We start from the raw sequence: 72,089 nt of genomic DNA on the forward strand, positions 1-72,089 counted from the left end.
AACCTTTTCTCTTTGCTACTTTCAGTCAATGTGCATATAATATTAAAAAGTCATAAACAGAATGAAAGCAGACATCATATAAAGAAAAACTAGCACCAGTACTGGGTTTGATCCTGGCGCACATCTGTAATCCTAGCAGCAAGGGAAGCTGAGACAGGAGGATGGCCAGAGAGTTCAAAGCCAGCCTTAGCAAAAGTGAGGCACTAAGCAGCTCAGTGAGACCCTGTATTTAAATAAAATACAAAATAGGGCTGGGGATGTGGTTCAGTGGTCGAGTGCCCCTGAGTTCAATCCCCGGTACCCAGGAAAAAAAAGAAAGAAAAACTAGTAATTCATGTAGATACAATAATCATAAATCTGTATACACTACAACGTACGCAAATATGTTTGACTTCAAAAAATTCACAACCTGTGGGAGCAAAAATAACATAACTAAAGTCAATAAATGATATGTTTGTAAAAGTATCATAATGCAAAATAAATAAATAGCTCTTAGAGAACAACAGTAAAAAAGCAATCAGACAGGAAAATGGACAAAGGATACAAATATTCAGAAGAAATACTAGTAAGCAGAAGAATAAATCCAAATACACATATATGAAAATATGTTCAAAACACTACAGAGAAATATATTTATAAGACATAAACTAGGTAATGATAGCATATCACTTTACATTCATCAGATCATCAAGAACTAAGAGCATTAGTTAATACCTCACCAAAGTTCTTATTATAGCTAACAGGGCCTAATGTAACCTAGCCTCAGACCACCTCACTGTATTCTATCTCCCTGTATCGCTCCTCCCCAGCCACACAATTCAGCACAGTTCTTTCTGCCTGAAACACTTTCCTTATGGATTACTCTGACTTGTTCTTTAATGCAGGTCTTTGCCCAGAAGTCAACTCTTCAGAAATTTTTCCCCATTGCACAACCTAACATAGAACTCACCTTCCACAATGCACCATTTGCTTCACCTACTTTATTTGCTTTCACAACACTTATCAGCTACTTTTATACAATCTTTATTTTATTATATTTGTTTACTGCTATTTCCCCCTGTAGACTCTAAACTTCATGAGGTGCAGGAATTTTTCAGTCTAGCACCACATGCCAGACAAAGGATACAAATATTCAGAAGAATAAATACTAATAGGCAGAAGAGTATATCCAAATACACATATATGAAAATATGTTTAAAACACTACAGAGAAATAAATATATTTGGGGGACTGGGGTTGTAGCTCAGTGGCAGAACGCTTGCCTTGCACATGTGAAGTACTGGGTTTGATCCCCAGCACCACATAAAAATAAGCAAGCAAAATGATAAAAAAGAAAACTTTTTAAAAAAAGTATATTTGGTATACACGGTAAATAATGTTTGCTGACTGAATGATCAAACATACAATGAGCAAACACCTATCACTAGTAAAGACATTCATAAATGGAATACATCTAAACTTGTAAGGGATGTGTGGATTTATAATAGCATTTGTGAATATCACACACATGTATGATAATATTCTTTTTAACTCAGCAATGAGTCACCATCCCTATAATCCAAATAAAGTTTAGAAATGGAAGAATTTATATAAAAGAAGGATGCATATAATGGCACTAGTTATAGTGGGGGAAAATAATTAGAAACAAGGAATTTTTATCAATAAGGATATGGTTGGGTAAAATGTGGTATCCACACAGCATAGATTATGCAAGCTGAAAGAACTGAAGTTAGGCAGAGCACAAAGGTGTATGCCTGCATGCCTATAATCCCAGTAACTAAGGAAGCTGAACAAGAGGATTGCAAATTCAAGGCCAGCCTGGGCACTTTAGCAAGATCCTACTTCAAATTTTTAAAATCCCCACTTTAAAAAAAACAAACTTGAAAACAACTGCTGGTTTAGAAGGATCTGTATTATATCAGGCAAGAAAAGCTTGTAAGTTCATTTTATAAAAGTGACTGACTCTATACAAGTTTGTCTATCAGTCCAGTGTAAGATAAAGTATCAGTTGTTAATGATGGGGTTTGGACATGGTAAGGAAAAACTTTTAAACATGCCCACACAAGAATTAGCAATAATAATATCAACATCATTACGTACAATTATACGTGTTTGGTAGATACTGTAGGTTGTCTGTCCAATAGACATTGCCCATCATTTTCCCTGTTCTCAAAGTCTACCACTCAATATAAAAACAGCAAAATGTCAGAAGCATTCTTTCCCATCCTCCCTTGCAGCTGAGGCATGACTATGTAACCTCACCAAAGAAAAGTAAAAGTGTCTCCTAGGAAATTTGCCTCCCCCATCCTTGAAGAGAGAAACACCAGAAGCAGTTCACATCCTGTTGTTATTTTTTCCTGGGGGAGGGGTGGTTTGAGGGGGACTGGGGATTGCACCCAGGGGTGCTTAACCACTGAACCATATCCCCAGCACCCTCCACCTTTTTAAAAAATTTTATTTAGAGACAGGGTCTCACTGAGTTTCCTAGGGTCTTGCTAAGTTTCTGAGTCTGGCTTTGGGCCTCATGATCCTCCTGCCTCAGCTTCCCAAGCCCCTGGATTATAGGCATGCACCACTCCATCAGGCTGGTTTCTGGTTTTGAACATAGTTATCAGAGGAAGTCTTAGCTGGAGCTTTGAGAGACATCTTGTGACTATGAGAGGAAGGCCAAGGAAATCAAGAAAAGCTAATCTGAAATCCTGACTCTGCTAAATTACTGTAAATCATAGAACTGTTACCTTCAGACTTATGTTGCATGCTATAGATATTTAATACATTTCTATCAACTATTTGGGTCAATTGCAGCCAAATATCTTAACTAACCCTGTGTTTGAGTTTTATGAACATGGGAACTTGACCACTAAAATTTTAACTGTACTTTATCACGGATTAGGGAAGCAGAAGAAAACTCTAAATAACTTTTATTCTAATCCTCATTTTTAAAATAAATTACAGGGATCTTTAGTGAGGAGGTATCATTTATATAGTCAAATCAAAATAATAGGGGCTGGGGTTGTGGCTCAGCAGTAGAGTGCTGGCCTAGCATGTGCAAGGTGCTGGGTTCCATCCTCAGCACCTCATAAAAATAAATAAAATAAAGGTATTGTGTTCAATGACAACTAAAAAATATTTTTTTTTAGAAAATCAAAATAACAAAGTTGATCTCATTATTTTAAAAAATATGAAATCAGGGTCAGGGAGCAAATAAGACAAAATGAGGATAAAGTTAAAGGTGTTATATGGATTATAAAACATAGTGTGAGGGTTCAGTGATAGAGCACTTGCCTAGCACGTGCAAGGCACTGGGTTCGATCCTCAGCACCACATAAAAATAAATAAGAATAAAGGCATTGTTTCCAACTAAAAAAACAAAAACAAAAACAAAAAACCCATGGTGTGAATTGTCAGAAGTTACTAGCCAATGAGGAAACAGATGATGTAAAACAATTTTTTTTTAATAATGTGGTATTTTTAAAATGCCAGGGCATAAAAGTTGAAGCATTTTCTTAAGGGACCATATAAAAATATTACATGTACTGTCATGGATGACATGGACAATGGTAAAGAATGCTTTCAAAGACTTAAAATATCTACCCTCTGATAAAAAGTAAAGTACTGCTTTAGAAAGACAAAAGCAAAACACTAAAAAAGAAGAAGAAGTAGTAACGGTCAGCATTTAAGAACTAAAAAGCTGGAGATGAGGATGCAGCTCAGTGGTAAAGTAAAAAGCTTGGTTAAAGGTGTAGGTCTGTGGCAGGGCCCATGCTTAACCATGTGCCAGGTCCTGGATTCACTATAACAATAAAGGCAAATTAATTAATCTTCTGTAATAAAGACAGATGATCTCAGAAAGGGTTAAAAGTGACCCAAATATGACTTCCATTTGAAAATAAAACACACAACTCAATTTAAAACTTATCAGAACTAATTAAAAAAAAAACAGTTGCTTAAAAACAAAAAGCAGAGGGCTGGGATTGTGGCTCAAGTGGCACAGTGCTTGCATAGCACACGTGAGGCACTGGGTTTGATCCTCAGCACCACATTATTTAAAGATTGGAGCCAACCTAGATCCCTTCAGTGGACGAATGGATAAAAAAAAAAATGTGGCATATACACACAAAGGACTTTTACTCAGCAATAAAAGATAATAAAATCATGGCATTTGCAGGCAAATGGATAGAGTTAGAGAAGATAATGTTAAGTTAGCCAATCCCAAAAAACCAAATGCAGACTGACTCATAGTGGGGTAGGGAGAGGGAGCATGGGAAGAATAGATGAATTCTAGATAGGGCAGAGGGGTGGAAGGGAAAGGAAGTGGGCAGGGGATTAGTAAGGATGGTAGAATGTGATGGACATCAATATCCAAAGTACATGTATGAAGACACGATTTGGAGTCAACATAAAAAAAAAAAAAAAGATATTGTGTCCACCTAAAACTAAAAAATAAATTTTAAAACAAAAAAGTAGACAGTACAAATTTACTTCCCTCCCCTTCCCAAAATCATAATGAAATAAAAATTAAAAAGAATAAGGACTTCTGATGTGAAACATCTGGGAAGAAATCAGCATCTTTCTTTTTCTCCTCTGGAAACCAGACAAAACTATTGGGGAACAAGGGTTTAACCCAATGACCTTTCTCAATGAAATATGAGAAAAGTATAAATCAGCCCAAAACATAGGTAGGTAAGTACAGATGCTCCTTAACTTACAATGGAATTGCCCTAATAAATTCATGATAAATTGAAAATATCTTAAGTGTTGAATATCTTACATACATAGAGATGGGTGTTTTGTAGACATGATAGGATTCAAAAAACAAAACACAATATCCAAGACCCTGGCAACACAGTAACTGTAAATGATCAGTTGTTCACCTTACTGATCATTTGGCTGAGCTGAAGCTGTGGCTCACCCTGGTGCCCCATGTTGCAACAGAGTATCTTACTGTGTATCCCTGGTCCAGGACAAGATCCAAATGGTTTCTATGGAATGAGTATCACTTTTGCCCCACGTTAAATTTAAAAATCACAAGTTGAACCATTGTAGATTGGGGACTGTCTGTACTGCCAAAGCACCTGAGATCATGCAGAAAAAAATGAAGAGACAATCCAGTGGCAGATGTCAGACAGCACCAACAAAAATATGTTTGCATTCTAAAATGCATGTGCAAGAATGAAGGAAAGCAGGGTTGACACAGTACAAAGCTTAGACACCATCAGGAAGGTCCAACACCACAAATATTGAGAAATACAAGAAAAGCAAACCTTGTGATTCAATAAATAATATTTTTAAATGGGCATATTAAGAATACTATCAGAAATAAAATGGAAAAGCAGCAAAACTTATCAACAGATGGGACATACTGCTCCAAGAACATGAAAAATTTATAGTTAAAAAAAAAGAATGGTTATTTTCATTAGGCTCTTCAGTTAGCAGGCAATGGAAATCCAACTAAAGCCAAAAAAATGCTTTTAAATAACAATAACAACAAACAACAACAAAAAACTCTCAAGAGATAGGAAGAGAAATGGAATGTAGATGAAAAGTAGAAATTATTGAATAAAAAGTAGGAAGAGGCTGGACATGGTGGGGCACACCTATAATCCCAGCAGCTCAGGAGGCTTGAGGCTGGAAGATCTCAAGTTCAAAGCCAGCCTCAGCAAAAGCAAGGCACTAAGCAATTCAGTGGGACCTTGTTTCTAAATAAAATACAAAATAGGATATGTGGTTCAGTGGTCAAGTGCCCCTGAGTTTGATCCCTGGAACCCCTACCCCACCCCACCCTAAAAAAGAAAGTTGGAAGAAACTTGATATGGTAGTGCACACCTATACCTGTTATGCCAGATACTGGGCTGAGACAGGAAGATGGAACCTTCAAGGACAGCCTGGGCAACTAAGAAGTCTAATTCTGTTTCAAAATAAAATTTTAAAAGGGCTGGGGAAGTAGCTCAATAATAAAATGTTTACCTAACATGTGTGAGGCCCTGGGTTCAATCCCCAGCTGCCAAAAAAAAAAAAAAGTGGGGGGCTGAGGCTGTAGCTCAGTGGTAGAGTGCCTGCCTTATACAGGTGAGGCACTGGGTTCGATCCTTAGCACCACATAAAAATAAAGATAGTGTGTCCGTCTACAACTAAAAAAAATGTTTGTTTGTTTTTTTTAAGTGGGAATAATAGGTAAATACCCGATTTTCAGGAACAACTGGATCTAGGGACTCCAAAATACCATGAAAATGGTTATTTTCATGCTTTTATTGATTTTGGGTAAATACACACACAGAGGGAAAGGACTGAAATTGTGGCCAAAGTAATGAAGTTTTTGTAAGAACAGAGCAGCTCCTACTAAGGCAGCTATTTTCAATCCTAGCTGCACATTTCATTACCAGTGCTTTTCTAGGCGAAAGGAGGACATTCAAAACTATCAAAAAGGAAAAACTTAATAAAATGGGTAAAAACATGAACAATTGTAAACATAGACACACATGATCCTTAAAGAATATTTAACGTTTCCTAAAGTAGAAGAACATTAAAACTATACCAAAATACCTTTTCTCATTTTTCTCACTAGCAAAGATTGAAGACACCTGAAAATTCAGCATGGCAGCATAGTTTTAACGACATATATTGGAATGTATATAGTCATAAAGAGGTTGAATAAACTATGAGTATAGACAATGAAGTCCTACTTCTGTGAGTATAATCTCTAAGAATTTGATGTGGAACATTCACCAGTAGATACATCGTCAAGGAAAGTTTGAGAAAAGTGCAAGAGTATTTGTGGTGTATTACCCTTTGTAGAAGGAAGAGGAAATATGAAAATATACATATTTTGTGCAAAAAGAAGTAAAGGCAAGAAAACCTACGGACTAATGAATTTGGTAACATTACAGGAGGCAAGTTATAAGGGGATAGAAAGGACAGAAAGATTTAGAGAAGGCAGGATGTCATTTTTTAAAGTATTTGTAAACCATTTTTGTAACCATGTTAATGTATTACACATGAAAGGAAGAAAGAAAGAAGGAAGAGGGCCAAGGGAGGGAAAGGAAGGGAAAGTAAAAAAGAAAGGGAAAAGTAGAGTGGAAGGGGAAAGAAGTGGGAAGAGAAGGGAGGTAAAGAGGGGAGTAAGAGAAGGAAGGAGAGAAACAATGAGGGAATGTGCCCTAAAATGGAATACAAACAGAAACAAATAAACCCAATAACATTTCGAATTAATAACCACACTGATGGCAGGAATGAGTGGAAGGAGGACTGAAGTTTTGAACAGTATTTGACTATGTGCCCTAAATCCAAAGACAATAGTTCTAACCATACAGGATTGAATTCTCTTTAGAAAACTTTCTCTTAGCAGTAGCCTAGCAATTCTTCAACTATTTTCTGTGTATTATAGAACTGAACAAATAAATCAATATGTTGGGGATGATGGCATCCTGCAATTCACAGTATGGTGAATGGAGATATATGTATAGAAAGGGAGAACAGACAGACCTATGGAATATTGGGTTGGGATTAGAGATATCACAGTGAACTCATGGATTTAAGGCGTGCGTAAAAGGTTATAGTGATAGAGATGTGTGTGGCTGTGTACACATATATATTTCTATCTTCTAGTTCTGCTGTGAAAACAAGCAATGACACTTTGATAGACTAGCATGGCACATCAAAATTCCATGCTCCATTAAAGGCATCCAAGCTCCCTAAGAAATGCTGATTTTAGGGCACAGCAGGAAAAGTGCAAGATGGGCCAAAATGAACCTGGGAAATCCATGCAGTCCCCAAATTAAATTCTACTCAAACATGATGTTGGATATGTCAAAAAGACATGGTGGCAGCTTGAAAGGGCTCACACTGGCCAAATATAGGACAATCTGAGCATGAAAGAAAATAGAAGCCAATTAAGATACATCAAGGATGACAGAGGTAGAGAAATCACCATTGGGCAACACAACTGATTAAAGGAGAAACTGCAGCTCTCATTCATGTGGTCAAAGTTAGCATCAATGGGACAAACTAATATTGTATTCCCAAGTCTGATGCACTAAGAAAAACAGGACTTCTGCTGTACACCCACCAAAAGTACATTACCTGAACTACACTGTGAAGAAAATTTATTCAAACTCATATTAACTGGCACAGATTCTTCAAAAATTAAACACAAAGAACTGAGGACATAGCCATGCACGATGGTGCATGCCTATAATCCCAGCAACTCAGGAGGCTGAGGCAAGAGAATCACAAATTCAAAGCCAGCCTTAGCAACTCAATGAGACCCTAAGCAATTCAGGTAGAACTTTTACAATTAACAAGGAGGGGGAGGGGGCTGAGGATGTGGCTCAGTGGTTAAATGCCATGGGTACAATCCCCAGTACCAAAAACAAACAGCAACAACAAAACCTGAGGACCTTTAATACTCCACATTAAAGGAGTCTAATATGTATGTATGAGACGAGTGAATGCAACATACGAACTTCTCATTTGTTATTAAGGTTTTTCTTTACTATCAAGGAAAAATTATGGGATAGATAGTAAAATCTGAATAAGAAGTAAATCATCATTACTAGCACATTGATGCTAATTTATGATTTTGATAACTTTATGTAAGGAAATGTTCTTGCTTTTAGGAAATAGAATGATTTTAGGAAATACAATGATTTATTTAGGGCTAAAGGAATATCATGTCAGCTTACTCTTGGATTGTTCAGGAAAAAATTTTGAAAAGAATAAATGTTGTAAAATGCCCCAACATTTGATCAGGATAGATGAAAGGTACATGGAGATTCCATGTATTATTCTTTTAAGTTTTCTATAACAAACTGTGTCAAAACATAAAGTTAAAATATTTACTTGGGTTTTACAGAGAACTCTACTTACTGGTCTGAAGTGAAACCCATCTACACTAACCTACACTAAAGCCAAGGACTCCATGAAGATTAAGCAGCAGCAGTAATTCTAGGGGGCATTTCAGGGTAGGTAACATTAGTGCTATCTACTGCAATGAAAAAATATTAGACATTTTCCTGATAAAACATACAATCAACAATGAAAATTATCTTTTAGCATTAAATAACTTTATACTGAATTGTATAAGGCAAAAATTCCTAAAGGGAGAAAAGAGTTTAAGTCCACTAGAACAAAAGTTTCATTAAAATTTCTATTCTGATTTGTTATATTAACCAGCACCTTAGAGTGGCTGGCATACAGTGATCACTCAATTAAAAGATTTTGACCCATTTTTTTTTTTTTACACAGACCTACAGGTTATAATCATTATGAAGGGGAAACCATAGTTTCCCAATATCTATTCAACACATTAAACTAAATAAATGCTGAATGACTAAATAGTGGGATACTTTGATACTTGTGGAAAACTGAGTGATAAGAAACTTCTGTTGGTGGGTCAGAACTTGGTGTGGGGGCTGGGGCTGGGGCTTGGTGGTACAGCACTTGCCTCGCACGCATGAGGCACTGGGTTCGAATCTCGGCACCACATAAAAATAAATAAATACATTGTGTTCATCTACAACTAAAAAAATTTAAAAAAAAAACTTGGTGTGGGATGAAAAAGGAATGTGCATATTTCCTCCACATTTTTTAAATAAATTTGAAACCTAACTTGGACATTTGGTTAAAGTGGATATAAACTCTTCTGCTCCACAAAACAAAGTGCTCATGTTATTGCAGATAACAGATTGTCATGAATTGTGTGAACTTAAATAGACAACTAGTCTTGCATTCTAATTATTGCTCCCACCTCCCTCACCATAAAAGAAAAGCTCAATTGAATAAACCAACACTCCCCTCCCCACCAAAAAAAAAAAAAAAATCCCATAGGGAATCTACCCAAAACCAGCATCATCACTTTTGGCAGAAAGATGCTAAGTAGCAAGATACTAGGATATTATTATTCTTATATTATTATATTATATAAAATATAATTATTTTATATTAGAGTAAAACTAGAAGTTAAATTAATCAAGTACAATGAAACAATGGAGGCTTTAGAAAGAAATGTTTATTACCAAGGTGGCCAACTATTATTAAAAACTTTTGCTAATTCGAATAGGGCCTCGTTACCATGGCATTTTTTTAAAACTGCAGATTGTGACTGACTAGATGATGAGGACTGAGATGGAAGGAAAGAAGGAACAAGCAGGCATAGAAAATCTCAGAGCACACTGTATATGGTAACACTTGAGTATAGATTAATGAACCTTTTGTTTTGGTATATACATGTATATATAAACTGACCCACAAAATAAAATGTATTTTTTGATTGTAGGTTGCAATAAGAAAAGGGGCTTTGTGCTTTTCAGTAGAATTTAGACTCACCTATGTATAGATTTGGTGGCATTTCATTCAGGTACATTTCATTGTCAAACTCAACAACAACAAAAAATGACAATGTTATTCTAAGCTCTGCTTTTAGGCATGATTGCTCTTTAGATATTTCTCCAGAAGTAAAATTCACTGCCATTTGAAACATTAAAAGTTACTTGAGAAACAACATGCAATACAGCCACTCAATAACTTAGAAATGGTAGAAATACTCTTTATTTGCATTCTCTAAAATAATAACCCCTAACCACATACACTGAGTACTTTAAAATGTGGCTGGTATGAATGAGAAACTGGTGAACTTTATTACACTTAAATAGCCACATGTGGATGGAAACCAATGTAGAGATGCATGCTTTATTACATCCCACAACGTGTAGCTAGATCACATGGATCATTGTCTAAATCACTTGGGGGCTTCACAGAAACTCAGAATCACAGGCCTGACTTAGGCATGAGTCAGAATAGCTAGCTGACTCATATGCTAACTAAAGGCATTGATCAAAAGGACTGGTTTTCAAAGCGCATATCACCACTGAGTTCTACCGTACCAATGGAAATTTATGGAACACTTTGAAAAAATCGCTGGTGGGTGTTTCTGGCATTATTGGGGATGAATAATACACAAACAAACCTACAATTGGAAAGCTGGTGTCCCAAATGACATGCAAATAAATATCTCACCTGAAATTTATGTATTTTTAAAGAATTTATTTATTAACACTGAAAACTTGAGTCTCATTCCATTACCTAACATGAAGTATTTTTGCAAGTGTACTCTGAATATTCCAAGAATATCACATGTAAATTGAGTAAAGATTTTTTTCCTAGAGTAACTTATTTAATAGCCTTCATTTAAGAGTTGTCACATTGACACTGAAGTGTTAAGTCAAATTGTCCCACTATTATGTAGCTATGTTTAAAGTATTTTATTAAAAACCACTTCCCTGTTATTTCATTCTATCATTATTATCTCCATTCTCTAGGGATATTTTTTTTCTTAAAAAAAAAAGTAGGTAATAAGTCACATTATTCCTGAATTTCACTTCAGAATATCAGCATGTGCTATACTGCTTATGTTTTTACCTATTAGGCGGATCTGAGACTTAACAACTAATTTTAAAGATTTATCCATCCACTGCCATTTCTGTAGATCAGGAAACCTTAATTTGAGAATACAAGGCTCCTCAGCCTTAGAATCAATCCATGAAGTGGCTTCAGATTTACAGAACTTGTAAAATAAAACAATTTGATACATGTGTATCATTATCAATCATCAATCATGGTATAGCCACCCTTGGGGGAATAACTTTTATTTCACTAAAAACTATCATATTAAAAACCATACATCCCCCAAAACTGATTAAATTAGGCTGGATTATAAACTTTGACCTCAAAATGTGGTTGACTCCCCATCCTATTGCATTTATGGAAATGCAATTTGTATTATTTCTACCAACGCTGATAACTTTTTAAGAAAACAATCTCATGCAAGTTAGATGTTACACACTGTTTACACTATAGGTGTTATTTTATGGAAATTTATGGAAGAGGGCAAACACCCATTTAACAAATATTTGCTATGTAACAGGTACTAAGCTATTCTCTCTACATACAGAACTCAAGTCTCAGAACCGCCCTCTGATACAGGTATCACTCCTTGTTTCACAGATGAGGAAACCAGCAGAACTCAACTATCTTAACTAAGTTTATATAGCTAACAGATGTCAGAATTTGAACTTTGGCTAATTTGCCTCCAAAGCACGTGTACAATTTCCTGGAGCAAGTGGAGTTTTGTTTTTTAATCTTACTGTGAAATATCTACTGGATCTTGTCTTTCTTTGGCATAGCCAAAGCTTACTTAAGGCAAAAACTACTTAAGGCCATCCTACAAATGGCAGTTGTACAATTAACATCTTTGAGTGAACTGCTTCACCAAAGCAGGCTTCGTGGAATGCATTTTGCTTGATAACCTTAACTTTTTTCATTCTCCCCAGTTCTTTCATTCCTGCCCACCCGCCTCCCTGCAATAAGGAACCAATAAATGCATACCACATGCTACTCTAGGTAATAAAGAAAATATATTAAAAAGACAGGCCTACAAAGTAAATACATCTTTGCTGGATAATTCAGAAACCACTTGAAATCATTCTTATCACTAAAAACACCAATTATTAACTATGATACCAAGCACATAAGCTTCAATATTTTCCAGTTTGAGAAAACTCTTTTATCTGCTTTCTAAGAGCACAATAAGAACACCTAACAAGCATGTGCTCATAAACAATGAGCACATTTAAGGGCACAGGGAATAGTGGGGAAATAGCTGGGACATCATTTAGGGTAAGAATCCAGTTAGGGATAATTAGAAATTTTTGAGAAACTGAAGTGAACTTGGAGACATCATCTCAGCAGAAGATAATACGGAGTAGGTAAGGATGCAAATCACACTCATTTAATAAAGCCCTTTTTGGTAGGAATGGGATCATAGGTTTACTAGAAGTAAAAAGAAAATGGAAAGATAAAGAATATTCAAATTTTATTTCGTTTGAGTGCTAGGGACTGAACCCAGGGCTTCCAACAAGGTTAAATCCAGTCTTGGTTATTTGTGTTTTGCCAAAAACACAATTACTACAGAATATTTACAATAAATAAAGTTTTTTCTATAAGGAGCAAGAAAGCATCTTGGGCTTTGTGGCCAGTCTGCTATAATTAGCCAACTCTGACACTGTAGGACAAGAACAACCTATAGACACATATAAACGAGTGAGGCCATATTCAAATAAAACTTTATTTATGAAACAGACTTGGGCACTGACTGTAATTAGTAGACCCCTGAAGCAAAGATCTAGTAGGTAAGGAGAATCGACCTATGAACAGGAGGAAGTTGATGGTTAAGGAAAGAGATTTGGAAATCACTGGCACAAGCAAAATGTCAGGATAAATAACACAAGGACAGCAGATTGGAAATATGAACATGTGAAGATAGAACCCTTATAAAAGCAACACTTCATAAAGCATGAAGAGGAGGTAAAGAATTAGTGGTTTTCTGAAAGAAAAAAAAAGTGCACAAAATAACTGATATATCCTAAGTATCATTTTAGCTGCATTACAAAACTCTTACAAGTGCAGGACACCACAATATTTAGCCATGGTTAGTATCTAAAAGGCAGTGCTAAAAAACAATAGCCTCCAAGGTATACATAATATGCTTAACAGTTTGCCATAAAGAGAGAATGCAAAGCTGAGACAAATTTCATGACTCACGTTTCATATGGAGAATCTTACACACCAAAACACAATGTCAGGCACCATGCATAAACCACTCAAAACTGAGTCAAAGGGTGAAGACAAAAAATAAAATAGAAAAACAATACCCCTAAAAACAAATGAAATGACAAGGGAAACTGCTTATGATAATAAAGGTATGTTTAGGTAATACTCTCAGTAAATTGTGAAGTTAAACTCACTATAAGGTTTAAAATAAAACTAGCTCCAATGTCCCTATTTTTGGTTCTAGTTTTTTCAACATTTACTAGTCTAAAATGAAAGTAGCTAGCTCATGGCTTATCGTTGAGAAACAATACAATCTAGCAAATAAACTATCTTACTTGTATTTATAACCATGTTGGCTCATTAGAAGAAAATAAAGAAATGATTATCCAATCAGAAAAATATCACAAGAAACAAAATTACAAAACTTACAAAGCTGCTTTGTAGAACACAATGACTAACAGATGATAGTCTGTGTATGTGGACTAGAATGGTCTGGGTGTCAAATGGGTAGAAAATAAGTGCCACTTAGTACTGCTAAAGAAAAACAAATTGTCTTTCATTAAGCTTAGTGTACAAAGATAGGATTACATCTTAACAATGAGGGTCTGTGAAGTCGAAAATACCAAAAGGAAGGAAAGGGAGAAGGAAGGGAGGAAGAAAGGAGTCAGTCCACCCATAAAGAAAATATCCATATAATGGAACATGTGGAACAATAAAAATAATGCATTTTGCATGCACTAAGACAAAAATGTCCAAAATTATTAAATGACAAAACAATGCTAGTGACTTTTGTGTCTAAAAAAATCTATACATGTGTGCACATACACTCATCTGATATGCACAGAAAATCTCTATAGACATTTATAAGAAATTTGAGTGGTACCTTGAAAAAGAAGAGTGAGATTGAAGGAGACAGGAATGTTTCACCTTCTACCCTTCTGTAGGGAAGAAAAATAAAACAGGCATGTGTTATGTTTGATCAAACATTAAAGAAAAAAATCACGGATCAGTATTTTGGGAAGGTGGCTGGATAAAGGACTGCTACCTCTAAAAAAAAAAAAATCACACTAATGCAGACAAAATTACACAGAAAATACAACAATATGATCAAAAAAGTTAAACAAATGTTAAAATTTTTAAATGCCATCACATAATTAAAAAAAAAAAACAACTTTACTTGGACAATCACCTAGTTTAGTCATAAAAAATAGAAACTAGGTCTTGCAAAAGCAGTAATTTGCACACACAGGTTTGTTGGAATCCCATGGTGATCCATCTAGATTCAAGGTTAGAGCTGAAAAGTCAGCTTCATGTACCTCTAGATTACATAACCTCCAGGAATATAAATTCTACTACTATTTCAGGAACAAAAGCTATTTGTATAACTTTACAGAAACACTCATTTTGAATCTGCTTTTAAATTTTCTTACAAGCAGGGACCCAGTCATTCTGTTCTACCTCTATGTTCAGCATCAAGAACAAAGTATTCTCTCTCATATAAAACACATATATGTAATATACAAATGTGTAATAAAAAAATTTTTCTTTTTGCCAGAAAGAAGGCAGGGAAATAGCTTCTGTGCAAAACTATGAGGAATTACTAGGTCTAAAAAAATAAAGGGGAAAAATTAATGTGAAAAATTGGTTCCTCTGAATTTCATGTTACCATATGCCTATAATTTCATTCTTTGCTTCCACCAGTGGAAAAAATAATTACAAGAAAACAGGTCTAAAACTACCCTATGTAACAGGAAGGCTGTTTAATATCTACTTTGGAATTCACAATAAGCAACAGAATTAAGATGCTACTTTATTCCATTAACAATTACAAAGATATGAGGAGCAAGACCTAACAGACCTACTTGTTTCAGGGAAGAAAGGGCAAAAGAGCTGGCCTGGGCTACTGGGGAAAGCAAATAAGGAGTAGTAATTCTCAAATCCTTTGTGATAAAGGACCAGTCTTAACCCCTACACTGTCAAACATACTTCTGTAAAATGTTTTTTAAATTACTAGAAAAATGAGCACATACTTCCGCCCCCGCCCCCCCCCCCCGCCACACACATACCTTCCCCATCCCTGCAGTGGTGGGGATCGAACCTTAGGGCCTCAAGTATAATAGGCATAGTGGTGGGTCTACCACTGAGCTACACCTTCAGCCCTTTTTATTTTTAGATAGGGTCTGGTTAAGTTGCCCAGACTGTCCTCCAAGTTGTGATGGTCCTGCCTCAGCTCCTTAAATAGCTGGGATCATAGGTATGCAACAAGGTGCCCAGCATGATTACATATATTTAATGTTTTAAGGTTTCTAGATACTCAGAATTGCTATAGTAGTCCCCAGAGAAATGGTGAATAGTCTTGTTTTTCAATATCAGTCTGGCCTAATATCTTGAATCTGTGTGGAGGGTCTGACGTAAATTGGTATTTTTCTTCTTCACTACTCACACTGAAGACAGTCTGGAAGAAACACAGATAAAAGGTAGCATGGAGCTTTGTCATTAACTTGTTTTAATTTTAAAATGCAAAACACTGCACTATCACAATGCCTCACTAAATTTACATTATTCTCTTGAATGTAACTTCAGCATTTACAAATATCAACTATCAATTCAAACACTGTTCTTTATTTTGCCATTTATCTTAGAAGATAACTTTGAATAGATACATGAAACTATATGAAAATAGTTACTTAAGACATACTCCTCTAAACTCCTTTACCTTTGTATCCATGTTCTCAAAATTCTGACTAGTTTAGTTGGTTGGTAACAGAATTGAGTCTAGAAAACTTTCCCACCTATTATTAGTTTCACTAACAAAGGAAGTGACTATGAAGTGGCCTATGAAGTGACTACAATCTGATGTAATCTATAATCTATAAGCCCACACTACTGAAAAATACAATGCGATTCAGAGTTTTTAGAACCTAATTTCCAGGATTAAAACACACTTTGCACCTGACAAAAGCTATAAAGATCTCAATGCTTCTGTTTCTTGATTCATAAAATGAGGAATTACTAGTACCTACATATCCAAGAATTTCTGTGCAGGTTAATGTGCATATAAAGTGACGGGAGCACATAAGTTTTGTAATTATTTAATTCTTACATATTATGTACCAAATCCTTTTGTAGAATTGGTATAATTAAGATTAAATCCATTAAATGTCACATCCCACAATGAACTACTATTTATCTGTTAAAGATTACTTCCATTTTCTACTATGAAATGTATCTATTTATAACCTCCTATTGGACAGGGTAATGTAGTAAAGTTAAGAAAAGCTGCAAGTCACTGTGATATTTAAGTGGCAATTGCCCAAAGTGATTCATAATAATTTATCATCCCTCCCTGTTCCTGGGGAAAAGAATTAAAATAAAATTGTGATTCTAAAATAGTTATAACAATCAAATGCTACAATTTTTTTAAAAAAAACTTAGAACTGTGTGATGTATTCTTCTTCTGTGGGGAAAAGCTTTTACTTCTTAAAATTGGACTTCATTTTAGGATTAAGGAAATGAGAACATTAACTTCTAATCGATGCACTACTCCAATCCCACTCACTGCCAACATACTACCATCACGGCCACTTAACCAAGTTCTTGAAATGCTCACAACTACATATATCAACACAAACAATGTCACCTAAACCAGTCACCCAAGCTAAAATAGCAGACATTAGGAACAGAATGTGGAGATTAAACACACAACATTCAATATTTCTATAATATGGAATAAGGAGTGTTTTAGACATTTAGAGTAGTCAAATGGCAATCAGTGGTAGCCTTTAAAACCTATTTGAAAATTCTACAATGAAACCAATGCTATTAATTCCATTTTATTTTATAAGGGTCTTTGTCAAGTTTATCAGTTTGAAAACGATCCATTCATAATCACCACTTAAAGACAAAATCTCCTATAGACTAATGATTTCCATTCTGCTACCTACAGTTCACCTTACTCTTTGCTCTATGATAGCCACACTTCATTTCACAGGATCTGAACTATACAATTATGTATCAGAGTCAAAATATTTTTCAAGTTTGCTTTCAAATGATACCTACAAAGAAGAAATGAAGTTTTCAAGTTTACAGAAAAACCATACTACAACAATTGACCAATATAAATATCTTAATACTTATTCTGTTCTATTGATAAGAATACTAATGCATATGCCCCCACCTGTACTTTCCCTATGCTATCATTCTGACACTTAAGAATATCTCAACTTGCAACCAAGATTTACAACCACTGTTCCTATCAATCAAATGGTGATGCACCAAAATCCCAATTCTCATGAATTTTTACATATTGAAATTACATTATTTACTTAAGACTAAAGAACTGGGCCTTACTTTATAAAAAAACAAAGATAGCCACATCAGTTTCATCCATATATATGATACTACCTATTCAATTTATTAAAAATTGTAATAAACATAATCAAACTAGTGCTCCAAACTTATGCTGTTCAAGTGGAAGACACTACAAGAGAAGACACAATAGAGACTGCCTTGCAATAAGAAGTACAAATTCCTTCTATAGAAATGGGAGAAATAAAAGGACAAATCTAGTTGTCTAAAAGACAATTCACTGTACACATTTTATTTACAGTTTTGTACACTGTCTTAATATGAATGGGACCGCTTTTCTACTTGAGCCATTTTTAACCAAAGCAAAATAACCTAAGTAATACAAAGTGTTAAAATACAGCATAAAGATACAAAAACAGACATACTAATTCTAGTTAGGAATGTAATTATGATGTTACATTTTTTTATAATCCACAATTATGTTTAGGAAATCACACAAACATAGATCACTGATTTGAATGAAATGCATAAATTTGTAGCAAAGTTTTGTAGTTACAAAAAACAAAAAAATTACCAAAGAATGCACAAAATTAATGTTTATTCCACCTTTGTGTCATATTCCTGGATCCTTCACCAATGTTACATGAGGAAAAACAAAAGCAAAACAAATGGAAAACTGAAATCAGAATCACTAATGTTATCAAGTAGGGAAACAAATAAATTAAAATCTAGCAGCCATCAGCAAGAATACAGCAAAGATAATGCTGTCAAAAGAAACAAAGAAAATTGCTAGAAAACTGTATGCATCATACTCTTTCAAACCAGCAAAATATGCCCCTGCATACAATGGAACATAAACTCAATTTTTTTCCTATTAAGGTATAGAAACGCAAGTTCTTTTGAATATTGTGGATGGGTAAAACTTGTTTGTAATGGTAATTCTACTAAGCTAATACAGAGTGGGCCAGGAACACATTTATGGATTCTGGGGATGATGTGGACTGTTAATTCTTTGATTGGGATAGTGGACACTATAATAAAAATTAAAAAAAAAAATGAACACAGAAGTACAAGACAAAGGCGAATGAGACTTCTCTTATATCTGAGTAACATTTAGATGGAATCAAATTTAAATGCAGTCCACTCTGCTTTTGAAGAGGCTTTGGTTCAGCTCCCAAATCTCGATTGCTTGACGCAGTCTCCTATGAGAATACTCAGAAGGTGTCTTCTTAAACAACAAACCTATTTTTAGTGGTGGAGCCGCTCTTAGTAGCTGTGTCTGCATGGGACTGATAACCAATCACTATCTTTGGAGGAAGTCCTAACCTTTCCTTGTATACTCTCCTAGAAGACAAAGAAGAAAGTGGCCATTTATTTTTATTCACCAAAAAATTAATTTTAAAAATTCATTATCAGTCTTAATATCTAAAAACACACTGAGTAAAATAGAAAAATTGAACACCCTTTTCCTTTTAGCTTGATTTACACTTTATATTTCCATAGCAATCTTAGTTAATCACTTAACAAATATCTAAGACCCAATCAGATACATATCAAGTACTGTAATAATTGTCACTAAACTAACAGTGAGCAAAGCAGGGTCAGTTCCTGGGCCCATGACATTTATAGTAAGTAGAGACAAGTAGGGAAAACACAATCAAATAATTACAAATACAAATGATGAAACTGTTATCACAGGCATACTTAACTTTCATAAAAATAGGTAACATGCACATGTCTATTTCATTTTTTGACCTGAAGTGTTACATTATACATATGAACACAGTAAATACTGTATACTACTATACTATTACATTTGCCAAACCTAATACTGAAAAGAGTAAAGAACAAAACTAAACATTTTGAGGGAAATTTATAATTTTCTCAGGATAAGTTAAACATACATAATTTCTGCCTTAAATATAACCCTACAACCTTATTTTCAAGTAAGATATTATTAGAGATGGGGTTATAGGCTCAGGGGTAGAAAACTTGACTTGCACGTAAAAGGTCCTGGATTCATCACTGGGGGAAGGTGGGGATATAAAAGAAGGACCTTGACCATTTGGTCCCAGAACATGTGACTACTGTAAAGAATAAAATGTGAATGAGTGCCAAATACCACTGTATCATACTGTATAAATTAGAGGATCTAATCTCATCTGCTATATTAAAGAAAGCTCCTTTTTAGAGTCATGAGAAAAAAAGAAAAAAAGGTGCATCTCTGAGGGCTGAGAACCAAAAATAAGGCTGTGCTATTATGGATCACAAATGAATGTCAGGTTTGGCTAACAAAGACCCAGGGAAAGATCACAGAGAGTGTCATACATCAATATAGAAATCTAAACCTTTATTCTTAGAAAAAATATAGCAAAAATATTTTTAAGAAGCAATAAAAATCAAATAAAAATAAGGGAATGTACACTTTTATGGAGCATCACCCAAAATGATACTCCACCATTCCAACTTTTTCATACTCCACCCCTGCTTCAGAAGCTTTTACTAACTTCCTCCAAATACAGCATCTAAAAATACTTTTTATAATAAGTGAAAATGACTACTAGATTAAAATTATGGCGTAATGCATTCCCTACAAATATAATTCCTCAATAAAAATGTCAAAACCCATAGTACTGACTCATACAAATTAGAAGGGCTAAAATATTTTTTCCTTAAAAAATTATCAAAATGTTTTAGATTTCAAAATTATTTAATGCTGACACAAATATAAAACTTTCATAAGAAACCTATATTTTTTTAACTATTGTTTTCAAAGTAAAATGAAACTCCTAAACTAATGTTTTGATGCTGATGGAAAGATCTTAAATATGATAACAAATTGACGATCAACTCCTTTCTTATAGAAGCCCCACATAGAATGAAACCTGAAAAAGGATTGGAAGGTATGTTCCTAGGAGAATTTATAATGTTTGAAAAATCACCAAATGAGCAATTCAAACATTTTGTGACCTATAACTACCTAGTACTTATTAACATAAAATTAAACCACAAATTTTACTAATTTAATAAATTTACTAATGTAATTGTAATAAAAAAATCCTAACAATAATGTTTGAAAGTAAATGACAGACCATTTTTGCAAAGAACAAAATTTACCCAAAAAAAAGAAAAAAAGAAAAATCTATACATGTGGATTTTAAATATGGACAAAACTTAAAATGTTTATTTTCAAGTAAAATTCTATGTAGTGTACATATATGTGGAAATTTCATTATCATGTGCCAATACTCACTGAATTATGATGGTTTATACATTTGTAGTTTTCAAAGTAGCACTTTTATTCCAAATAGCACTTTCCAAATTTGAGAAAAATACATTTTCATTACTTAGTAAGTGAATAAAGTACTGCAAGCTAAAGTAGAGTGCTCTAAGAATTACATACTAGATAAGAAAAAGCAACTTTACAGGATTAGAAAAAAATAGTATATAAGTAAGACAATGAGCACCAACAGTAGTTCAAAATTATAAAAATTGTCATTAAAACAATACAAGGAAAATAATGGTTTACAAACCCAAGTATTTCTAAACCACAAGTAAAAACTCCAGGTTTCAGTTACCTTAATATTGTCAAAGAAGTAGGCAAAGAGCAAAACCTTACCCTATATGTGTAACAGCCTCTCTGTTTTCACATTCAGTAGTCCATATTGCTATCTTATCACCTTTAGCTCTAACATTAACAACAGCTCCACATACATCATCACTGTAGTCATCAAAAGATTCTCCAATAAGGCACAGCAGCTTCAAAAACAACAACAAATCCCAAATTACATCCAATAGATTATAAACCACTTAATTAGATGGGCAAATGTTTCCTTCTGTATTTGTATACATACAAATAATAAAATCAGCTTTTAAATGTCTAAATTTTACATATACATATGATTATTTGGCTTGACTGTTTAAATATTTCAGTTGTTTTAATTTTTTCATCAAATTGATGAAACTGATGTCAGGGAACAGATAGTGATGTTATGTTATTAATATTCATTTGCCTTGCTGCTGGTTATATTTGTGGGCAAACAAATGATTAATGAGATAATGTGAAATAGCTATTCATGGTTAGATTGCCATGTTGCTTTTTCATAAGAACATGCTGACTTTTTTTTGGGGGGGGGGGATGATAAAACATAAAACTTATCATTTTAACCATTTTTAAACACGTAGTTCAGGGGCATTAAAAACATTTAACATTGGGCAACCATTATTACCATTCATCTCAAGAACTTTCTTCATTTTGCAAAACTGAAATGTCCTGACTTTTTAATGAGGAATTCTAAACTATTATTTACTGATGACCTTTTCCAAAAGCAAAATCAACTCTATTCTTAAAAAACAAAACAAACAAACAAAAAAACCTCATTCAAATATTTAAGTGTTAACTACAGGGGCTGGGGTTGTGGCTCAGCAGTAGAGCACTCGCCTAGCGCTGGGTTCGATCCTCAGCACCACATAAAAAATAAATAAAATAAAGGTTTTTGTGCCCAACTATAACTAAAAAAAAAACATTTTTTTAAAAAGGTTACTGAAACTTTTTTAGGTTGAATGGCATTAATAATCTGTTTACTTCTTTCTAAAAGAAAATGTAGCACACATACAGCAATGCTATAAATGGGTTGCAAATCCATTAAAAATCTTATAAATTCCAAAGTTGATGAAATGACCAGGGTAATCTTATTATGGAAGGTGGGATTTTAATTCCAATCATTTTAATTAGACTTAGTATGTCAGAATATTTCACCATACTAGCACATAAGGTATACAGGATTCATATGATAAAACAATTATTAACTTTAAGATTTTCTAATGTGGGCATCTTTATTTCCTCTTAAACTAAGTAAACCAAAACAAAATGTAATGTAATATGAGTCAGTATTCTAAAACTGCCTTATAATTTTAAAACCTTACTGTCTCTAGCCAAAAACGATCGAGGTCACTTCGTCTCTGCTGTTTGTTCAATGTAATGAGCCATCTTCCGCCCCGTTTGTTTTTCTCGTCTTCCCACATAGGCTCAATACCATCCTACAGGGGAAGAAAACAACATTATTAAACAATATTGTGACCTGGACTTTGAGGGAGATAACCACTATAATCAGCAAGTAAAATACTGTCAACTTCTTAAACTTTATTATGAACTGCTATGGGTCGAGTTTTTATTTAAAAAAAAAAAAAAAGCAAAAAGGACTTCAAAAATATCAGGGGTGTGACTCTGTCACCTATTAGTTATCAAACCTTGTGCTTTCCTTAATTTGGAAATGATTAAACTTTCTGCCTAACAGACACCTTTTATCAGTTAACTACGTATTCTTCAACACCTAGAAAACACATGCAAAACTTATGCAATTTCAGAATTAATTAATGCTGCATCCTCCAACCATCTGACAAAGTCCATTTATAAACATTTCAAGAAACCCTGCAACCCCTGATTAAGAAAGCCTGACAAGCTCAGTCTACTTAAATACAAAAAGGAGGAACTGGCCTGGAGGGAAGAAAATAAAAATCAGAGCTTTCATCAAAATCAATCTCAGTATGCCCTTAGAGTAATGTTCTTAATTTCTAATTTTTATACCATAAATAGAGCAAAATATACTGATGTTAAAAGCCTAGTAACACCAATTTAATTATTAGCCTGTGCATCACAGTAGAAACTATTCTACTGTGGAAAGTTTTCTTAATGAATACATGAATGGTCTAGTCCTATAATAAATACATGAAATCACTGATTAGGCATACCTTAAAAAGTGAGTAGTCACAGCCAGGCATTAAATTACTAGACAACTGGATATGGTTGTATAGACTAGGCAAAAGAAAAGAACAATTAAAAATATAATATGTAATGAAAGGTTATGTGCTTGCATTATACACACTTAGAAACACGAAAACTTAACACAAAAAAGTTCACATGTATTTGTTTTTCTATGAAGTCGATTTCTGAAATGGACAGACAAAACAGATCTTAATGATACGTTCAAGAAACAATTTATAATACAAACTATTTTTAATAATTTTGACAAAAACATTTTGGTACACTGGTTAACTCATACAAATAATTACAAACAAATGTATATATAAAAAACTGAAAATAAAGGCATAAGGTTGCTTAAGTAAATGATAGAACATGAGGGTAATGAACAGTTTTGTTTGTTCTCAAACACTAAAAAAACAAATCATCACTAGACATCCCAACAATTCAAGAGTCTGAGACAGGAGGATCTCAGGCTCAAGGCCAGCCTGAAGAACTCAGTGAGACCCCTTCCTCAAAAAATAAAACAGGCTAGGTGTATAATTTGGTGATAGAGTATCCCTGGATACTGGGGGGAAGGAAAGAGATCAAGAGAAAACATGAACCTGATCCTCAGGATTACATGACTTAAATAATCAACATCATTATCCTTAAAGTTTATCCAAAAGTAGAATGATTCCCCAAAACTATAAATTTTACTGGCTAGTTAGGAGAATGATTACTTGGAAAACTTTTTTAAAAATATAATAGTTCTAAGCTCTACCATCTGGAATCATTTACATATAGCATGGAACTGATATTTCTAAACCATTTCCAAATACAAAACTAGCAGAATAATATTTGCAATTGCTTAAACATTCACTTTCCTGATAGTAGATGGCTATATCATGTGATTCCTGTATTCTCTTACCGCAAAATTGTTTTTAAAAATTGGCAAAAGGGGGCCAGGATTGTGGCTCAGTGGTAGAGCGCTTGCCTAGCATGCATGAAGCACTGGGTTCGATCCCTGATACCACATAAAAAATAAAAAAACAATAATAAATAAAATAAAGGACTGTGTCCATCTACAACTAAAAAAAATATTTTTTTTAATTGGCAAGAGAATGCTTTGCCTATGTCAAACATTAGATGGCAGAAATTAATTAACCTCAGTCATATGCTACAGACTGTTATGCTTAGGTTCACTTAGAACTAACTATTTAAACCTAGTATGGAAATATCTCAAAGAAGAGTTTTAAGAAAGAACTTGGCATCTTCTGATCAGATTACATAGGGTAAGACACCTATTATAATCCCAGTTTGGGTAAAAGAGCATGTTCCATAAGATTTGTGGGATCATTACCTAATGGTAACTTCCCAAACAATGTTATCAATGACAGCTTCAACTAGGCAACAAAAGAAACCTGATAATAATGATGACTCAGCATTAACACTACTAATTTCGTACAATAAGTGCTTAGTATGAGAGCACATTTCTTCAATGGAATTTAAGGTGAAAAGCCTAGCTAATGCTATATTTGCCACTTCTTTTCTTATTCAGGTGCTCTAACATCTGTTTAGTTTATGAGAATTTATAATAGCACATTGAACAAAATATTGAGAATATACAGATTGAATCAAAACAAAAATACTCAAAGGTTGTTTTTAAGAAATTTATTAGAAAAAGTAAGAAATTAAGAAGTAATTTAGTCATTAAAGAAAGCTGAAGGATTCCTTCAAATTTCTAAATTATGGTATACAAATCCACTATGAAATGACATTGCCTACACGTACTAAAACGTGTCAGGGCCTTGTGCTTGTATGACATGCACAAGGCCCTGACAATCCCTAGCCCCAAACAAAACAGAACAAAAAAACTGTTTAATATTAGAGAATCAGAATCAAAATTTTAAATTGTACTTTGGAGTTATACACAAGTTTGATTCCAAATCAAAGTTTAACTAGAAACAAAATCTGAAAAACATTTCAATTTTTCTTAGTCTATCATAAATTATAATGAACTATCATCACAGATACTATCCTTTTCTTGACATTCCCTTGAATTCTTATCATTTCAGCCTGAGACTTCATAAGAAATTCCAGACATTATACTGAAAACAATTATAGAAACGGACACCAAACAGTGCTCTAGAGTTATGAGGGAGATTTATATAGGCAACCACTAAAGGATACAAGTTTCAACTATTTGCCAAAAGTTTTAGGGCAATAAAGGATTTTGAAGGAAAGGATATTTCAGATCAAGGAATACAGAATATTCAGGCCTAGGATAACGGATAGAACCTTTCTAAAACTGATCAGGCATAATCACAAATTCAAACATTCATGAGGAGAAGACAAAGTTCTTCAGATGAACGTTTGTTAACTTCACTCATCCCTCATCCTTCCTGTTGTGGATTCAACTTAAAAGAGAAAAAAAAAATTACAAATATCCTAAAATAAATGTTTACTTACGCCCAAAAGTCTTCAACAGTATCAAACTTAGAGATCAGTCGAAGGTTTGCTTGCCAAGTTTTACTTTTATCATTTTTAAAAAACCAGAGTGCCCATCTAAAAATAAAAAGTCAGTGTCAAAAAACAGTCATCGTACACCCAAGTTGACATCAGGATTGTTCACAATAGTCAAAAGGTAAAAGCAACCTAAATGGCATCAACAGGTGAATGGATGAACAAAATGTTGTGCTGACATAAAATTATCATTAATGATATAAGGCAAATACTGTATGATTCGTCTTTAATGAAGTGCCTAGATTAGTCAAAATCAGAGACAGAGAATGGTGATTGCCAGGGGCTACAGAAGTAGTAATAGAAAATTGTTGTTTAATGGGTCAGGGGTCAGCTATTATTTGTAAGATGATGATACTTCTGGAGATTAGTTATACAACAAGAATGTAAATGTATTTACCATTACTAAACTGTACCATATTAAGGGTAAATTTTATGTGTATCTTACCACAAATATTTTTAAAAATTGAATTGCAGTTGATATCCATTGGCAAATAATGAATACTTTTCTCCATTTTATTTAAAAAATAAGCATTTTAGCTGGGGATGTAGCTCAGTGGTAGAGGATTGGCCTGGCATGTATGAAACCCAAGGTTCAATTCTGAACACCAGAGGGGGGAAGGGCTTTTTTTTTTTTTTTTTTTTTTTTTGGTGTACTATTTCAATAGATTCCCTGTAACATCTAGAGACCCTGAGGTTAATCTCTCAGGGGGATTTCATATAAATATGGGAGAGAAAATCACAGTGTGCAAAGAACTATATGGTAAGAGATAAATAAGCAGAAGGAAAAAATAGACTAGACATACACTTAGCCATAAAGGAAGGTTAGAAAAAAGAAGGCTGAATTCTGAGAGGAACAAATAGCTACCAGACAAAGAGGAAGAAATGGGAGTGTTAGGAACAGGAAAAACTATTAAATTTGATTCTACATTTATTGACACATACAACTGGGAACACAAATGGATTAAGTAATACTGCAAAGATATGTTCTGAAACAATGTTAACCAGTTTCTATATAACTGTATATACTTCCATTTAAAAGTTTTATTCCTAAATAATTATAATAGTACACACACACCTAATAATACATATACTAATTTCTCCTATACTGATAATAAACACAGTAACATTACAATAAAATGTATCATCCCAAGATGATTCACCTTTAGAAGAACTGAATTTCAATATTCTCTGAAATGTAATACAGTAAGCCCTTGGTATCCAGGGTTCAGCATCCTCAGAAAATACTCAGCTTAAAAAAAAAAAAAAAAAACAACTTTTGCCCATATTAAATATATAAAAAATCATTCCCTAAGTACAGCACAACAACTATTAACATAATAGGTATTATAAATATAGGAGGTTGTGCAAAGGTCAAATGCAAACACTACACCATTTTATATTAACTTGAACATCCTTTGGGGTCCCACAACCAGAGGGAGGACTGTAACAAAAGTAAGTAAAAGAGAAATTCCATGTTTTCATCAATATAAATGATATCTGAAGGGCTTTCCAAATTATATATTTTATAGTTCCATGATTGATGCCTAGTACCCCAGTTAGACACATAGATGCATATGAACATGTGCTTGAATAGTTTGTATGTATTTGCCAATCACTATAAAGGGGAAAAAAAGGCAGAACAACTATCACAAAATTCGCATGATAAAGTACGATATTCTAAATTTAAAACAATAATATGGTCTCTTTTAAAAAGAAAACTGTGCTTAGCCTTTAAACATAAAGGTTTATAAAATAACTGGGAGCTGGGTCCCGTGGAGCATGCATTATCCCAGTGGCTTAGGAGGCAGGAGATGGAAAGTTCAAAGCCAGTCTCAGCAAAAGCGAAGTGCTAAGCAACTCAGTGAGACCCTGTCTCTAAATAAAACAGAAAACAGGGCTGAGGATATGGCTCAGTGGTCAAGTGCTCCTGATTTCAATCCCCCCCCCGGGTACCCGCACCCCCAAAAAAGGAAAGAAAATAACTGGGTTACTAGACAAAAATGTTTGTACAAGAATGTTTTTAATTTAATTTTAAGATTCTTAAAGTGTGGTTTGCAGACCCCAGGGGACCCTTTTTCTTATATAATTCTAAGACACTATTTATCATTCACTATTGACAATGTGCACTAATGGTACAAAAAGGATAAATCTGCTGATGCCTTAGCAAGAGACAGAGACAAACTATACTAATAGTCCCTGTATCCTTTATCAACTCTGCCAGGTTCATTTAAAAATGTCTTTGACAAAACAATAAAAATTATGTTCTTGTTGAATTTTTATTTGTTTTCATATTATGCATGTAAAGCACTTCTACAAGGCACAACAAAATATGATGCTTAGACAACTATTTGATTTGTGAGGGAAACTAGCCACTAATATCATATTTACTTGAACAAAATAACTGATAAGCCATGGTTATTGCTTAGGAAATGAATAGAGTCTGTGACTTAAAATTTGAGCTTTCAGGACAAAAAATTTAATTTTGGAAAGCTTTCATTTGACACTGTAAGCTGACACTTCCTAAAAATTAAAGACTTTTTTGATGAGCTCAGAGGTATAGTAATGAATTATTATTTCAAATTTCTACACAATGAAATGTGTTGACATTCACAGGGTCTACATTACTCGCTGAATCAATTATTTCCCAAATGATTAATGTATGATCACACATAGGTAAAATACCCACACCAAATGCAAGGAAGACCATGGATTTTTAATATAACATTGTAGGAAAAGTTCTTGAATATGGTTTCAGATTCTACACTGCAAGTAATCTATAATAAATCTAGTATTGGGGGAAATATCCATAATTATCTTAGAAGGCTACTTAAAATTCTTCTCGCTTTTCTAGCAAGGTACTGGTGTGAGACCACATTTTCTTCTTATACTTACATTGAAACAACTAATCTTCACAGATCAAATGCAAAAGCAGCTATGAAAATCCAGCTGACTTCTAATAAGTTATGTTTTTCATTAAATAGATTGCAAAATGCTACTTTTTCTTTGTGTTTTTATTTCAAAATTATTTTCATTAAAAATAGATTACGTGGGGTACTGGAGTTGTGCCCCAGTGGTAGAGCACTCGCCTAGCACATGCGAGACCCTGGGTTCGATCCTCAGCACCACATAAAAATACATAAAATAAAGGTATTGTGTCTAACTACAACTAAAAAATAAATTTAAAAAACAGACTTATAGCGGGGCTGGGGATGTGGCTTAAGCGGTAGCGCGCTCGCCTGGCATGCGTGTGGCCCGGGTTCGATCCTCAGCACCACATACAAACAAAGATGTTGTGTCCACCGAAAACTAAAAAATAAAATATTAAAATTCTCTCTCCCTCTCTCTTTAAAAAAAAAAAAAAAAAAGACTTATAGGGGCTCGGGATGTGACTCAAGTGGTAGCGTGCTCGCCTGGCATGCGTGAGGCACTGGGTTCGATTCTCAGCACCACATAAAAATAAAATAAAGATACTGTGTCCATCTAAAACTAAAAAAAAAAAAAAAAAAAATAGACTTATGTGGACTGGGGTTGTGGTTCAGTTGGTAGAGCATTTGCCTTGCATGTGTGAGGCACTGGGTTCAATCCTCAGCACCACATAAGAATAAAATAAAGATATTGTGTCTCTCTACAGCTAAAAAAAAAATGTTTTAGGTTAATGTAATGAATTAAATGAACACATTTCAGCATTTATTATAAAAATAATTAAATAGTTGGGGCTGGAATTGTGGCTCAGTGATTGAGAGCACTCGCCTAGCACAGGTGGGACCCAGGTTTGATTCTCAGCACCACATAAAAATAAAGGCATCGTGTTGTGTCCGTCTACCAAAAAAAAAAAAAAAAAAAAAAAAAGATATTCTCTCTCTCCAAAAAAATAAAAAATAATAATTAAATAGCAACATAAAAATTTACACAATCAAAGTTCTGTGGCGTCCTCAAGAATGTTTAAGAGTATAAAGAAGTTATGACACCAAATTTTTGAGAAATCATTTATATAAAATAACACCACACAATAGCCTCTCCTGCTTTAGGAAGGTTAATAACCCTAATATACAATGCCTGGAAAATAATTCTCAAATTGTTAAAAGTCTAAAAGCCAAGAAAAGAATTTAGCAAGGGTAGTCTTTCTCCTAAGAAATCTGAAATTTTACCATATAGACACACTCAAAAAAGTAAACAAACCCATAAGGATGTAAAGTGCAGCACTATTTGTAAATAGGAAAAAACTATATGCTCATTAATGCAGATCAGAAATTACATGTGTATGTATATGCATATGGCAGAAATTTAAAACAGGGCATATAGCTATACTGAATATTGTATGCATGTACGAGTATCCAACAACAAATCCCATCAGTATGTGTAACTATAATGCACCAATAAAATAATGTGGGGGGGGGGATAAATAAAACAATAAGGCAAAATCTGCACATACAAACAAAAAAACAGTACAAGTCATTTGTATAAAAATATACATGTGCATATTTAAATTAAATTCTGGAACAGTACAAATCAAATCTAATATTGACAACTTTGAGAAAAAAGTAAAAGAGATTCAGAAAGCCAAAAATTTTTACTTTATATATTTGTTCCCTGTTCATTTAATCATTCATATTATTATGGGTTCTTTAGAAAGACAATATAAAACTTACAAGATATTTATAAGAAGTAAATAAAGAGAAAAACTACCAAAATTTAAACCATAAGGCATCATTCTTCTTAAAAATGATATCTGCTCTTTTACACAAAAAGTAGATTTTAGAGAAACTAAAATCCCCAGAGTCTTCATTTTTAGGATTTCATACATTTGTTTACTAGTAACACTTCAGGAATCTCAGAATTCTTTCAAGCTGGAAGGAATACGTACCTTGATTACTTCTTTTCACAATAACACCACTAAGAACTGTGCTAACAACTTGAATGATTATACAGAGATACCACTGAAAACAGTGAGAAAAAAAAATTCTGGAGCTACTGTCACACTGAATTAAATGAAACTGCAGTTCAACTTATTACTTGGGCAGAATGCCTCCCTAAGAAAGGATTTTACCCTTCCAGAATTATTTGACTTTTGAAGTTTCACTACCTGATAATCCCCATTTTCTAGTAAAACTGATGTGTTCCTCACTGAAGGAGACACTGAACCACAGGTGTCCTGTGAGAACACTTCATAAAGTATGTTTGGATTATTGCTTTAAAAAGTCTTCCATAATAATGAAAGACTAAAAAACATACAAAGACTATAAAGAGGTGCTGGGGCTGGGGCTCAGTGGTAGAGCACTTGCCTAGCACATATGTAGCACTGGGTTAAATTCTCAGCACCACATTAAAAAAATAATTAAATAAAGTCATTGTGTATCCATTTACAACTAAAAGAAAATATTTTAAAAAGACTGCAGGGGCTGGGATTGTGGATCGGCGGAAGAGCGCTCTCCTAGCACGCGCGGGACCCGGGTTCGATCCTCAGCACCACATAAAAATAAAGGCATTGTGTTATTTTCCATCTACATCTAAAAAAATAAATATTTAAAAAATAAAATAAAAAAGACTGAAAGGGAAAATATTCTTTTAGCTAAAGGAAACTTAATTATAATAGGCCTCTTTCAAGTAATCATAATAAGATCTGCCCCCCCCAATAAGAAAAAATAAAAACAACAGGAATTGAAATAAAACTTTAAAATCCTCAATTAATCCCACCTAACTTTTCCTCTAGGTTCTTAAACTATTTCTGAGTTGCCACCATCAGCGAAATCAAGTTAATTTTCATTACACAATCCAGAAAAACAATCAGAAAAACAGAAACAGTATTAGTGAGAAGGAGTGGGTAGTTGTGGAAAACTACACATAATGAACTTTGACTTCCTACTATACCGTTAACTATGAAAACATCCTCATCTCCCCCCTTCTCCTTTCCTAACTTGTCTCTTAAATACAACCAACCTCTAGTCTGTCTACACCTTGTACCTCTCCTTTTTCATTCCAACTTTGAGTTACCTGTGCTTGCTTTACATATTTGTATATGCCTTATTCACTCTTCAAACTGCCCCAATTTGTATCATCTACACTGTAAAAAAAAAAAAAAAAAACTTTCCCACTTTAAAAAAAATGACTTATTTATTCATTTTTTTAATAATAGCTATGTGAGCCTTTCTTTATTTGACCTTTTAGGTACATATGCTATCCTAAAAACAAACTATTTTGTTTCCATGATCCTCCACTCCCAGTCTGTATGTCTACATCCTTCACAGGCATTGTCCCTCAACACAAACCCTCTATTTGTTGATATCTCAGACATTTGTCTTGAGTCAAGTTGACTTCTCCTTAAGAGAATTAATTACTATTATAGCTTCAATTACAACCAATACAGATGAATTTCAAACCAAACTCTAATCTAGTTCTGAGCTCAAGATTCACACACAAAACTGCCTGATGTTCATGAGTCATCCAAACGAAAATGGAAGCCTCAACCTGAGCATACAAAAATTAGTCTCATCTAATTTTCCCCTTCAAACCTAACCTCTTCACCATTTTCCTTACTAAGTCAGAAAACCTAGGTGTGTGAGAAAGCTTACCTGTTCTGTAGAGGATGTTTTATATAGTGTTCTGGGTTAGCAACCTCCTGATTAGATTCTGTTTTCTCCTCTTCTGTAGGCGGGGGATTAGGAGTAGGGGTGGTTTCCTAATGGAAACAATATAAAACATTATTCTAATTAAACTTGAGCCAATGATGTCAATAGTCTTTTTTAAGGAGAAGGAATCAGAGAAAATAATTTCATAGAACAGATCAAAAACCAACCTCTAATAACCAGACTCTTCTTCCTTCCAGTGTCTCTTCATTAAGAGAAAGTTTCTCAAATTTTAAACTATAATTTTTATGAAATACGCAGTATCCACCTACTTGCCCATTTTTTAAATATCAAGATTAAGCAACAAAATTAGGAGAATCAACTATTTTCTTAACAGGTCATATTATTGTATATGTTATTATTATTGGGGGTAGACGGAGGACTAAAACTAAGTTTTGGAGAGTATAACAACTATAAAACAATGGCAAAAAAAAAGGCTTTGTAAAGTGATCCAGCCAATGATACAGAGGTCCTTGCCTTTACGTCATACTGTTTACCTACTCTATAACTTCAAAGTTTAGCAACTTGACATTTTCAATAATCAATATGCAAAAAAAGAAAGTGGCTTCTTTTAGGTTAGGCAAAATGAATACTGTCACCTAAAAATATCAGAAAGAAAAGGAACCTGAGGACAACTTAAGATAAGTATTCACCACATTCCTCCTATTATTATTGATGCTAGTGTAAACTGATCAAGAAAACATAAAGGAAAGACACCAGAAACTGAAACAAAGACACCAGAAGCTGAAACAAAAGTTGCAGAGTACAGAGATAGGGCTACAACAGTGTTTGGGTATCAGATTTTGGGGTGTTTTGGTGATTCTGGACATCAAACCCAGGGCCTTGTGTATGCTAGGCAAGCTGCTCTGAGTTTTTACTGCTAGGGTAGGTGTCAGATTTAAACTGAACTAACAAAACAAAGTCAGAGCAGATATGCTCTAAAAGATCTCAAACCAGATAGGTGCTTAATACTTGTTTTAAAGAATGCATTTTTTTTCTTATCAACTTAGGATATGTACAGCGACTTCATTCTACTACCCTATAAAGTTACTCAGATCATGGGCTATGTCTTGATTTTGCTCATAATTATATTGTTAATGACCACAGCGCTCAAACTCAACAGGAACTATGAGCTCTTAAAATTGAATAAATTCAAGCCAGGCGCAGTGACTCACACCTGTAATCCCAGTGGCTCAGAAGGCTAAGGCAGGAGAATCACAATTTCAAAGCCAGCCTCAGCAAAAGCAACTAAGTGAGACCCTGTCTCTAAAAACAAACAACAACAACAAAAAAACAAATAGGGGGCTGGGGATGTGGCTCAAGCAGTAGCGCGCTCGCCTGGCATGCGTGCAGCCTGGGTTCAATCCTCAGCTCCACATACAAAGATGTTGTGTCCGCCGAGAACTAAAAAATAAATATTAAAAAAAAAAATAGGGCTGGAGATGTGGCTCAGTGGTCCAGCGCCCATGTTCAATCCCTGGTTACCCACCCCCACCAAAAAAAGAGAAAAAAAGGAATTAAAATGTTTACATAAAAAGATTCAAAATTTACATGCCATTAGGAGTGCAGTTTAAGCTTTATTAATAAGTATCTAGCAATCAGCCAGACATTACTAGACACACAAAGAATTTTTAAGACAACTAAAGATCCCTAAAAGACATCCAAAGATGATTCAAAAACGTCCACAGAGACTTAGTAACGACGATTAATATGGTAAAACAGAAGATGGGGGATGGGGATGAAATTAAGAGTTATTTGAAAAGGGAATTGAATCTATTTTTTAAAAGAATCAAGAGTTGTAGCTCGAGTTGTGGCTCAGTGGCAGAGCACTTGCTTAGCATGTGTGAGGCACTGGGTTTGAACCTCAGCATCACATAAAAGTAAACAAAATAAAGGTATGCTGCCCATCTACAATTACAATTTTTTTTTAAATGAAGACATCAAAACATAGTTTTGAACAGACAAGACTCTACCACATCCTCTCACCCACCCACTCACTGGGCCACTCCCAATGGATTCCAAGTGAAATGAATATCAAAGGCAGTCTTCAGCCTATAAGCAATAGGATCCCAGATGGAATTTTGGAGATGTGAAAAAGAATAACATATCAAAAAAGGTTAAGTATTTGGGTAAATGCAGGAAGGATCACCGCGTAAAAGAGCATTAATACTGTCACATGGGTTTAAAACAATTATGAAAACAATGATGATCCCACCAAAGGGTTTGTAAGATTGGGTATGCCAGCAAAATATATCCTTCTTCCAAAAGTACAGTACAGATTGAATAAGTAGCCTTTATCCAAAATGCCTGGGACCAGGAGTGTTTCAGATTTAAATTTTTTTCAGAATGAAATGTCTTAGGGATGGGACCTCAATCTTAACTGGGAAATTTGTTTCAAATGTACCATATAAACACAATTTGAAGGTAATTTTATATAACATTTTAAATAATTTGTACAATAAATTTTTATATTGAAATTGAAGGAGTTGGAACAGAATTTCTTCCCTTGGTGACATTGAAGAAATCAAGAGTTGTGCACCTGTGTTTTAATGGCAACCTGTCACATAAAGGCAGGTTTTTCCTCTTGGGCTCAAAAATTTTCAGATTTTGGAGGCTCAACCCGTAGTTGTATCCTCATTATAAGCAACATTTTCACAACTTTTATTTAAACCTTTTACCTCAGCAGCATTAAAAAATGAAGCAAATGAGGAATTACAAGTTTCACAGGGTCCAAAATATCATCTTCTAACTCATTTAATGCTTTCCTTCCATTATTCTTCTTTTCACTATTAGAATAATGGAAGACTAAGATGATAATCAAATCTATGAATATATAGAAAGAAAAACTAAGTAATCAGGAGAAAATATGCTCATTTCCTAGAATTTAGAAAGTGCTCTTTTAATTTTAAACCCTGCTTTAAAAAAGTGACATAATTTTTTTAATCCTTTTAATGCAGCTTTGAAGAACATAAAAAATTTGTACCTTTCCTAAGTTAACTATAGTAAAATTAGCTACCCACTTTTAAGTACGTGTGGAAATATGAAACAATAAATATACTAATTTAAAATCTTCTGATCATCACTTTTAATAGCAATTATCTTAATATGTAATATTAAAATAATTGTCTTGGGGCTGGGGTTGTGGCTCAGTGGTAGAGCGCTCACCTAGCATTTGTGAAGCACTGGGTTCAATCCTTAGCATCACATTAAAAGATATAAATAAAAAATAAAGATATTGTCTCCATCTACAACTAAAAATATATTTAAAAAAATAATTCTTGGGGCTGGGGATGTGGCTCAGGCGGTAGAGAGCTCGTCTGGCATGCGTGCGGCCCCAGGTTCGATCCTCAGCACCACATACCAACAAAGATGTTGTGTCTGCCGATAACTAAATAAATAAATAAATATTAAAAAATAATAATAATTCTTAATTTAATAAGACAATATAGCTTAACATGCAATGTTAAGATAAATGCTTTGAAAAACCATAAAATATTTTTTCTTATTATAAAAACTTTTAATTTTGAATCAAATAACCAAGCTGTTTTTCCTTTCTTAAAATATTTAACTTCGAGGGGCTGGGATTGTGGCTCAGCGGTAGAGTGCTTGCCTAGCATGGGCGGGACCCGAGTTAGATCCTCAGCACCACATAAAAATAAAGGCATTATGTTGTGTCCATCTACACCTAAAAAATAAATTTAAATAAATAAATAAAATGTTTTTTAAAAAATATTTACCTTAGATAAAAATAAAACAAAATATCCATATTAGATATTTAAAACTTTCAGTCTGATTCTATGGGGATGGTTCAAATTCTATGAGGAAGTCTTATACTGTTTCAATTTTTGTCATTAGAAATTAATAAATGATATCCAAAACAATGTCACGCTGTATTAAATTCTTTATTCAAAAAATGATTAACAATTATGGAAATATGCCTAATCAGAACAAAGATATGTATTTTGTTTTTAAAAGAATCAGAACAAAAAATGCTTTTAGGTCATTCCTCAGTTAAACATAAATATTAATCAAATGTAACAAATCCTCCAATTCGTTCATTATTTATTTTAATTTGTTAATCACATTTAATATAAACTGTATATAAAAATAAAATTTAGATATTTTGAAGTTAGACTTCCTATTAAGATTCTCTGACTAATTCAAATGAGGCATGGGATTTTGGATAAATGGTAAACTAAGTAGCCAGGCTATGGGACAAGTGTACCACACCAAGGAAATTCTCTCTGAAACTTTGTAAGGTTTCATGGGATGAATTTTTAAAACTGTTCCAATCACTTAAAAAAAAAAAAAAATCTGCTCCCTGCCATCCCCAGAATTGGGGAATGAACACAGAGGATCCACCACTGAGTTATGTCTCCACCCTATTTCATTTGAGATCATCTTGCTAAATTTCCCTTCAATTTAGCAATCCTCCTACCTGGGATTACAGGCATGTACCAGTTCAATCATATATTTTTTAAATATTGAAGACAGGAAGTACAGATGATCATGTGAGTATGTATGGAAACTAAGAAACACTTCAAAGAACAATTCTCTAAGAGATACAAACTTGTTTTCAAGGTTGCTTCCTATATAGCACAAATAGTAAAATAGTTTTAAATTTACATTCAATTTAAAAACAAAACTCTCTAATGAAAATTCTCACCACATCCCTCTCCCTATTATTTAAGGCTGGTGGTATACCAATTAGAAAATTTCATGAGAAATTTTTTCTTAACATCCATATTTTCAAATCACCTGGACAAAAAGTAAAGGTTAATTTAATAATTGACTACTTTCAAAGTAATCAAACACATTTTTAACTTGAAAGACAACCTCCCCTTGAAAAGCCATTGTATAATGGGTAGAATAGGGAGCAAGTAGCGCCATGTTTATCTAGAAGATGGTAACCAGTATACCTGAAAGATAGGGTTCGTGAAACCAAAGATATAGCTAGAATGGTAAGTTGGAGTGAGATTTTGATAGGCGCCTCAAAGGTCAGGCAGTAGAAGTCATTAACTGGAAGGTAAAAGAGATTTAATATAGATGGCAAGTAAGGAAATAGAAAAATACAACCAGTTTATATACAAAGTATTAAAACTGATTTTAGATTTGCTGCATTTGTTGAGATTCAAATAAAAATGTTCAGTATTATAATTTAGCAACTTCAGCTCAGTAGGTGGTCTTAGCAACAGAAGTTGACAGGGGAAGAAAAAAAATCAAGCAAGAGTTGGGACAAGTCACAAAGAATCCAAGGGAGCATTTTAGTACATTCAGCAAAAATTAGTACATATTATCATATTAGCCCTATAGAATGATCCTAATATAAGAAAGCTAAATATTTCCCAGATCTAGTGCTATTACTCTGCTTTCTCTCATAAATCTGACTTAATTTTAAATTCTCAAATGTTCAAATCTATTTCCTCCAAATACAAAACATGCTTTTTCATTGCTTTGAATATTCAAATTTCTCACCAACTCTTAATCTAAATATACATATAACTACCTCTTCTAGAAATAATGATGAGCTCTCCTCCCTCAAGATACCTGTTTACGTCCTCCATTACCTTCATACAACAAATATTTATTCCTAAGAACTTTCAGATTCTCCTCCCCAACATTAGGAGACACAGCCCAATCCTTAATTTGAAGTATATAAAAGCAAATGGTTTGCTGAATAGTCCCTACGCACTAAAATTGACCTGAAGCAGTAATTCAAAGTGTGGTCCATAGTACTGGTGGCTCACCAACTGGTTATAGTTTTCAGGGAAGTTAAGGCATAAAAATGGAAGGTAAATACTTTATAACAATTTGGTAGTAATTATATATGTGTGATGAAACTTTTCAAATTCAGGAGTACATTTTTGTATGCATTTTTTCATCTTTATCATTTTACGAACCTAACAGCTTTATAATTATTTTACAAAAAACAAAAGCAGGTCAGGTATACTGGTGCACACCTGTAATTCCAGCTACTCGGAAGACTGACGCAGGATCACAAGTTTGAAGCCAGCTTGGACACTTAATGAGACCTTGTCTCAAAAAATAAAAAGGACTGGGGATGTGGCTCAATACTTTCCTAGCATGTGCAAGGCCCTAGGTTCAATCCTTTGTACCACAAAAACAAGAAAACACTACAAAAACAAAACAGTTTTTCACCAGAGTAAGAGATACATTGGGGTCAGACCCTACCTAAGGTAGAATCCCATCTCTGCCATTTGCAGCTATAAATTATTGAGCATTTAACAAATTTTCCTATGCCTCAATTTCCTCATCTTAAAATGGGCATTGTATGTAACCCCTGTAGGATTACTGTGGAGATTACAAGTGAAAACTATTTAAATGGTCTGTGACACAGACCTCAGCACCACATAAATGTAAAATATATTGTGTCCACCTAAAATTTAAGAATATTTTTAAAAAATAAATAAATAAATCATAAATTAGGTTCATTTATTTTCCCAATACCATTCCCTATGGTTCCAAACAATACTGCAACCAACAGTCTTTGCAAATGAGACTCTTAACTTCACTACTTGTTTTCCTACAGCAAATGCAATCCCAGATTTACCAATCACTTATCTATTTGGAAGCAATACTGGAAAGTGGTCAAAAGCCGGGGTGTGTGTGTGTGTGTGTGTGTGTGTGTGTGTGTGTGTGTGTGTAGTACTAAGGATTAAAACCTGGGCCTTGTACATGCTAGGCAACTGTTCTACCACTAAGCTACATTCCAGACCTTTTTAAATTTTGAGAAAGGGCTTGAATTGTCCTTGAACTTGCAACCCTCCCAAGTAGCAGGGATTATAGGTATGTGCCACCACACCTGGCTTGATCAATTCTTTGAATTTAAAGTATAATAGAGGGAATTTTTGAAAAATAGGGATTTAAGTGAATTTGGATGGGACCTAAAAATCTGTGTAAGCATCACTTTCTTCATTTGTAAATAGCTGTAAGAGTTTTTAGTGATAACATGAGACACTGGCACTTAAGTGACCAATACTATCAGATACCATTAATTATCAGTACTATCAGATGCTATTAAACTTGGAAAGGTAAGAATGAATGAGTAAATGAGTAAATGAATCAGATTTCCAAACTGTGCAAACATCTGGTTAATCTTTTCAATTTCACCATTAGGAAAAACTTGTGAAAGTTCAATCACCAACTTTATATCTAAGTTACATTGGATAGAGAGTGGTAATTAAACCACCTGGGACATGCTGCTAAATTAGTCCTTGACTCCGTGACTTCTATCTACCACCCGCAATTACACCAGATATTCCTCATCTTCCCTCCCCTAACACGATATAAAGAATAAGTATGAATTCAGGAAGAGAAAGAAACTGTTTGGAAATAACTACATAACCATAACACCCAAATGATTTTAAGACCAACGAGGACCTTTCTCAATGACACAAAATAAATGTGCAAGTTCAATGCCACAGAACTAATAATGAGTAACAACAAGACTATAGTAAAACACCTCCAGGAGAACTTCCTTTTATTTCTACTTTGCTTCACTCTTTAGTTGAACTGGAAAGATCATGAGTGGCTGAGTAAGAAATGTAAATGCTATGATGGCCAAGAAAGCTATCCAATTACTTCAACAATTTACTAACCCAACATTTCAGTGCATTGAAGGCAATTCGTTAAGGTATAAGATAAACACCCAAAGTATAGGTAGAGAACAAAAAGATAGCACTTCATAATTTCAAAATGGTAACATCAATCCTCAAACCTCTTCCAAAATATGAGTTTTAACTTGACAGGTAACATTTACTAAGTTGCTACCATCAAACAATATGCTATACGTATGTCAATATATTCTGTTTTCACAAAATTGTGAAATCACTATTCTCTCCACTCTTTAGATAAAACTTAATTCTCTGGAAAATTAAACATGTCCAAGCTATAATCTACGTTAAAACCCGTAACTACCAGGGATTATGGCTAAGAATACCATGTGTACTGGCATTACTTATTTATTGTTTTAGTGTAATTATTACTAGGACTTCATTCACTCTTAAAACAGGCCCAGGATTGGATAATAAATGGTTACCAAGGTATTCTTCTAGGTAGCATAACCCTACAGCATATATTATGTTCTGCTCCACAGCCTCAGGTTCAACACCTTCACTCACCTTGACAAGTGCATGCCACTGCCAATAAATTAGTAAAAAAAAAAAAAAAAGAGCATGAATGATATATATACTTCACCCCCCCCACACACACAGATACAAAATCTCACTACTAGGGAAAAAAGCAAGTAAATACTAAGAACCAATTATAGTGAGTATACTTTATCAGGCAGAACAGCATACTAATGCCTACTGATCAAATATTTCACATATACAGGTAATTATGAACAAGAATCCTCTTTTACAGATATAACTAATTTTAACAAGGAAAGTGTTATGTAAAAATATACAAATAGACTTTTCGGTACTTTACTCTCTCTTCTAGTATGCAAATACTCGATTCTCAGGTATCTTTTTAGCAAACCATGCACATCCCTCAGTACTTCCCAGGTATAAATTAGCATAATTAACTAGTGTGCAAAAAACAAGTAGCGCCTCAATATCTGTCTTGTAAAAGATGAAAAAAAAATCTAGGTGAAAATGCTAAGACTTTACCACATTAAATTAATTCTTTTGCGTCTTAAAAATATAGGTATATAAATTCATATAAAATAAAAGAAACCAACTATCTGGCATCACTCATAGTGTGATTGTAGATCTTGCAGGTCTTGTTCCTTGTCTGTAAAGTATCAAAACCACAATGTTCATACTCCTACCCTAAGAAAAGTATTATGATGATTTGTTGGATTGAATCTAAAAATATTTCAAAAATTCACAAATGCTTAATCAATTTAAGGAATAATATAATTACCTGCTCAAAATTAATGACTAGTATTAGACTACTAAATAAACAGACAATTAAATTTGTTGGGGTTTAACAAAGGTTTATATATCTGCATAATCAGAATATGTAACTACCTTTTTTAAAAAATCCCTATAGCCCACACTTAAACTTCAAATTTTCTAATATATAATTTTAAAACTTGGATGCATTCTTAACAACTAGAAAGATATGTGAGCATCTTGTTACATTTTAAAATAAACTAATTCCTAAGGAGCAATACTATCTATTGACTAAATTACTGTGCAAATCTCAGAGCCTACAAATTCAGATGGGGGGATGTGATGACAGAAATAAAAGAAATAGATATGTGAACTAGAACAATAACAAGGATAATAATAAAATTTAAATGTCACTACTATTTAAACCAAACATTACCAGAACATTCATACTTAAAAATAACTATAGAAAGATTGACACATACTAAATATTATCAAAACTAAAAAATGTCTCAAAATATATCAATTTTTGGCTGGTTCGAAGGTAGTTATCTCAACTGAATAATCACTGTCAATTACAGTTCTAACTCCTTGTTGTACTCTTTGCCAAGTGTGGTGGTGGACACATGTAATTCCAGCCCCTTGGGAAGCAGATGAAGGAGACGGCACTCTCGGGGTCAGCCGCAACAACTTAGTGATATCTTGTCTCAAAATAAAAAAGGGCTAAGGATGTAGCTCAATAGTAAATGGCTCTGGGTTCAATCCCCAGTTCCCCCAATCAGAACAAGTGTTTACACTACAGAAAACAATACTAGTTACATTAACATGATTAATTATTAATATTGCAATTATTCTTTAAAACTTGTCAATAGGGCTGGGGGTTATAGCTTATTATGTATAAGGCCCTCAGTTCAATTCTCAGTACTGTGAGAATAAACACAAAAACACCTCACTAATAAAAATTCAAAAGGCAAACACTTTAAAGAAGATACTTTTAAAAATAACAAGCATAACTAAAATGTTAATTTAAAATTTACATCAGTCTTTACATGTCACCATGAAACAAATGAGCAGTTAAATGCTATAAATTTTGTGTTCACTTTTAACAATTTTTTCAATGATAGTCAATTATGTTAAAGGTTAAAAAATGTCAATGTAAACTATAGTTTTAACAAGGAAATTATTAGTATATACCAAGAATTATCTTTCAAAAGAAAATATATTTTGAAGAAACATATTTCTTCAAATAAATTACAAAAACAAGTTTAGTCAGTGTTTCATGTGCCCCCAGGTTTGGTGTTGGTTACATATCCTTCTACTTATTATGATTAAGTTAATGAACTATCAAGTTTCCGAATATAGAAAGATATTCTTTAACCTAGTAATTAGATTTCTGAGAGATTTCTTTCAGGGAACTGACAGGACAATGACAGTTTCATATATTTTATATTAATAAAGACTATATATATATATATTAGATATATATAAAACCAAATAGTAACAAATCATGATGATCACTAAGTTTCCCATTCCCCCTTTCTCTTCCTTTTAAAAATTTATTGGGCTGGAGATGCAGCTCTGTGGTATACTGCTTGCCTAGCATGTGTGAGGCCCCAAATTCGATACCCAGCACCACCAAAAAAAAAAAAAAAAGAGAGAGAGAGAGAGAGAGAGAGAGGGAGAAAGAAATTTACTAATGATTTTCATTTGTTTATATAACCTCCAAACAAACTTTACACAATCATTTTATAAAGCATGTGTTGGCAAACTTTCTATAAAAGGCCAAAGAACATTTTAGGACAGTAATCTATCACTTTAAAAAATTTTTTTCAAAACTTTTTAAAACGTAGAAGACTATGATATTTATGTAATTGTATATAATATATATAATTATGTTGATATATATTACATTTATATAATTATAGCAGGCCACAATATGCAGAATTAAGCGTGAAATATCATACCTACCTTGCCTACAAAGATTTTGATATTGTGATTCAGTTTATACAGAGTTTAGTAGTATTTTATTCAATAATTAACATCTCTCCACTATTAAATCTTTTTCAAAAACAAACCTAGGATTCTTCATTTTTTAAAGTTCTCCTTTGTATTCCTCAGTAGAGTCGCACAGTTATTATAAAACTGTGCTACTGTTATGTCATTAGAATGCAACTTACTGTTATAACTTACATTTAAAGTGTAAATGATAACTCTATTTTGGGGGAGCAATAATGGAAATTGAACCCAGGGTGGCAAGCATTCTATCCCTGAGCTATGTCCCCAACCTTTTAAAAAAAATTATTTTATTTCATACCAGGATTGAACTCAGCAACACTCAACCACTGAGCCACATCCCCAGCTCTATTTTATATTTTATTTAGAGACAGGGCCTCACTGAGTTAGTTAGCATCTCGCTTTTGCTGAGGCTGGCTTTGAACTCATGATCCTCCTGCATCAGCATCCCCAGCTGCTGAGATTACAGGCATAAGCCACCATGCCCAGCAAAATTGTTATTTTGAGATAAGATCTCACTATATTATACAAGCTGGCCTCAAACTTGCAGTCCTCCTGCCTCAGCCTCACAAATTGCTGGATTACAGGCATCTATCTGCCACCATTCCCAGCTCATTTATTTATTTTTCTTAAAATATAAATGTATTTTTTTCCTATTCAGTAATTCATTAATATAAAGTGAAGGAAAGAGCTGGGTTCAATACCAAAGCCTGGCACATAAGCACTCAAATGTTTGAATAAATGGATGATTCTAATATTACTTCCCAAAATCTCACAAACTACTGCACAGATTTAAGAAACTAAACACACACTCTCACATATGGAAAGAACAAAAGGAAATAAAGTGGGCCGGGGATGTGGCTCAAGTGGTAGTGCGCTCGCCTAGCATGCGTGAGGCACTGGATTCAATTCTCAGCACCACATAAAAATAAAATAAAGATGTCGTGTCACCTAAAACTAAAAAATATTTTTTTTTAAAAAAAGAAGGAAATAAAGTGGGTGGGACTGGAATGCAGACAGACAAGTGGTAACCGGATCAATGTATGCAACAAGAGCCTTAAAGGCTGGCAGTATCATTAAAACTGGGAGTGAAGGGAGGTAAAAGAGAATTCAGTAAAAACTGTTTAGAGAGTAGCTAGGTCCCTCAATCCCCTCTGCTACTCCAAGCTACTCGGACTGCTGCCAGAGGACTTCAAAAAGAAAAAGAAAATAAGCATCTTAGGGACAGAGGTAGAGAAAAGAATATGCTTTAAATGTGTGTGTGTGTGTGTGTATCCTAAAAAGCATAACTTATGATTTTTGTACGCATATAGAATTACAGAAAGTTATAAAAGTCAACATTCAGAAGACAAAACAAGAGGGAGGGAATGAACAGGAGAAGGAAAAGTGAGAGACAATACCTGGGAATTTAAATAAGACATACAAGACTGCAAAATACATGAAATTTCCCACAGAACTAGTCTTAAAAAATCCAAAATCTGAATGTTTCAAAAAGAATAAAAAGATGAGACAATGGGCTGGGGTTGTAGCTCAGTGGAAGAGTGCTTGCCTAGCATGTGTGAAATACTGGGTTCAATTCTCAGCACCACATATAAATAAATAAAATAAAGGTCCATCGACAATGGAAAAAGTATTAAAAAAAAAAAAGACAGGAGAGAAAAAACACAAATAAATCTGTCAGATGTGATAGATATGAATTGCCATATTTAAAAAGTCCTGCCTTTTGGCTTTCAACTCAGGAGGCCAAAGCACAACTTTCTTCAGTTGTCCTGAATCCAGGTTCTTCTGACATCAGCGACCTTCACAATGCTGCCCAGCTTGAACTCCAAGATCAAAGTCATATGCCTGAGGTGCACTGGGTGGAAAGGTTATTACTGTATCTTCTATGAGAGGTCTACCTCCAAAAGAAAAAAAGGTTGGTCATGACATCCCCAAGGCAACCAGTGAATGTAAGGGTCTGAGGACAGTGAAACGGACCATTCCGAACCAAGAAGGTGAGTCTGAAGTGGTATCTTCTACCTTTGCCCTCATTATCAAAGCCTCAAAGAACCAAGAGACAAAAATAAACAGAAAAAAAAAAATTTAAACACAGTGGAAATATCACTTTCAATGAAACTGTCAACATTGTTCCAGAGAATTTTTTGGAACCACTGAAAAGATCCTGTGGACTCCCTGCCCAGCCTAGTCTGCGAGCTGCAATGTTGATGGCAGCCACCCTCTATATGACATCAACAGAGGTACGGTGGAATACCCAAAAGAAAGAAGTACAAGGGAAAATATTAAATAAAGGATTGACAACCAGAAATAAAGTTTAAAAAAGTAAGAAGTTCATACTCACACCGTATGTCAATGTGAAATGGGACAAGAATCTACAAATTTCTAAGCAATGGGGATATGAAAGGAATCAGTCATATTTAAAAGAAAAAAATCATCAGAATCATTTTAGACTTATCAACAGAACTACAGAACAATTATCTTCAAAATTCCAAAGAATTCTATGCCCAGGCAAACTACCAGAACAATACTGCTTAATATTCAAAGTCTCAAAAAGTTCTTTAGCATATATCTTCATTTTTTCCTTTTACTTTTTTGTCCACTGAGGCATTTTATTGTTATGTACGTTTTATATCCCCAGAAAAAGAATCCCAGGATTTTTCCTCCTGTGTTTTTGTCCTGCTTCTTCATAGTCTATGATGCCAGCTGAAGTTGTCAATACAATGCAACCAAACTGATGGGATGGGAGCAAATTATTCTGACATTTTTCTAGATCTTTGAGCTGCACATAGAACCTGGGGCTGATCATTCCACACTTGTTTTACCTGCTTGTGAGGGTGACAACAATTTTCCCAGCTCTGTGATCATCCATGATTTCAAATTCGCCAATGTAACCATGCTTAATCATCACAGAAAACAGACAATGACTTTGGAGTACGGCCTAATAAGAACCTGGTGTTTGCCTCTCTTTTTAGCACCACTGATGTTCTTGAGATCATCAGCCAGGACATTCATGCACAGTATTATGGCGGCAAGAAAAGCCTGGCGGAAAAAGCCCATATATCTTTTCTTTAAAAAAAATTACTAAAGATGTGATCCACCAAAGTGACACAAGAAATCAAGTAAGAGGAAGGCAATGGACACAGGCAACAGAGGGGTGCAACAGAGAAGCAAAATGAGAGGGAATCAGAAACACAGTAAAAGGAGATCAAGTGAAGACGAATGTGCAACAAATATAGAGTTAATAGTTCAGACTGGAGTAATGTGATTCAGATGAATGTGAGTAGAGAAATATGATTTGATGGCTATTATGAGCAAGACACATTTCCTAAAAAAACAAGAGGATGAGGCCCAGTGGTAGAGCACCTGCCTAGCATGCACAAGGCCCTGGGTTCATCCCTAGCACTGTAATAAAGAAAAAATGAAAACCACTAAATACTATGGGTTCTGGCCCAGGTTTAAATCCATACTTAACTCTGTTTGATCATGTATGTGATAATGAAGTTCTTTTTCCCTCCTTTGTGTTCAGCTCCCTTATTGGACCCAAAAGAGTATTGCTTTAATCTAATCTTAAAATAAAATAATAGAGTGGCCTATTCCCACAAACTGCTCTCCTACTGCATGTTCTTGCCTGGCCCACAACACAACCCTGCCAGATAATAACTGCAGACTCCTCTGTTTCCAAGAACCTGAACAAGGTTTCCCCAGGAAGAGCTTTAGTAGACATTATAGAAGCTGAAGCCAAACTAGGAACAAGAAATTGTATTCAAATTATTTTCTCTCGGGAACTTTTGTAAACTAAATAACATGTTAACTGAAAGATACATACAATGAAGATTACTACAAAAAAATGGAATTATTAACAGGAAATTCAAGATAGAAAGTGGGAAGGAGACAAAGAAATAATCATGATAAGAGAGTATTTAAAAAAATGAGGTACTGATGAGCTCTTAGGTTATGGATACACAGATATCCAGTTTCTTTCTCTAAAACTTACGAATGTTTTATACTTTGTTTCCCTACATAAACAGTTCACTCATTGAGGAAAAAGACCTAAGAATTAATTAACTTGACAGCCAACTAAACTTGAACAATTATTTTATTTGACCAGTACTGTTTTTAACTTCAATTTGTTGTCAAAATACCTACCTTATAGATATGCTATCCCCTGCATGAAAGGATATAAGTAAAAGGTTATACTGGTCGTCAATATAGAAATAATTGTTAAACCACACTATGTAATACATTCTATCAAAAAAAAAGTGAGTGCTTTACATATTGATATATAATGCTCTAAAATAAATATTGAGCAAAAATGCAATGTACCAGAATACTGTGGAAGATGGCTATTATTTATATATTTTTTAAAAGCACATTTACTTGTATATACAAAATGTCTATTAAAAAAGAAAAGACATGGATAATGCTGATTGATTCAAATGATGATCTCCCTAAACAGGAATCAGCTTGAGACAATTTCAGTGTATATTCCTGCACAAATCCCAAGTTTTGAACAGTATTAAGACTACCTATTCACACAGTTGAAAAAAAAAAAAGCAATAAAATTAACCCATAGAATAATTTTAACTTTATACAAGACCAAATAAATAGCTTTGGAAGTTTAAAATATACTGAAAAGGTTTTCTAGGATAAAATTAAATCATTTAATCCAACCAAATTGAACATATCCAGTTTACTTTACAAAATCAAATGAAATATATATTCATATATTTGTACACACTACAATGTGTCTAGATTCTCAAGTAGTAATGTACAATTTGAAAGCCACTATCTACATGGCTAATTAAAGTTATCAAAGTTAAATAATGTTTAAAATTCATTTCCTTGATTGATCTAGGCACATTTTCAAGTTTGTAACTGACATGTTAAATTAGTGGCTAATGCAATAGACAGCATACTACAGTATTTCCAATATCACAGAAAGTCCTCCTGAATGGCCTTTTTATAGTAGGATCCTCAAAAAACTAAAGAACATGAGTACTTTGGAAAGGGAAACTCAGTGGTTGGGGATAGGGAACAGATAAATTTTTCACATTAAAAGGATTAGCCTATGCCAGGCCATGTGCTTGATATATTTCATGTTAACTCAATCCCTACTGCAATCTGGTTTCCTGTGTAATTCTACACATTTTATTTAAAGCATTTAAAAACATTCTGAAATGTGTTTGATTCCTACTGCAAAAAAAGAAAAAAAAATCTTATAACTTCACCAGACTACTAAAGAGAACAATTCAAATTCTGGACCACAAGTATGTATTATTAAATCAAGTGAAAAAGATTATAAAAATACAGTAAATGTTAAATACCATTAACATGGCAAAACTCAAGTTCAAATGAAATATTTGAACAAAATTCACTCCTAAAAACAAAATTAAAAAAAAAAAATCACTCCTATTCCCACAATCTAAACAATATGATATAATCCCTTCAGAGAAATTATTTTATATTTGACCTTTTTTTCCTTCTTTTTTTGGTACTGGATATTGAACCCAGGGGCACTTAACTACTGAGCCACATCTCCAGCCCTTTTTTTATATTTAGAGACAGGGTTTCGCTGAGTTGCTTAGGCTGATTTTGAACTCATCCTCCTGCCTCAGCCTCCCAAGGCACTGGGATTACAGGCCTGTGCCACCACGCCTGGCTACATTTTAACTTTTTATATTCATAAAATTATTAAATATATTACACCATATTAACATTTACATTAATATACAAACATATTGGTATATATTGATCATAATATTTATATATTTTATATTTGTGTATAATGATGATGTATGCATCAATTTTATAATGATGATTTATGCATCAATTTTCTTAATTAAAAGAAAAGAGTTGGAGGGTTTATTTAGGTTGAATTTTATTTTGATTTTTTTCTTGAACAGGACAATAATAAAGCTTGAGACCTGGGTCTGAATTCTGGCTCTCATTTAGGAACTATGTGACAGAAAAAAAATTTACCTGAAACATGAACTCCCTACCCATTCATTTCATTCAGTAAAAAAAAAAAAAAACACAAGAAAAACTGTTCATTTTATCTCTCCATTAAGATGTCAGATTTTCTTAATTAATACTTGAAATTATCCGTGTTGATACATAGGCTACTGCCCCATAAGAATTTTTATAGCAATACTAACATATTCATGTAAAAATGAAAATTTTATTGACTCATTATAATCAACAGCAAAGAAATATTTTAACTAATTTCTGTATAGTACTTTGTTGTAACAAGCTTAAAATACATAATGAACATGTGTGTTTTAGCTGAAACTTTTTCAAAACAATTGTTCAACTTTGAGAAACCTTTCACCAAAATTAGTAAAAGTACTAAAAATTCTAGACCCATTATATTAAATACAATTAGTATACAGTCCACCTTCTATATCTGCAGGCTTGTTATTGGCAGATTCAATCAACCTCAGATGGAATATTCAGGAAAAAAACATAGTGTCTATACCAAACATATACAATTTTTTCTTGTCACTATTCCTAAACAATATAGAACAAATTACATAGCACTAATGTTGTAATATGTATTATAATTAACTTAGAGATGACTTCAAGTATACAGGAGGCTGTGTATAGGTTATATGCAAACGTTAGAGCATTTTATATAAAGGACTTGATCCTTTATATAAAATGGGGATCCTGGAACCAATCTCCTGGATTACCAAGGACTACTCTAACTGCTTGTTCAATCTTTCAGGTTCAGAAATTGTGGTGGTATTTTCTTAGGAGTATTTTTATTATTCAACATGACAGTATAATAGCACCTAGAAAAAACTCTCCCCACATTTTTTTATTTTATAGCTGTAGCAAAATGCCTGATAAGTTTATCAAAATAAATTTCCTTTTCTGAAGTCACCCAAAGAAAGCACATTGCATGCTTACTGGAAAGAAGATGTCACCATTGTGAAAGTACAACTCTGGAATGTGGTTATTTTGTTTAAATAACACCCCAGTTGTGTGATCTTGGGGAAAGTTAGTCACAAATTTAACCTTGGTGCCTTGGTTTTCTCATCTGTGAAATAATAATACTACCTACTTTACAGGATTGCTATAAGGATGGTATGAATATATGTAAAGGAATTAGTATGGTGCCTGACTTACATTAAGTGCTATGTTAGCAACTACTAAAAAATAAAGTTCTGTTTACATTAAAAAATAGCTGTTACACACAGGTCATTTTTAAAAGGCCATTTTTTCGTTGTTTGTTTTGTTTGTCATTTCTGGAGTTTATTGTTTAGAACTCTGAATCCATACACATGAAATACAATACTGCTTGGGTCTGTCATGATCCACTGGAAACTAACAGCTTTCCATTATTTCTATGGAATAACATTTTAAAAATTTACACTTCTGACTACATTCTCAGGTATTTTAGAGCAAAAACGGTTCTTTTTCCCTCCAGACACAACAACAGACTTATGAAGAAACATTTGATTTTTTTATGTATATTTTTTACATAATACCTTTGGACATAATACGTTTTATTTTATTTATTTATTTATATGTGGTGCTGAGGATCAAATCCAGAGCCTCACACATGCCAGGCGAGAGCTCTACCTCTCAGCCACAACCCCAGTGCCCCCGCTCCCCCAGAACATTTGAATATTATCAAAAATTTTTAGCAGTAGAAAGAGTATCTTAGGGTGGGAGATCATAGGCTTTGCATTTCTTGCTAATGGCCAAGGATTGATAATCAAAAGGCTGCAGAATTTCCTAGCAGAGGAAAAAGATGTGTACATGGAACGCATTGATAGAGTATTAACCTCATCTGGTCCTTCGTAACTGACAAATTCTCATCTTTGAATGCTGCATTTAAAAATCAAAATTACCTTAACATGCCTTATTCCCAATTTTTCAACTAAACTTAGAAATTTCAATGTTTCTAGTAACAGATATTAAAATGAAACTATAATCCATGCTCATTTTCACAGATCAAGACTGTACAACTCATATGCAACAGATATTAAAGGAAATTTCTAGTGGGAGCAGGGAAGAAAAAGGAGAAATTACCATTGATAGAAAAGTTATTTCATAGGTCCCTTATTAAGTCAAGGACTGCTGGTACTTCAAAAATAATCTAAATCTTATATAAATTAAACAGAACATTTTATAAAAGTGTTATTTGCCCACAATTTTCTATTCAAGTTAGATTAACTTACATAATTCACTTTATGTATGATTCTCTGCAATTTCAGTGAGTAAACTGTTTATCTACACTAAATGAATTGAAGTCAAATAACTATTCATATTAGGTCAGAGTATAAAGTGAAATGAAGTTTGTGACACAAATGCTAGAACCAAATTTATTTGGCTTATTAATCATCCCTGATATATTGGGTTCTTCAATTAAAACAAAAACACCTATACTAATTTATAAAGTATACCAATCAACAAAACAGTGTTTCACTGACACACACATTGAATTTTTACAACACAACACTTAGTTGTCAACATGTATTTAAGCCTTATTTAAACACTCTGCCAATTCAAAACATGTTTCTAAAGTATAAAAAAAGAAACATTAAATCTTCTGGCTGTCCAAGTTGATTCACTGAAGAAATTAATGTAGAATTCAAATAGTTCAAGTTACAATGTAAAAACAAGTAAAATTACATGCCTTCAGTTAACTGAAGAAATCAAAATTTATCTTACCTTAAAAACAAATACAAGGTGAAAAAGGAGGGAGATAATAAAGAATGCAGAATGAAGATAAAGCTACAAAGAAAGATGAGCCACTGGAGGTAAGATGGCCTGGGGACACTGCCTTACCATCTTAAGTAATACCAAGTCTAATTCTGACCTAGCCACAATTCAAATGCCCATAGGATTGACAGAAGAGTACTGTTTGTCCAATATTAAAAATTCTGTCACATCACCTGTAAAAAAGTAAAATGCTTCCTTTAATTTTCTCTTTCAAGTTTCTTGCCACTTTAATATTTATAAACCCTACCTTAATGTAACTAAACCCATACACACAATTAAAACCTTACAAGGACTTAAAATGACTAATATTGTATGTAATTTCCACTGACAAAAACTACCAAATGTCTATGAAAGGTGAGATAAGGGGGAAAAGCCCATGGCTCTCTCTAAATGCTTATTATGCAGTTTAAAAAAAAAAAAAAAAGGCATTAATGACACGTTAGCTGAAGTACCAATGAAATATGATTTTTTTGTCAGCAATATTACCTCAACTGCAACACAGTATTAATCAGTTGCTTTAAAAAAAAAAAAAAAATCCAGGTTGGGGTTGTAGCTCAGTGGTAGAACTCTTGCCTAGCGTATGTGAGGCAAGGAGTTGGCCCCTCAGCACTACATTAAAAAAGTACTGTGTCCAGCTACAACTAAAAAAGGAGGTAAGATGGCCTGGGGACACTGCCTCATCTAAAAAAAAAATTAAAAAAAAAAAATCCAAGACCAGGGGTACAGATCATTGGTAGAGTGTATGAGTATCATACAGGAGGCCCTGGGTTCAAGCTCTGGTGCCAAAAATAAATAATGAAACTGTCAAAAGAAATACTACATCATTAGCCTGTGGACAAGGGTACATAAAAAGTAGTAAAAAAAAATGCACACTTCAATACTATTTTACATATAACCCCAAACTACTATAGTTTCAATCTAGGTTTCTACATTTTAAGTTCTTGGGTTGTTCATCTCCCTATTTTTTTTTTTTTTAATTCCTCTTTCTAAATTTAAACACACTATCCAAATCTTTCTGGGCCAGGACTAGAACACTGTATCAGTGATCACAATACTGGGAATTAATCTTAAGAGTTTAAAATGAACAAGGTATAGAATCACATTTTGTATTAACTTTGTATCCTTTGGTACACAACCCTAAACATACCAGGGACTATAAACATTTACTAACTCAAAATCGTCCTTCACCACTTGAGTTAATAGTTTGTGCTGAAACAAACCTGAACAGCTTCACAAAATCTGAAGGACCTAAAAGGTACTAATGAAACTTTACGAACACATTACTGTTTTATCATTTAAAGATTTTTAAAGCTTGCCTCCATTACCACTGTAACCTTTCTTCCCCAACACTAGTATAGTAGCTTGGAGCAGATCTTGTCAAAAGTGGACATCAGAATCTCTTAAAAGGCGTTTTAAATTTTACATATTTATACTTCGTTGTTATATAAAGTTTAATGCTCTAAAATCAGCTAATTTTATTAGCTACTTAAGAGAGGTTTGCAGTCAATTAATTCCCAGAAACATAAATGAAAACTGGTGCCAATAAATAACAAGCAAAGAAACAGAAAAACTGCCTTAAATTCTGGCAACAAACAAGGACAGTTTGCATCAATGTAATATATAAAAAAGCTACTGGTCTATGGGATAATTTTTTCAAAGTTTTTTAAATAAGTCTTTTTAAAAGTCAAAGCATATTGGTAGACTATTGCCAAAATCACAAATTATCATGTACAGATTCACAAAAATACCTGGCAAGGAAAATCTGCAACAGGTTCCATAACGTCAAATGTTTTCTGGTTGCTAATATACTCCATTATGCACCTGAGACATTATCACATATGTGTGACAATCCGTAAAAGGCAAGAGAGGCCCAGAAGTCTCAGTGAGCCAGTGTCGACAAACTCAAACTATGACAAAAATACCTTCTGCCTTAGGGTTAACTACCAACTTTCTGGCCTGAGATTAACTTGCTTTAAGAAAGTTTAAAATGGTGCCTATATGGAGAGGAAAGCTTGTAGCATGAAAAGAAAAAAATCAAATGGAAAAGCACTCTTAAAAGTTAAGTTCTACTTCCAATAAACCGTGTCTCAGAAATCTTCCAGGCGATGAAGACACGGAAGAACAGATGGATCTAGACGCGATCGCATTCTCTGAGGCGTGCGCACTGCGCGGAAAGGATGAATGAATGGAAGACAGGCGCGTGTGAAATGCAGCAGGTCCGGCCGGCGAGCCGACCGGCAGCAGCGCTCAGTGGCAGCGATCAGTAGGCCTCGCTCCTCCCCCTTCCCTCCTCCATGACAGCCCAGTCCCAAGCATGGAGGGGCGAGGACAATGTGATCCCCCTTCTCACCACCACCACCACCCTCATTCTACTCGAGAGAGCTTAACCACGCGACACCGGGGTTTCCTCCCCATCCCAAACCTTTTTCGCCTCCCCAGCCGCCAACCCCGGCAACTCTCCGATGCGCTGGAGTAACATGCGCTCGACCCTCTCGTCTCCCCTCGGCGAGATCGAAGCTTCTCCGCGCGTGCCGCGGCTCCACTCCCGCCTATCCCACCCTCTCGCGCCGCGCGCCCACCGGCTTCCCAGCCCACCGGTCTAAAGAAGACCCTCGCGCGCCCGGCACCCGAGCCCCTGGACTGGCGCGCTGGAAGGAGGGAGGGAGATGGAAAAGCTACCCCGAGGATCCCTCCTCCATCTCATTCCAGATCGGCTCGCCGCCCACCCTCCTTGCGGATCACAGTGCCCGCTCCGAGCCGGCCCCGCGCCCTTCTATCACGAAGACAATCCCACACACCTAGCCCCGAGCCTCCGTCATCCTACACCCCGGTGGACAACGCGCGGCTCCGCAGGAGGCGCCACGCCGCCCCTCCCCCACCAGCTCCCCCAGTTCTCGGGCCCCCACCAGAACGTGTGCGCTACACGCCGCCTCGGTCAGCCTCCAGGGCACCCCCAGTTGCCCGCGGAAGGTCAGGCCCAAGAAGAGGGGGAGGGGGCGGCAAGGGATAGCGTGCGCGCCGGGAACGCAGTCCCGCGGGGTCCCTCAGTCCGGAGGGAGACAGAGCGCGGGGACCCGTGGGGGTGGGGGCGAAAGGCAATACTCACCGGTTCCACAGTCGCCATCTTAGATCGATCTGATCGCACAACCGCTCCTGAAGGGGGGGTGAGAGGAAAAAAATGAGATTCAAACGGGATTGGCCAGTTACTGTCCACGTGACGGACGTGTCCGTTTGGCCCTGGCGGCGCCTGCGCAAGACTGCGGCTGCGTGTGTAACAAGAGGCTTCTGGGAAGTGGAGTCTCTGTCTCTGTCTCGCTCGCTCGCTCTCTTTTTTTAAGGCAGACTTTTTTTTTTTAAAAAAAGGGACTGATCACGTGGTCGTTCAGCGGGTTCGGCACTCGCGTGCTGTGGAGTGAATTTCAGTCCTCTGCTCTTCCGCCTGGATAGTTGCCGTCGTACTTACTGCTTGGCATGCCTAATGTACCCTTTGTCGCCCCATCCTCCCATCTTCCCCAGGAGGTTGGGAACTGCAGGCTCAGCACACACAATTAGGCTTCATTTGCTTAGTTGAGGTCCTAGGACAAGTTGCTTGTGCGTTTATTTAGTTTTCTTTTGACCTCCCACCATTTTCTCTTTAGTTTCAAAAAGAGGCGGCGATGGAGAGTCGTTTAAGCAATCATCCGTCCCCTGGCTCCGCTAGCGCTGGTGACCACTTGTTGCCATCACTGCGAAAAGGGATCGGCGGAACCGCCCGCAGTGTCCACTCGCCGCTGCTGGGGGGGAGGGGGAGTGCACCCGACAGTTTTTTCTGTTCCAAATCCTGAGATTAAGATCTCAGGGATAAATCTTCTGGAAGTAAAGATTATTTGGAAGTTCTGTCCAGCCGGTTCCAATATTCTGATTTAACGTGAACAGAAATAGCCTAAGTCCAGGTGCCAGCCAGGGAAGCCACTCTGGGCTCCGCTGACTAAGCCCTGGACTGACCGTCAGGAGTCGTTAAGCCGGGTCAACTATGACTCTTGACGTTGACTCATTCTCCTTAGGGAGTGACTTAATCATTCTGTACTTCTTTTCATTTATGAACCGAAGGTGATAATACACTTACCTCACAAGGGTGTGCTGTGGTAATGACTGTAACCAGCTTTGAAAATGCATCGGACTCTGTAAATACTTCATAATAAGCAACCGACTGCCTTCCTAAAGATCAGCTGCTTTTCTCTGCTATTGTTTTTTTAAACAATGTTTTGTTGTTGTTGTTTACTTTGTTACATTATGATGTGCAGTAATGCAATTTTAAAAGTTTCAAGATCATTTTTTCTCTTTACGACTGTAGCTGACCTCAATAGGTGCTTTAATATTCAGGAAATTCACAAGAATCACTGGCAATTAGAAGTCTGTCCCTGGTCTGGCATGCTACATTTTCCTTCCTTCTAAGATACAGTGCTGTCATTTCTCAAGGCAGCGTTATTCTGAAGTCTGATTATTAATACAACAAAGGTGAAGAAATCTAGTAGACTACTACTACTATAAGGTTCGAATGAGGAAGATACGACCTCATTGCTGTCTCCCACGTTTCTTAAGAATGTTAACACCAGGAAAAGAAGTATAAACAGGCTGCCTGTGTCTGACTCCTTATGGTGCTGCTGATGTCCAGAGCTGTGTCATACCTATTATTGAGTACATAATGGGTGCTTGGGATGACTAACACATAATTGAGGCTATATAAGAACTCGAAGTCATGGCCAGCTCATATGTTTTAGTTTACCTGGTTGGCATAGGTGATTAATGAAAGCTGTTGTCTAGGCATCTTAGCTCCAGTAGGTTCTAAAGGAGATAAGATTATTAAAAAATTAACCAATAAATAAGAAATTATTACTTACACCATCCAAAGTAATCACAGTTAATCCTATTAATATTTTCTGCTGGTCAAAAGTTATTGGTTAACTTTTTTGAAGAGGTAGCATAGAGGTACTATTTTCATGTAGCTACTAGATAGCAGAGCAAAAAGTAAACCAGATTGGCAAGGAAATACCCACATAGGACTGAAGGCCATGATGTTCTTAAAACTCTTTTTAAAAAATAGCTTCCTTTTTTTTTTTTTTTTTTTGTTTTCTTTTGATCAGAAACTCCCTACTCTAGTCAATGAAGACTCATACTTAATGATATTTACATATGCATCCATTATTTACAGATTAATTTGTCTCCATTTTGTATATGCTTTTGTTGTGTGTTTTGTCACACATTAATATTTATACCACATGTCTTTGCCTAATACTGATATTGAAACCCAACTGTTTCAAAGATTAGATGAATAGTTTTTTTATTGTTTTTTTTTTTTTTAGAGAGAAAGAGAGAATTTTAATATTTATTTTTTAGTTTTCAGCGGACACAACATCTTTATTTGTACATGGTGCTGAGGATCCAACCCGGGCCTCACACATGCCAGGCGAGCGCGCTACCGCTTGAGCCACATCCCCAGCCCCAGATGATTAGATTTTTATGTAGGTTGTATGTGGTTGATTAGTTTCATTTTTGCTTTTTGTCTTGTTTTGTTTTTGTTTGTGAGTAGGGTCTCACTGTGTTTCCCAGGCTGGTCTCACACTCCTAGGCTCAAGTGATCCTCTTGCCTCATTCTGCAAGATAACTGGGACTATAAGTGTGCCACATAGTCCATGTTAATCTATGGATTAATATGCTCCATGTTAATCTTAAATATACATAGGTAAACTTTATATTTTATTTCTCTATTAATTCCCCAAAATGCATGTATTAGTACCACATTCATGCTTAGGCATTTAAAGAAAAAAAAAACATTGAATTAAAATATTAGATTTGTAAAATGAGATATGGTATGTGATTGAGTTATTTTCTTTACACATATGGCCCAACCTAGCCTTACCATAACTACTTATAAGCCTGAAATAATTGGATATTGTTAAGTATTTGTAAATAATGATCTTTCCTCATGATCTTTTCTCTGTATAATGTATTCCTCAAGCTGCTATGTTACTCGTCTTTATAGATTTAACTCAGGGCAAAAGATTTAAATAATTAGATAGAACACATCATTTGCTTTTGTTATATAATTAACTATTATTGGAATTTTATTCAGTTTTCTAGGTAATCAAAATCGTAGTTTTGCTGGGCTTTCAACTGTGGTTGAAACTGATCATTTCTGCCATGATCTATCCAAAGTTACTACCGATTAGGTAATTTTTAAAATCTCTAATCAATACAAAGCAACCATTTTTTCTTAAAATAAGTAATTTTTGAGACAAAAGATGTGAAATTGCATAATAAAATAATCATTTTTATATTGTAATGTTGGGTGCTAACTTTAGATAAAGTCTAAACTAGCTCCTGGTTAACATGTTTCAATCTTACTTTTTAAAACTGGGTTATACCTGCACTTTAATTTATACTCTTTTTTAATTGTTAATGTCATTTTCTATAATGATTTTTCTTTAGGAAAAGCTTAAGCTAATGACTTCTAAGAGCATAAATAGTCTTGTGTAGTTGAAAGAACATGAGCACTGGTGTCAAACTATCTTTATCCCAACTCTACTACTCATTGTGTAACCATAAGCAGATTATTTAGCCTTCTTGTGCCTCATCTTTCTCATTAGTAAGATGGGAAAACTGATATTTTTTATCTTGTATGGTTAGGGCAAGAAATTGAGTTAATTCATGTGGCATGCTTAAAATAGTTCTTAGAATACAGAAAGCACTCAATGTTACCTATCATTAGCATGATGAAATATTATATTTACTAAAATTCTTATTTCTGTTACCCAAGCCTATTATCTTTAAGGATATTCCAAGCTTCCATACTCAAAACTCGACTAACATTGATTTTCTATAATATTCCAAGTGTTTTTCATACTGATTACTTCATTTGACTATTTCAACAATTTATGAATTAATACTACTATTTCCATTTCACAGATAGGTAAATAGATTCAGTAATTAATGTTAAGAGACAGACTTCAAGTCCATACAAGAAACTGGTGAGCTGGAATCCAAACCCAATTTTCTTAATTCCAAGATTTGTTCTTTCACCACGCTGTAGCTGCTTTCTTCATATGGTATGCTTTCTTCCAATGCCTGTTTCTTTTCAAAATACTTCTCATTCCAGGTTCCCTTATATCCAAGAAGTACTCATTGAAGGATATTTAAAGGACACAGGAAGCATAGGCACTTCCTTCCTGGATTGTAAAATCCGGTTGGTATACTAAGTCATAGAAATAAAAATAGTTCTGCAGCCATATAAAGAAGTGTGACTAAGAACCCAAAGGATGCAGTTAATAAGCCCCATGAGGAGCACTCATGCACGTAATGAATGACACAGTCACATAATTCCTTCCCTCATTTCTTTCAGGTCTGTGTGTCATCTCTAGAGGGACATGTCTTCCTTGACCACCCTGTTTAAATTAGCATCCCCTTACTCTGCTTCATTTTTCTTTAATCCATTTCATAACTCTCACTCTAAATTTGATATTATAGTAAACATTATTTAACTGTTGATTGCATCTACTACTCAAATAGTAGCTCCTTGATGATTTCTAGGTAGATTGGTAACAAATATTTGAGAAAAACAAAAAGTAATTTTTTTCCCCAAAAGTCTAGCTTCACCACCAATAAAATGACCAATAGGAAAATTACTATGGTATATACTAGGTGCTATGTTAAGTATGGACTTACAATGCCTTGTTTATCTTAAACAACATTCTGTAGTAGATATATCTGATTTTTCAGATAAGGAAGAGTTCTAAACCAATCTATAATATTGACTAGATTGTAATTCGACCACTAATAAAAAAGATCATTCTCTGAAATAATGCAAAGGAAATAATCTGCAGAGAGTATGTGAAAATTCATGTTAAATGCTATGTTGGACCAAAATGAACTTAATTTACCTTTGTAAGATTAAAATCTGGAAAAAAAATTAAAACATATGAAATAAAACCAATAACCTTTGGAAACACCTGTCAAAGGACAAAAATTACAACAATTTAGTTTAAATGACTTAATTGGCCATATTTTCAATTCTAGAATCAGGCAATACTTGAATTTACGAAGTAGAACAAGGAGACTGGTTTCATAGAGAAGAACTAAAGAAAGCAGAAACAAAAAAAGCAATCAGTCATTTCAAAGTTGCTTTCCTGGGCTGCTTATGTAGCTTAGTTGGTAGAATCATTGTCTTGCATGCACTAAGGCCCTGGGTCACAATATCACAAATACAGAGTTGCTTTCATTCTGAGACAGGAAAATAACTAGTTGGTATCAGTATATTTTAGGATTCTTTTAGTATAAGAATGAAGATAGAGGGAATTTAATTATCATACCAATTAAAACTGGTCTTTTGGAAAATTTGGGTGTTATCTCTTTAATCTTTATTTCTCCAAAGGTCAGATAAACTGCTTAATTTTTTCTTGGTAGTGTGGAACTTTAGCATGAGTGACTCCATTTTGATTTTTAGTTGTTGGGGCTCAGTGTAGGAGCCTTATCCAAATCAATAACCTCTGTAATTTTTATTAAAACACCCAAAATTTAATCAGAGATTTGAGTGAAACTCCAGAGAGGCCCATATGGATTTTCACTGTTACATACATGAGTAAGTGTCTGCATCACACTTGTCTAAAGAAAGAAATGTGTTAATAGTTGGAGTCAGAGACCAGAGAAGTACCACATGTTTATTATTACAGCTACCTGGGAGGCTCAGGCAGGAGGATCACAAGTTCAAGACTAATTCCTGGAAACTTATGGAAACTGTCTCAAAATAAAAAGGGGTGGAGATGTAGTTAAGTGATAGTGTGCCCCTCGGTTCAATCCCCAGACCAATACTATTACTATTAGTACTACTAATACTACTAGTAATACTAATACTAATATACTTGCATTTGAATTGACCTGGAAAAGTTATTGATTAAATTGTTATATATGAATAAATGGGAAAATATATAATAATATAATGTCATAAAACTTTGAGTACATATATTAAGCTGAATTTGCAAATCAAAGTGAAAGATTTTAAGTTGCAATGTGATATATCTGGCAACTTAAACTGTAATTTCCATATTATTTTTCTAAACTATTATATGAAGAATTCATATGTCATAACCTAAAGGCTTGTTTTATAATTTTTATTTTTCATTTTATTATTTTATTTTTGAGACTGGGTTGCCCAGACTGGTCTTTATTTTGGTGGGCTCAAACGATTTTCCTGCCTTAGCCTCCCAGGTAGTTAGAACTATAGACCTGTGGCACCACACACTGCAAAATTTGTTCTTACATAGTTTTTTTTGTTGTTGTTGTTGTTGTTGTTGTTTTTATGTTTGTTTGTTTTAGTAGTGTTGGAGCTGAAACATATGGCCTTATGCCAAGCAAGTGCTTGCCCACTGAACCATATCCCCAGACCCTCAAAAGGCTTTTTTTTCTATTTGCAATAATGTAATTTTGTTAAATGTCATTATAGTTAGAGATAGCTTACTCATTTCTATGTTTGGAAATGTTAAAATCTTGACATTATACTTTTATGTGATTTATAATGTTCCTGCTACTTTTTCTTGGATTAAAACAGGTAAAAAAAATCAGAAAAATTGACCCTATTATCTTCTGTCCCCATTCTATCCCCTGCCTACTAAGACAAGAACCTAAGTGACACCAGAATATGCATCTAAAAATAATATCTGGGGTTTCACCAGTTTAACATACTTATTCATCCTTCTCTAATGTTAACCAGATGTTTTATTTTCAAAAAAAAAAAAAAAAAGATGTACAGATATTGTGGCAACTCCTTTTATAGATTATATTTCCCTCTAATTCTTCCCCATAGTCCTAAGGAATCCTTCCTAACAATGAATCTTTAAAAATCATTTTACATTTTATTGGTCAAATATAACTTAGAAGGGTTAGCAATCTTCTCTGATTTAAAATGATTGTTATTTGCCACTTCAGGAATTTTTTTCAAGAAATTAATATTGAGATACCTTGTCAAAACTTTCCATAGAATAAATGAAATAAATGACATATAACTCATTCAGATATTATAAACAGAATTGATGAAGATATGCTTTAAACTATGAAAATTTAACAATCGTATAAGATGGAATGTGTTTGTGTTACTCTTACTTAGTGTTGATATTTTCTAGAACAAAGCACATAACATAGTCCTGATTGTGAATCTGTTCCCTACATATTGCCAACTATACACTATGTATTGTCCTTGTTTCCTTGGTAACAAGGAAAAAGTATTGGTAGTCTAATCCAACTGATTCTTCATGGCACTCCCTAAGAAATAACATCCTGTATTTATAATTTTTGAGGATCCAGTTAAACAAAAATAAAGTTCAGAACAATCTGTGTAACTTTAATGACTTATTGCAAATTTTTTTGTTCCACCCAAACAAAGTAATATTTCAGAGATGGGAGGAATGAAATAGAGCCTCCTTAAACTAAAGATGATATGTTATTTAAGAACCTAACATAAGCAAAAAGAGGGGAATTACTCTTGAGTCCCTTAATTAGAACTTGGGAAAGACGAGAGAACTAGGTCTCAGGAATAAAGAGTGACCCCAAAACTTCTCTCTTATCTGTGTTCTGCATGTCTGTTTCATTCTTTCACACTGAAAACTGGTTTTCCTCAATGCTTAGGAAACATGGTCACCAAAAACTAACAGGAGTGAGGTGAACTATTAAGAGTAGTTTTGATTTGCATTTCTATAATTGCTAAAGATAGTGAATACTTTTTCATATATTTGTTGATCAATTAATTGTATTTCTTCTTCTTTGAAGTGTCTGTTCAGTTCCTTAGCCCATTTAATGAGATGTTTGTGTTTTTGGTGTTAAGTTTTTTGAGTTCTTTATATATCCTTAATGCTTTTTTGGAGGTGCATGTGGTAAAGATTTTCTCCCAATCTGTAGGCTGTCTCCTCATTGTATTGTTTCCTTTGCTGAAAAGAAGCTTTTTAATTTGAATTCATCCCATTTTCAGAATGGCAATCATCAAGAATACAGGCAACAATAAATGTTGGCAAGGATGTGGTGAGAAAGGTCTACTCATACATTGCTGGTGGAACTGCAAAGTGGTGCAACCATTGTGGAAAGCAGTATGGAGTTTCCTCAGAAAATTAGAAATGGAACCACCATTTGACCCAGCTATCCCACTCCTTGGTTTATACCCAAAGTACTTAAAATCAGTATACTATAGTAATTCAGCCACTTCAATATTTATAGCAGCTTAATTCATAATAGCTAGGCTATGGAACCAACCTAGGTGTCCCTCAATAGATGAATGGATAAAGAATATGTGGTATATATACTCAATGAAATATTACTCAGCTTTAAAGGAGAGGGAAATTATGGCATTTGTCAGTAAATGGTTGGAGTTGAAGAGTATTATGCTAAGCAAAATAAGCCAATCCCACAAAATCAAAGGTCACATGTTTTCTCTACTATGTGGATGCTAATTCGGGGCACTAGGGAAGAATAGATTAGGTAGAGGGAAGTGATGGGAGGAGAGGGGAGGGAATGTAGGGATAGAAAAGATAGTAGAATGAAACAGACATTTTTACTTTATGTATATATGTGACTACTTGACCAATATGATTCTGCAACATGTACACTCAGAAAAATGAGAAATTATATTCTATCTATGTATGATATATCAAATTGCATAAATGCTTTCTACTGTCATGTATAACCAATTAAAACAAAAATTAAAAAAAAAAAAACTCTGAACTTCACTGACATCTTAAAGGCTTTGGCACCATAACAGTATTGATTCACATGGACCATGTTTCCATGTCAAAGGAATCCCAGGGAAGAAAAAGTTCTAGCTTAGGTGCTGACATTCCAGTCCAATTAACGAAGTGCATCAGGGATGGGCTGTTATGATTGGGCAAACTTGGATTATATGGTCCTTAATTGTAAGGACTATTCTACTATGCCTGGGGGTGAGAGAAGACGTGTACAATTTAAAACCTTCTGCATGAGTAAGAGAGTTGGAAGAGAAGGAGGAGCAGGTTATAAGAAAGGGAAGGAGTGATATGCTGCCAAGAAAAGAGTGTTTATTACAGAAGAAAAACTGGGTCAAGAGCTTAAGATCATACACAGATGAGTAATTATCCAGATTGACCAGCCTCGACAGTATAAGATTAATAAGTTCAAACAAGAATAGCATTAAAAATTAAAGCACATTTTCAAAGAGCCATAATATGAAGACATCCAGAAGGATACATACCAATGACGGTGATCTATGGGGTAATGTAAGGGTGGACAAATAAATTTTTGCTTTTTATGCTTCTGTGTGCTTGAAAATTTTACGAATATATGTGTCTACATGTATATATATGATACTAAATCTAAGATTTTATGCATAGATATATGCTTTGAAGTAACATCAAAACAAATAAACATAGAAGACCCAAAATCCTTGAAAGTCTCATAAGCAACAGTTATAGAGGAATTTTATATACTGGCAAATGAACAGATGCGTCATATACAATGAAAAATACACCATAATCTATAGAATGTAATAGCCACTCTATAGATTTGAAATAAAGAATAAATGTTCTCTCTGGAAGAGGAGCACCTGCAAAAGAAATAACATCCAAGTTGATGAAATTGCTAAGGTACTAACTAATATGAGATCACAAAGTACATTCAAATTCTAGATAAAAAAGAAAAACTGATAGAACACTCTGAGGTCAAGAGATAGTTCATTTATTTTTAAGGCTCATGTTGTTCAGATAGGCCTGTAGCAAATAATTCAAGTAATAATCACAAAAATAGGGAGGGTTAAATTTAAGTAGTTCACAGAGCTAAATGCAACACATGATCCAAAATGAGAATGGAATGAATAAGTGTAAATTGGCTGGTGAGGTGAAAATTGATATTTGTTTTAAAGTTTTTTAAACTGTCAGATGCAATTCCAAATAGAGACAGAATTTCACTTTAGAGCAGACTCCCTGGGCCCCCACCCCCACTAAGTAGAATCACTGGGGTGACTGCTTTTTATAATGTAAATGTAAGAACCTAGGGACCCTTTGTTTTTTATTTTGTATCTGGCAAAGTCTACCTTCTTAGGAAGCCTCTTTTTTTCCCCCCTATCCTAATACCTCTTGATATGTACATTTTCACAAAAAGCAAGGAACCTCTTAGTGGAAAGGAGCCAAGCAAGACCTTGACCTCATCTTTTGTGATATTCAAATGTATTAGAATCTGTCTAATTAGATGACTCAACTGATGTCCTTGGGTGGAAAAGAACACTAAAGCCATCAGGAGTTAATCCTGGGGAAAGGGTGGCATCTGGAGAGGAGTGGCCCAGCCAGAAGTTGCATAGCACATGGTTGACAAAAAGCTTTTCACCTCTCTATCTCATGTCTTACTTATCTTGGAGAACATGTCCTCAAATATAAGTTAAAATACTATAGGTTTGGGGTCCAAAATTGGGATGACCTATAATTCTTTTGAATCAGGCTATCATGGCTGCAGTAGACAAAAACAATGACCCTAGGCTAGAGCTGCTAGTGGGATGGTCTACTTCTCTACTTCTCTATTCAACAACTAAATAACCTGGAATTAAACAGACTCCTTTGGACTGCTAAGTTTCTAGGCTTTTTAATAATTCAATGGGAAATGCTAAAATAGAGACGATTCCCTCAATAATAAGTAGAAATCATCAAAATTCAATAAAGATAACTTAATTACAATTTTAGGGAAGCACAATTGAATTGTGATTTTAATTAAGAAAGTTAAAACTAGGTGGATGTAAGTCAAGGTTACTGTAATGGTCATGGTGGACGACTTCCCAAAATGAGTTCCTCACCAAATGATTAGTGTGTGCCAAAAAGCTGCTGTACTATTAACATGTGGGGTCAGATAATTCTTGGTTGTAGGGGCTGTTCTGTGCATCATAGGACATTTATCAGTATCCCTACTTCCTAGTCATTATAAGTCAGTACCACACTTAATTTCTTTCTTCCTTCCTTTCCTTTTGGTACTAGGGATTGATCCTAGGGAGCTTTACTACTGAGCTACATTCCAGCTCTTTTGATTTTTCATTTTGTGACAGAGAAGTTTCTTAGGGCCTTACTAGATTGCTGAAACTAGCCTCAAACTTGCAATCCTCCCACCTCTCCTGAGTCACTGGGATTGCAGGCATTACTATTATACCACACTTACTCTAGGTTGTGACAACTAAAAATATCTCCCAATATTTCCAAATACCCTCTGAAGGGAAAAATCACTCCAGGTTGAGAATCACTGTTCTAAGTTACCTGTGGTAACCCCTTCATTTTTCCAGTGGTAGGTTTAGGACTGGATGGGTTTCCCAAAATTTGCCAATGTGGCATTAAGGGGATGTCCACTAGAGGGCTTCTGGGAAGATTTCCTCACACTTAAGAAAGTGAACCTGAAGTGAGACTGAAAGACTGACACTGCAGAAGTTTTGTCTGTATGTGACTACTTAAACCGCTACAGCCATTTTGTGACCATTAGGGAGAAAGCTTTAGGATAAAGGCAAATATGGAGGAAGAAATGGAGAAATATAGGAATGTAAGGTAGGAAATAAGAAGACATTAATATCCCTGTGTATCAAGTTGATGATTTCCCTGAATGTACCTACAGCAATTTCATCTCTGCCCTACTGTTTGTTTTATCTATACATCTAATCAAATATGTATATATAAATATACATAAATATATAGATATATATGTACACTCAAAAAATAAACATGTGCCTAAATGTAAGTATATGATGTATACTCTTAGATATATTTCGTTTTGTAATCTGCAACTTTTTTATTTTTAATTTTTTTCTCTTTCCACATTTTTACTTTTTATTAATGCATTGTAGTTATACATAATGATGGGATTTTTTGGTGCGTATTTGTACATGCACACAATATAACAATATAATTTGGCCATATCACTCCCTAGCACTTTCCCCTCCCCCCCCCCGCCTCCCATCCCTATATTACTTTTTTTTTAAATAATGTTTGCAGGAGATGTATATATAAAAAATGTAGAGACCTGCCTTCTCCTTTGCATTAACTACAAATGATTCCATTTTATAGAAGAAGAAATAATTTCTTTAACCACTCTCTTGAATTCCTCTGTGTGTGTGTGCGCGCGTGTGTCTTTCTTTCTTTTTAAAATGTATTCATTTTTATTTTGTGGTAATAGGGATTGAACCTAGGCATGCTCTACCACTTAGCCACATCCCCAGCCCTTTTCTATTTTTTTGTTTTGAGATGGGGTCTAGTTGCTGAGGCTGGCCTTGAACTTGAGATCCTTGTGCTTCAGTCTCCTGAGACACTGGAATTTCCAGACTGTGCCAAGCTGAACTGAAATAAAACAAAACACATACAGCCCAGCATGGTGTTGCACATGGTGGCTCAGTGGTAGAGCACCCCTAGATTCAATTCCTACTACTAGGAAGAAAAAAAAAGGAGGGGAGGGAGGAAGGGGGCTGGAGGGAGGAGAAGAAGGGGAGGAGGAGGGGAGAGGGAGAGACAGGATAGAAGGAGAGGGAGACTTCAAAAGAGAAATTGTTAGGTGAAAGTGCATGTGTGTATGTGATAATGTAAAATGTCCAGAGCAAAGACTGAACAAATTAACACCATAATTAGCAACATATGGCAGTGCCTACTATCCCATGCTCTGACAATGTGAGTTAGCAAAAAATTTTATCTTTTAGTAATTTCATGAAATTTAGTATTATAATGTCATTTTAGTTTTATATGTATTTTTTGTTAAATTCTTCTTCCTATGTTTAAGAACCATATGTAATTTCTTGTTTTATGATTTGTTTATTTTATCTTTGCCCATTTTTCTTTTCTTTTTCTCTCCATGTCTTGATTTCTTTATTTGTGGGGATGTTTTATTTTCTTTGCCCATTTTTCTATTGAGTTATTACATCATTTTATTAACTTTAGAAGCTCTTCATCAATTAAGAAAGTTATCTCTTTGTGCCATGAATTGCAAATATTTTTTTACAATCATTGCTTGTTATTTTTCTTAACTTTTAATGGTTTTCTCATGCAAACAAAAATTTAAACATTACATATGATTCATTTTGTTGGTCTTTTATAACTTCTAGTTTTATTTCATACCTAGAAACTAAACTAGAAGTCTGACTCCTTGTATTTTTTTTTTTTGAACTCTCTTCTGTGTGGTTTCATATTGCAATATCAAGTTTTAAACCATTGGATTATTTAAAAATATTTTTGGTATAATATGTTTTTTCTGTTATATGATTGTAACTTCTAGTTTATATATTTATTTATTAAGGTAGATTTTTTTCTATGATTGCATCTATGATCAAATCTAGAAAAATTTATTTTTTTGCCCACAAAATACTGTGGTGAATTCTACTTGATTGCCCATTCTCTTTGACTAGAAGCTATAAACTGTTCCATAAGATACGCATGGGTACCTTTCATTGTCATAATAACCACTACACCATACAGAGTGTCTGAACCCAGCTTCTTGAAACCAGAATGTCTGGTTGCATCTGTTGCTTAGTTGTGTGCCCTTGGGCTTCTTAACTCCTCTGTGGCTCAGTTTTCTTATCTGTAAAATGAAACTATAGTTAGGATTAAATAAGTTAATGCTTATAATGGGCATAAAATTGTGCTTGGCACATAGTCAACCCCTGCAAGAGGGGCTATTATTATGATTACCCTCCCAAGTTTGGGAGAGAGAAAAAGAGAGCTGAGGCTTGAAAGTTTTGTGGGTCTTGGCATTTGATTTAGAAATGATCTCGGAGAATCTTGCTTGGAGATTGTGTGTGTGTGTGTGTGTGTGTGTGTGTGTGTGTGTGTGTGTTTAACATGGCAGTGATCCAAAAAAATGTTAGAAATAGTTATCTGTCCTTAGTGCTCTATATAGATTTGCTCCTTCAGTCCTGACAACAACCCTAGAGATTGTGTTCTTAACCCCTTATGTTTTTGCCTACTTTTTCTTCAATTAGTCCAAATTATACTCTATTTGGGAAATACTTTATAAAGTTAAAATACTAATTTTTTTAATGTGGAAAATTCCAAAAATCATACAAAAGTCATAAAAATAATAGTAGTCCTCATTTACCCATAATCCAGCTGTACCTGTTGTATCCTTATGGGCTTTGAAATTCTTGGTATGAGTGAAGTTGAACAGTTTCCCCTTGTTTCCACATAGATAATGGCCATCCCTGGAAGCTCTCTGAGCCTGTATCTATCCTTCCTCTTTCCTGTATATCTTAAACCCAATACTTAAGTCATCTGATTTAGCTACCTTTTTATTGCAACTATAACAGCCTGTTATGTCTATCTCATCCTGTTTATTTCCACTCTAATTACCATACTTTGGACCTTCATTGCTTTTCATCTAAATTATCTCAACAGCAGCCTAATTGGCCTTCCTGTATTCAGACATCTACATTCAGTCCTTGCTTCACCCTGTTGGAAGTGTATTCTTTTTATATTGCTAGCCTAATTATGGCACTCTATTCAGAGGCCTAACAGTTATTCTCAGTTGCCTATAGAGTAAAACTCAAATTGCCTTTTCCCCACAGAATCTGAGGTGGGCTTTTTCAGCCCTGTATTAGAGTATCTTTTACTACATACTATATTTCTTCAATTCAAAGATGCCATTGACCATAAGACATGGCACTGATTTAATAACAGCTTTTGGATCAGGGACCAAGCGGGTAGAGTAGAATCTACACATCACTGGTAAGATACATTGTGATTTCACAAGTATTAAAATGTAAAGGTGGGACTGGGGTTGTGGCTCAGTGGTAGAGCGCTCGCCTGGCATGTGTGAGGCCCTGGGGTTGATCCTCAGCACCGCATATAAATAAACAAATGAAGTAAAAACTCCATTTGCAACTAGAAAATATTTTTTTTAAATGTAAAGGTATGTTAAATGATTCTATAATCACAGATACAGTGTTAGGGTAACAGCAAGAAATTGATGGCATATTAGACTACGTAGTTAAAGAAGATTTTCCTAAGGGCACTATTGACAAGAAATGGGCAAAGCTTGGGGAGCAAATAGGACACAGAGCTGCAACCCAAGGCTAGCTTTAGGATGGGTAGAGATATATTACAACTTCTGTGTCCAAAGGGGTGAAGAGAGAAACATTATTAGACACTATGAAGAGGAGTGTATGAAAGAGACTCTAGATAGGTGCAGTGGCCTTCAGTAAAGGGGCTAAGCTATGGAAACTTGGCAGTGAGGGGACCTGGGGAGTAGATGACCCTACTCCACTCTCCCCCAACTCTCCTTTCTACAACTTAGCTTCAAAAGCCAAAGGATGACCAATGCAGTCAATTCCCAGGGCACAGAGCACAAAGGAACAAGAGTACATCACAATAAAGAGGGGATCCAAAGGGCCACACGGACTTCTCTGACACATTTTCCATTTCTGTTTATTTTCCATCTTAAATCATAGACTAACTCTCCAAGTATCCATATATTTACTCTTTTGCCATTCATTTAGCCTTCAAGCCCGGCTTAATTCCCATCTTCTCAATGAGGCCGCCTCTGACTTTTTAAATCTATTTGTCCTCCAATGTGTCTCCATGAAATTCTACTCAAAATATTTAAATTTTATACTTTCTTAAGAGCTGTCTATATATTTTCACTGATATAAACCCTCGGGTGGTAAGGAATATTTTACAATCCTTTGTATCTTCACCCTGAAGACACACAAATCCACCTGTCATAGTACTGAGAATCAAGCCATTTCGGAGCTAGAAAATGTTCCAGAAACATCTAATTCTACTGTCTCACTTTATAGTTGAAGAAACTGGGTCCTAAGTCAATGTTGGTAAATGCCCAACAATTACTAATTGATGTGAAAGTAAAAATTTAGCCAAAAAAGGGCAGTGAGTAGCTTCAAGAGGACTTGGAAAAAAAGTAGGGGGAAAAATCACTTTCTTGCCAGGTGCAGTGGTACACACCTGTAATCCCAGGGACTCAGGAGGCTAAGGCAGGAGGATCACCAGTTCAAAGCCAACCTCAGCAACTTAGCGAGCCCTTGTCTAAAAATAAAATATAAAAAGGGCTGGAAATGTGGCTTAGTGGTTAAGTGCCTCTAGGTTCAATCTGTGGTATAAAATAAAATCACCTTCTGGGGCTGGGGATATGGCTCAAGTGGTAGCGCGCTCGCCTGGCATGCATGCGGCCCGGGTTCAATCCTCAGCACCACATACAAACAAAAGATGTGTCTGCCAAAAACTAAAAATAAATAAATAAATAAATAAAAAATAAAAAAAAATAAATAAAATCACCTTCTTGTGGGAAACCTAGAATGTGTTGTCATCTAGAATATGTTTTATGATTTGGTTTTCACTTGGCTTTGCTGCTGTTTTTTATAAGAACAAAACTAATGCATGTGAAGTATCTTAGAGGAGGGCCTGGCACACGGTAAACATAAACCATGGGTAGTTGCTTTGGATGGATTATGTTAAGATATGGAACTGGTTTTGGACTTTTCAGTATTCAGAATATGAAAAACAATTTTATTTACACATTACCCAGTTTCAGGTATTTTGTCTCTACAAGATAGGTCATAGAAATGCTAATCTTTCTACCTGTGTTGTAGTTGGTCATAAAGAAAGTCTCTGACCTACTTTTCTTTTCTTTTTTTTTTTTTTTTACATTTTTTTAGTTATACATGGGCACAATATCTTTAATTTG

General features: G+C 34.6%; 1 protein-coding gene and 1 pseudogene across 1 annotated transcript; both read right to left on the minus strand.

Annotated features, from left to right (window-relative positions):
• Positions 1-18,171: 18,171 nt before the first annotated feature.
• On the minus strand, positions 18,172-56,259 carry Eif4e (eukaryotic translation initiation factor 4E). The gene is made up of 7 exons (XM_026402006.2): positions 55,507-56,259; positions 32,749-32,855; positions 26,126-26,221; positions 23,665-23,728; positions 22,840-22,953; positions 21,533-21,672; positions 18,172-19,257 (listed from the first exon to the last, which is right to left on the minus strand). Exons 1-7 carry the CDS (start codon positions 55,522-55,524, stop codon positions 19,143-19,145), a joined length of 654 nt encoding a protein of 217 aa, XP_026257791.1. The 5' UTR covers positions 55,525-56,259; the 3' UTR covers positions 18,172-19,142.
• On the minus strand, positions 46,242-46,727 carry LOC113192039 (small ribosomal subunit protein uS8 pseudogene; annotated as a pseudogene).
• Positions 56,260-72,089: the final 15,830 nt, after the last annotated feature.

This window comes from Urocitellus parryii, chromosome 10 (genome assembly GCF_045843805.1).
Source record: "Urocitellus parryii isolate mUroPar1 chromosome 10, mUroPar1.hap1, whole genome shotgun sequence".
In the NCBI taxonomy this organism is placed as follows: domain Eukaryota; kingdom Metazoa; phylum Chordata; class Mammalia; order Rodentia; family Sciuridae; genus Urocitellus; species Urocitellus parryii.

What these genes read in the sequence shown, in the direction of transcription:
- Eif4e (XM_026402006.2), bottom strand. An exon ending in ACTGTTGAAGACTTTTGGGC is followed by an intron (nt 23,729 to 26,125) that starts GTAAGTAAACAT and finishes TCTTTTGCCTAG; the next exon opens with TCTATACAACCATATCCAGT. An exon ending in GTGACTACTCACTTTTTAAG is followed by an intron (nt 22,954 to 23,664) that starts GTATGCCTAATC and finishes CTTCCCCTGTAG; the next exon opens with GATGGTATTGAGCCTATGTG.